Source organism: Centropristis striata, chromosome 3 (genome assembly GCF_030273125.1).
Source record: "Centropristis striata isolate RG_2023a ecotype Rhode Island chromosome 3, C.striata_1.0, whole genome shotgun sequence".
Lineage (NCBI taxonomy): Eukaryota > Metazoa > Chordata > Actinopteri > Perciformes > Serranidae > Centropristis > Centropristis striata.
The window spans coordinates 2,291,520-2,363,608 of record NC_081519.1 but is presented as its reverse complement, the minus strand read 5'-3'; the positions used below and the strand labels follow the sequence as shown (position 1 = coordinate 2,363,608).

Here is a 72,089-nt window from a genome sequence, read left to right as displayed (position 1 = left end):
TATTTATTATTATTGTGAGACATTAATGTGCATATCCTCTGAATGCTCCACGTCTCTAGTTTGTGGTTGTAAAGTTTTATAAGGCTGTGATTATCCTCGAGGTCCCGGCAGCTCATTTTATCATTTAACAGGACACTCATTGAAATACTTGCAAATTCCAAATTTCAACCCTAGGGAATATTGGAGGATATTATATACTGCTAGAATGTGTAAAAAAAAAAACATACAGACCCAGGGGAGGGGGTGTAATATTTAGAGGAAAAAGTTTACGAGATTAGAAAAAAAGTCGCAGATTTATGAGATTTAAAGTGGTGAATCTGCGAGAAAACTTAGCTTTTTTCCCCCTATTTTTTTCGTAAATCTGCAACTTTTTTTCTTGTAGATTTGCCACTTTAATCGAGTAAATTTGCAACTTTTTTATTAAAATATTACCCCCTCCCCTGGGTTTGTATTTTTATTCATACTTGGCCCTAATATACCGTCATAGTCAAGTCACTGAAGAATAACTCTGTTTATACGACTGTTTCTGGCAGATTTTTTCTCCAAATTTTTCATTTTTACATTGGAGGTCCAGGTCAATAAAGTTAATAATATTATATTATTATCATACTGATTGGTCAGATGTCATGGTCATGGAATCCACAATAGTCTTAGCTTTCCAGTCAAACCCAATTTATGCAATTCACAGACTGTTCAGGGAGCCCAGTATGCAAAAATAACATTTTTCCTGCAGGAGAAAACAACAACAATGAGCTGAAAGGCACTAAAACGCTCCATAGAGCTCACATAACATGGTCTCTACACTGTAAAAAAAAAAAAACAACTGTTGTTTTTACGGTAAAAAAACGGCAGCTGTGGTTGCCAGAACTTTCCTGTAATAAATACGGTGCAACTGTTTCTAATATTACAGTAAAATTATATTAGCACTTTTGATTTCACATTTAAAATTGCCATTTTATTCCATATTTTACTGTAAAAATAAAAAACTTTTTCCGTCAAAAGAAACACTGCTCTGCCATATAATTGACAATAAAATACTTTATAAATGCTGCATGAATTAAAGATTTTACCGTTAAACATTACAGTATATTTTTGTTAGAGATCTGGTGTTTAGTACATTTAACAGTTAGAAAAAAAGCATTTTTTACAAAAGATAAATGCAAAATTTAAAGTCATGGCTTGTATATATATTACAGTATATTTTTGTTACAAACACGTTGCCAGTGTATTTTAAAGTGGAGTAATGTATTTTTGAAACAAATTTTTTTTTTTTTAAATACTGTTTTGGCTGATATATACATTTACGTTGTTTCATTGTTACTGAAACTGAATCAACCCATTTATCATTTAACGGTTTTTACTGTCATGGTTGAGCAGTTTTTCACTGTTAAATCTACAGACATTTTTTACACTGTAGCCTCTTGAAGTTATGCAAATAAATAGATCTTGTGACTCTGACAAACTATTTCACGGTCAGTGGGTTCAAGGCGTGAACCTGTTTAAATTGTTAAAGTGCTGCCAGTTTTTTTAGGTCAAACCAGAATGAAGAAGTGTCATAATGTTCCTGCTGGCATGTCAACTTGTCGTTACCTGCCAACCACAGGAACAACACCAGTCTGGCTCCTCAACAAAGGGATTGTTCATGCTGGTTTGCCAAATAAGTTGATTAAAGAAGAGTCTTAATGTTCTCTCCGGGTGTGGTGGCTCACCCTAAACCACTAAAGAATGTCATCATTGTCCATTGTGTTGAACACTTTAACCCTTAATAGGGCACTCATTGCCAATTCCAGATTCCAACCCTAGAGAATATTGGAGGATATTACAAACAGCCAGAATGTGTAAAAAAAAACAAAAAAAGACACAAAATTACTAAAAGAAGACACAAAATGAACACAAAAAGACAAAAAAAGACCAAAAAAAGTCACAAAATTACTAAAAATAGACACAAAATGACTAAAAAAAAACACAAAATGACTAAAAAAAGACACAAAATGACCAAAAAAGAAACAAAATGACTAAAAAAGACACAAAATGACTAAAAAAAGACACAAAATGACACAAAAAAGACACAAAATGACTAAAAAAAGACACAAAATGACTAAAAAAGAAACAAAATGACTAAAAAAAGACACAAAATGACTAAAAAAGACACAAAATTATTTAAAGGTAATGGTCTCTAGTTTGTGGTTGTAAAGTTTTATAAGGCTGTGATTATCCTCGAGGTCCCAGCAGCTCATTTTAACCCTTCATAGGGCACTCATTGAAATAATTCCAAATTCTAAATTTCAACCCTAGAGAATATTGGAGGATATTACAAACAGCCAGAATGTGTAAAAAAAACATACAGACCCGGGGAGGGGGGTCATATTTTGAGAAAAAAGTTTACGAGATTAAAGTGGTGAATCTGTGAGAAAACTTTGCTTTTTTACCACTTTTTTCTTGTACATCTGCAACTTTTTTTCGCGCAGGTTTACCACTTTAAATCTCTTAAATATGCAACTTTTTTTTCTTGTCGATTTGCCACTTTAATCTAGTAAATTTGCAACTTTTTTCTCATACTTGGCCCTAATATGCCGTCATAGTCAAGTTCTCCTGGTACAAGTCACTGAAGAATAACTCTGTTTGTACGACTGTTTCTTGCAGATTTTTTTTCTAAATTTTTCATTTTTACATTGGAGGTGAAGATCAATAAAGTGAATATTATTATATTATTATCATACTGATTGGTCAGATGTCATGGTGCCTGATCTTTGCTGATTAGCTGGAAGAAATCCATGTGGTTCTATGAAAAAAAGAGACATGGAGACCCAGTTTAGATATCCACTGAAGTTACTAAATACGGTTCTTCACCCAATAAAGGGTTAAATCTCTCGTGAGGCTTTGAATACCATTTCTGAGACTTGACCAACATGTGCAGTGTGCAGCACAAACGTATATTACACTTAGATATTAGAAAACAATATTAGTGAGACTTTAGTAAGAAGTTTTGAGCTTTTGCTGCTGCTGAACCTGCACAAAGTTTTTTTTGCAGAACGTGTGTGTGTGTCAAGGTTATTATAGTTAACGAAAATATTATCACCAAATAGTAGCAGCTAAAAAATTGCCGCTTTTGAGCATGGAGACGGACGGAAATATTGCACCTCTCTAAGGAAAAAAGGTACAATTATAAAGGGTATAAATAGAATAAATGGTGGTTTATTCAGTAGGAGTAGTGTAACATGTGTTAGTTTTCTCTCTGACTCACCAAACGCTGTCTAGGGAAGGTTTCTCTCTGACCCCGTAGTCTGCGTGGAACACGTCGATGGTCAAACTCTTGTTCACGTCGTGGGCCGACTCGAAGTTGGTGACCACGCGGCACGGGATGCCCAGCAGACGCATCACTGCAACCAAACACAGGCAGAGTCACAGTTTGGAGCTGCACTTTTGCAGCACACTGCACAAAAAGGTGTTTAGTCTAAAAACAAGATAAAAACACTAAATCTGAGTCAGAGCTTAATATAAGAATCTCGGATGAAGACTGGCTAAACGTGGAAAATGCAACAAACATCCACCAATTCACGGATATGGAGGGAGTTCTCTTGGGAAAACCTGATTAGATTCTTTATAACGCCCAAAGTCAAGAGTAAATATTTGAGTGTGAATCTATCCTGCTGGAGAGAATGTGGAGCAGTAAACTCAGACCATGCACATGTGTTTTGGAAATGTGATAAGGTACAACTGTTTTGGAAGATGATACATAAAACTTTGCAAGAGGTGCTGAGATATGGGATCCCTATGTGTTGTAAGTTACTCTATTTATGTAATTTTAGATAAATAGAGTAAAAAGTGTCTTTTTAAAATAATTTTGTGTTGTTTTTTAATAATTTTGTCTTTTTTAAAAATACTTTTGTGTCGTTTTTGGTAACTCTGTCTTTTTTTTGTAGTTTTGTGTCTTTTTTAGTAATTTTGTGTCTTTTTAAAATAATTTTGTGTCGTTTTTTAATAATTTTGTGTCTTTTTTGGTAATTCTGTGTCTTTTTTTGGCCATTTTTTAAAAGTATTTTAGTTTCTTTTCTGTCATTTTGTGTATTTTTTTTTAATTTTTAGTAATTTTGTGTCTTTTTTTGGTCATTTTGATACTGCCTCCAGCGGCATAAAATATACTACATGTAACATAAAATATATTACACTTTACCCGACTTTGCTAGAATTTAAGAACACGTGCATAATTGTAATTCAGCTTCTTTTTGCTGCATCTTGTTATCGTCTCTGCTAAACTGCCGTGGCACTGAAATCCAGACTTGTTTCTGGTCTCACACGCCCTGTGGAGTTAACTTCAGTCTTGGGTGGAGGCTGTTATTATTAGGAAAACGTGCATGCAGGGGATAGGTACCTGGCAAAAATACTGTTAATAGCTGGTAAAAAAGAGTGGATCCTCCGAATCGGGAACAATGGATAGAGATAATAGAGGAAATCTATATAATGGAAAAACTGACACATCACTTAAGACTGCAGGAAACGCAGTTGGAGGACAAATGGCTGAAATGGACATATTTCAGGACCTGGAACAGCGACAAAGACTGGTGAAACATCATTAGATACAGAGAACTAACGAGTGACCAAGAAGAAATGTGATTCCCAACAGGACTTTAATTTGTTTTTGTTTTTTGTTTTTTTATGTGGATGTTATGTTTGTGTATTGTGAAGTTATGTTTTTGTGTGTTGTTGGATGAAAAATGAATAAAAACCAAAGTGAAAAAAAACAAAAAAAAAACAGTAAATCTGAGGGAAATGATCTTGCTGCATGGACAGATAATTTCACTTGACAAGATTTTTTATATATTTTTTTTTTCTGTCATTTTGTATCTTTTTTAAATAATGTTGTGTCATTTTTAGTAATTCTGTGTCTTTTTTTGGTCATTTTGTGTCTTTTAAAAATAATTTTGTGTCGTTTTTTAATAATTTTGCGTCTTTTTTGGTAATTCTGTGTCTTTTTTTGGCCATTTTGTGTCTTTTTTTTTAAAGTATTTTAGTTTTTTTCTGTCATTTTGTGTCTTTTTTAAATAATGTTGTGTCATTTTTTTCTGTCATTTTGTGTCTTTTTTTGGTCACTTTGATACTGCCTCCAGCGGCATAAAATATACTACATGTAACATAAAATATATTACATGTAACATCTTGTTATCGTCTCTGCTAAACTGCCGTGGCACCGAAATCCAGACTTGTTTCTGGTCTCACACGCCCTGTGGAGTAAACTTCAGTCTTGGGTGGAGGCTGTTATTATTAGGCTTATGCTCTTATATTCAGACATTATACAGACATTCGCCCAATGTCAAAATGGTGAATTAGACGATATTATTTACTCAGATACATAAGTTACAACATGGGTTCCAGTCATATTCACATTATTATTACACAACACATATAACTAAAGGGCAGAATAGTGTTACTGTTACTTATTTGACCTATTTTGGTTGCACAGACAATATATTTTAACATTTTAAATGTATTCATGTCATTTGTGATGATGTAAGTCACCATTTTAGATATTTCATTGCAGTGAGAGCATTTTTTTTTCAGAAGATGTGCAGCTTTCATATGTATATTGGCAATAAAGGTTTTTTTTTTTTTCAGCAGTCAAGCCAGCAGAAATGACAATTCTTGCAAAATTGTTTGTTTTTTTGGTAGTTCTGTGTCTTTTTTAAAATAATTTTGTGTCTTTTTTAATAATTTTGTGTCTTTTTAGTAATTTTGTGTCTTTTTTTTTAGTAATTTTGTGTCTTTTTTTGGTAATTCCGTGTCTTTTTTGGTAATGTTGTCTTTTTTTTTAGTAATTTTGTGTCTTTTTTAGTAAATTTTTTGTCTTTTTTTGGTAATTTTGTGTCTTTTTTTGGGTCATTTTGTGTCTTTTTTGGTCATTTTGTGTCTTTTTTAAGTAATTTCGCTTTTTTCTGTCATTTTGTGTATTTTTTTGGTCATTTGTGTGTCTTTTTTTAAAATAATTTTGTGTCTTTTTTAGTCATTTTGTGTCTTTTTTTAGTCATTTTGTTTCTTTTTTGGTCATTTTGCGTCTTTTTTTTGTCATTTTGTGGGTTTTTTAGTCATTTTGTGTCTATTTTTGGTCATTTTGTGTCTTTTTTAAATCATTTTGTCTTTTTTGGTAATTTTCTGTCTTTTTTAGTCATTTTGTGTCTTTTTTTAGTCATTTTGTTTCTTTTTTGGTCATTTTGTGTCTTTTTTTAGTCATTTTGTTTCTTTTTTAGGTCATTTTGTGTCTTTTTTTAGTCATTTTGTTTCTTTTTTGGTCATTTGGTGTCTTTTTTTAGTCATTTTGTGTCTTTTTTTGGTCATTTTGATACTGCCTCCAGTGGCCCCCAGGTAATTTGAGACCAGTTTGAGACCCCTGATTTAGGTAATATCTACCATTGTAGATGTTGTTCAGAGTCAGACGTTACCTGAACACATCACAGCGGCGAACACCCAGCACTGGCCGTACTTCACCGGGTGACAGTCGATGGTGAGCCACCGCTTCAGGATGGCGTGGCTGCCGGCCCAGTGGGAGGGCCGGTGCCCGCCGATATACGGACCTCCCCATCGACCCTCCAGAACGCCATGGTCACCTTCACTGTTGATCTGGAAGAAAACAGGCACATTACAAGCTTTTATTCCATCAGATTGTAACTTTTAGTAAATGATCCAAAAACTGCACTGCAGAAAAGGTGTTTAGTCTAAAAACCAGATAAAAACAGTAAATCTGAGGGAAATGATCTTGCTGCATGGACAGATAATTTACCTTGACAAGATTTATTAAATTAAGATTATTAAATCTAGAAATAAGCATGTTGAACACTTAAAAATAAGAAAATAACTCTTAAACCAGATAAATTAAAGCTGCCAGCAGTGATGAACTGGCCCGAGCAGAGTGACCTGATGATTATTTGGTTCTTACCAAGATAAAAAAAAGTTTTTGTGTCTTTTTTTGGTGTCTTTTTGTCTCTGTTTTGTGATTTTACGTCTTTTGTTTCTTTTTTTAATGTCTTTTTGTCTTTTTTGGGTCTTTTTTTCTTTCTTTTTTTGTCATTTTGTGTCTTTTTACATCTTTTTTTGGTCACAAAATAACCCAAAAAGACGAAAAATGTACAAAAGAGATCAATTAAAGCTGCAAGCAGCGATGAACTGGCCCGAATAAAGATAATAAAAAAAACGATTTCAGATTTAGAAGTGTTGGAAAATGTATCTTGTTTTAAGAGTTAATTTCTTATTTTATGCGTTCAACATGCTTATTTCTAGATTTAATAATCTTAATTTGAGAAATCTTGTCAAGGTAAATTATCTGTCCATGCAGCAAGATCATTTCCCTCAGATTTACTGTTTTATCTGGTTTTAGACACACTTTTTTTTTTTTTGCAGTGTGTGTCACAAGTTTTACAGTTTGGAAATCAAATAATCTCGAGTAATAGAGTCAAAATGTTAAATGAAAAAGTTGACATCAAAGTTGTAAATTCAAGAATCAAACCCACTGTCCAAAGTATTAGAATAAAGTATTTGTAATAGAGCAAATAGATCTTGTTACCATAGCAACAAATTATAAGGTCAGCAGGTTCAAGGCTGTTTTATGGAGAAGTGTTGCAGGTTTTATAATTTCTTTTATCGTCTGGCAATTATTCTGAAAGTTCAACTTCATTCTGATGGTGCAAAAATTATAAAAAACGGGAAATATGAATAATACCTTATCACATTTATCCGACCGCTTTATTCACTAGTTAAATAAATTACACTTCAATTGTTTACACACAAAAGATACAAAGAGCTCATAGAACATGATGCTTTACTCTAAAATAAATCACCCCACACTTTATAAAACTACAGCAATTAAGAATTAATTAATTAGCTGACTGACAGAAAGTTCATTGGATATTATTTTGATAGAAGAAGAAGAAGAAGAAGAAGAAGAAGAAGAAGACACAAAATGACAAAAAAAAGACACAAAATAACTACAAAAGACACAACAAAAGACTTATTCTGAAAGTTCAACTTCATTCTGATGGTGCAAAAATTATAAAAAACAAAACAACAACAACAACAGGTTCCTTCTCTATTTCAATAAAGCTTCTTGTGGACTTCTTGGTAATTCTGTGTCTTTTTAAAAATAATTTTGTGTCTTTTTTAGTCATTTTGTGTCTTTTTTTAGCCATTTTGTGTCTTTTTTTGGTCATTTTGCGTCTTTTTTTAGTCATTTTGTGGTTTTTTTTAGTCATTTTGTGTTTTTTTAGTCATTTTGTGTCTTTTTTTTGTCATTTTGTGTCTTTTTTTAGTCATTTTGTGTCTTTTTTTAGTCATTTTGTTTCTTTTTTGGTCATTTTGTGTGTTTTTTTAGTCATTTTGTTTCTTTTTTGGTCATTTTGTGTCTTTTTAGTCATTTTGTGTCTTTTTTTAGTCCTTTTGTGTCTATTTTTGGTCATTTTGTGTCTTATAAAACTACAGCAATTAAGAATTAATTAATTAGCTGACTGACAAAAAATTCATTGGATATTATTTTGATAGAAGAAGAAGACACAAAATGACCAAAAAATACACAAAATGACCAAAAAAAGACACAAAATAACAACAAAAGATTTATTCTGAAAGTTCAACTTCATTCTGATGGTGCAAAAATTATAAAAAGCAAAACAAAACAACAACAGGTTCCTTCTCTATTTCCACAAAGCTTCTTGTGGACGTATCTTTGAATAAACAGGCGGTCCTACCATGGCGGAGACCACGCGGCCCACGTAGATGGGGTCAGAGCGAGCGGCCAAGTCATGGCCTTCGTGGACTTCCAGTAACTTCATACAGATTATCACCATGTCCTCCTCAAACTGGACAGACGGAGACACAAGGAGGAGACATGATCTGAGATGTTATCATGTTTTCAATATGGAGGTATTTACAGGTGCAATCTGGAGAAATGTGGTTGATATCTGAGTGTCGAGTGTGTTTGTGCCTGTTTGTGCGTGTGTGTGTGCCTGTGTGTGTTTTTGTTTATGTGTGTGTTTGTTTGTGTGTGTGTGTGTGTGTTTTGTTTATGTGTGTGTGTGTGTGTGTGTGTGTGTGTATGTGTGTGTTTTTGTTTATGAGTGTGTTTGTGTGTGTGTTTATTTGTGTGTGTGTGTGTGTGTGTGTGTGTGTGTGTGCCTGTGTTTGTTTTTGTTTATGTGTGTGTTTGTTTGTGTGTGTGTGTGTGTGTGTGTGTGTGTGTGTGTGTTTGTTTGTTTGTGTGTACGTTTATGTGTGTGTTTGCTTGTGTATATGTGTGTTTGTTTGTGTGTGTGTGTGTGTGTGTGTGTGTGTTTGTGCCTGTGTGTGTTTGTGTTTTTGTTTATGTGTGTGTTTCTGTGTTCTTGTTTCTGTGTGTTTGTGCCTGTTTGTGTGTTTTTGTTTATGTGTGTGTTTGTGTATGTGTGTTTGTGCCTGTTTGTGTGTTTGTTTATGTGTGTGTGTTTTTGTTTATGTGTGTGTGTGTGTGTGTGTGTGTTTTTTTGTTTATGTGTGTGTTTGTGTGTGTGTGTGTGTGTGTGTGTGTGTGTGTGTGTATGTGTTTTGTTTATGTGTGTTTGTGCCTGTTTGTGTGTTTGTTTGTGTGTACGTGTGTTTGTGTGTGTTTGTTTATGTGTGTGTGTTTTTGTTAGTGTGTGTGTGTGTGTGTTTTTGTTTATGTGTGTGTTTGTGCCTGTGTGTGTTTTTGTTTATGTGTGTGTTTGTGCCTGTGTGTGTTTGTGTTTTTGTTCATGTGTGTGTGTGTGTGTGTGTGTGTTTTTGTTTATGTGTGTGTGTGTGTGTGTGTTTGTGTGCGTGTGTTTTTGTTTATGTGTGTTTGTTTGTGTGTGTGTATGTTTTTGTTTGTGTGTGTGTGTGTGTTTTTGTTCATGTGTGTGTGTGTGTGTGTGTTTGTGTATGTGTTTTGTTTATGTGTGTTTGTGCCTGTTTGTGTGTTTGTTTGTGTGTACGTGTGTTTGTGTGTGTTTGTTTATGTGTGTGTGTTTTTGTTTATGTGTGTGTTTGTGCCTGTGTGTGTTTTTGTTTATGTTCATGTGTGTGTGTGTGTGTGTTTTTGTTTATGTGTGTGTGTGTGTGTGTGTGTGTGTGTGCGTGTGTTTTTGTTTATGTGTGTTTGTTTGTGTGTATGTGTGTGTGTGTATGTTTTTGTTTGTGTGTGTGTGTGTGTGTGTGTGTGTTTTTGTTTATGTGTGTGTGTGTGTGTGTGTGTGTGTGTGTGTTTGTGCCTGTGTGTTTTTGTTTATGTGTGTGTGTGTGTGTGTTTGTTCATGTGTGTGTGTGTGTGTGTTTGTGCCTGTGTGTTTTTGTTTATGTGTGTGTGTGTGTGTGTACCTGTCCAAAGTCCCAGTGTAGAGAAGAGATGTAGTTGTGACTTCCTCTGTAGATGGTTCCATCTTCATTCATCACGTACTCTTTTCTCTCCGCATCGTCCTCCAGATACACAGAGTCCTCTGCAGACAGACACACAACAAAAGACACAAAATGAACAAAAAAGACACAAAATGAAAAGTGGAAAAAAGCAACTTTTTTCTCCCAGATTCACCACTTTAACCCTTAACAGGACACTCATTGAAATACTTGCAAATTCCAAATTTCAACCCTAGAGAATATTGGAGGATATTACATACTGCCAGAATGTGTAAAAAAAAAAAAAAGATATGAAAATAATATTTTGAGAAAAAAGTTTACAAGATTAAAGTGGCAAATCTACGAGAAAAAAATGCGCAGATTTATGAGATTTAAAGTGGTGAATTTTGGAGAAAAAAGTTGCTTTTTTCCCACTTTTTTCTCATAAATCTGCAACTTTTTTCATGCAGATTTGCCACTTTAACCCATAAGAACCCAGACCCAGTTATCCTTAAAGGATGTGTTCTGTAAGTGGACCACATAGAACACATTTCTGATGTTTTTAAAAAAAATACTACCCCTAAAGGTCAAAGATCTGTGATGTGACACATATGTTACAATGGGCGCTTATGGTATTTATGTTTATGATATTATTTCTTTTAAAATAGAAAAAAACTAGACACATTTTCTGCTTACAGAGACACAAATTTGCCTTTTTATTTTGCATCTCCATAACATATATCAAAATTGTGACTTTAATTTGTTCAAGAAATATGGTCAGAACAAGTTAAATGCAATACAGGACACCCTATTAACGGATTAGAATTGTTGAATGGGTTTAAACTTAGCCTCATAACAAAAAATAAGCTTTTTAAAATTAGCTACTTTTTCACATTTCTGTTTTCAGTCACAGCCACATTTTGGAGAAGTCACTTCTTGTTAAAGTCACATGACCACCACACCAGGGTGTTGAGTATGTGTCACTTAGGGATTTGATGAGTTAAAGTGAAGCATAAAGCTTAAAATGGGAGATTATAGTATATTTAAAGTGTTTGTTACACGGGTGTCACCGTGGGTTCTTATGGGTTAAATCGCTTAAATCTGCAAAAAATTTTCTTGTAGATTTGCCACTTTAATCTAGTAAATTTGCAAATTACTCAAAATATTACCTGAAGTTACCAAATATTGTTCTTTGCCTGATAAAGGGTTCAGTAATGAGAGAGAAAGATGATCCTCCTACCAGGACTAAATATAACTAAAAAAGACACAACAAAAGACACAAAATGACCAAAAAAGACACAAAAGACACAAATTGGCTAAAAAAAGACAAAATAACTTTAAAAAAAGACCAAATATCACCAAAAAATACACAAAATAACTAAAAAGATACAAAAAGACACAAAATAACTAAAAAAGACACAACAAAAGACACAAAATGACCAAAAAAAACACAAAATGACCAAAAGAAGACACAAAAACACACAAAATGGCTAAAAAAAGACACAAAATAACTAAAAAAAAGACAAAAAAAGACACAACATGAGAAGACACAAAAGGTCATAGTTCATAAAACTACAGCAATTAATAATTAATTAATTAGTTGACTGGATATTATTTTGGTAGTTTGAGTAATTTGTCGTGCAAAATAAACATTCACATCAGTCAAAATCAACCAACTCCAACAATGAAACCAGGGAACATTTTCTACTTTGAGTACTTTAAGTATTGATAGATAAAGATGTCCTCCTACCAGGACACCAGGGGTTGTAGAGCACCACCGGCGTCCCCAGCAGCGTCTCCTCGTCCCGGTGCTTCACCGTCAGCAACCACTCCCCGATGGGGACGTCGGCCGGCGGCGTGATGTTGAGGAGGAGGCTGCCCGTCAGCGGAGAAGAGTCTTTGTGCTCCTCGACCTTCCACACCGCCTTCGCTGACGCTGAACGGACCGGATCTGGGATACCGAAGACTGAAAGGGTCCCCGAGTCCTCACTGACAGATGTTCCTGTAGAGAGGAGCCACTCAGTGAGTCACGTGTTCATTTACTGCTGTAAAAACACCCTAAAGACATATACTACAGATATATACTACAGACAAATACTACAGATATATACTAGAGTCACGATACAATAATATTGTGATTTTATATGGAAGTTTAATGGGAGTTTTATATGAATGGCACTTTACCGTGTTGTGTGTGGAAGGTCCCTTTAATTACTTTTTTTTGGTAATTTTGTCTTTTTTTAAATAATTTTTGTGTCTTTTTTTATGTAATTTAGTGTTTTTTCAGTCATTTTGTGTCTTTTCTGGTCATTTTGTGTCTTTCTTAAATAATTTTGTGTCTTTTTTTGAAATTCTGTGTATTTTTTTGTCATTTTGTGTCTTTTTATGTAGGCCTAATTTATTGTTTTTTCAGTCATTTTGTGTCTTTATTAAAACGTTTTGTGTCTTGTTTGGTAATTCTGTGTATTTTTTGTCATTTTATGTCTTTTTTATGTAATTTAGTGTTTCTTTCAGTCATTGTGTCTTTTTTGGTAATTTTGTGTCTTTTTTAAATAATTTTGTGTCTTTTTTGGAAATTCTGTGTATTTTTGGTCATTTTGTGTCTTTTTATGTAATTTAGTGTTTTTTCAGTCATTTTGTGTCTTTTTTGGTAATTTTGTGTCTTTATTAAAACATTTTGTGTCTAGTTTGGTAATTCTGTGTATTTTTTTGTCATTTTGTCTTTTTTTGTAATTTAGTGTCTTTTATATGTAATTTAGTGTCACGATACAATATTATTGTGATTTTATATGGAAGTTTAATGGGAGTTTTATATGAATGGCACTTTTGTGTGGAAGGTCCCTTTAATTACTTTTTTTGGTAATTTTGTGTATTTTTTTTTTAACAATTTTGTTTTTTTGTGGTAATTTTGTCTTTTTTAAATAATTGTGTGTCTTTTTTATGTAATTTAGTGTTTTTTCAGTTATTTTGTGTCTTTTTTGGTAATTTTGTGTCTTTTTTAAATTTTGTGTCTTTTTTAGTAATTTTGTGTCTTTTTGGTAATTTAGTTTTTCTGTCATTTTGTGTCTCTTTTGGTAATTTTGTGTCTTTTTAAAATAATTTTTGTGTCTTTTTTGGAAATTCTGTGTCTTTTTTGGTAATTCTGTGTCTTTTTTGGAAATTCTGTGTCTTTTTTGGTAATTCTGTGTATTTTTTGTCATTTTGTGTCTTTTTTTGGTAATTTTGTCTTTTTTTAAATACTTTTTGTGTCTGTTTTGGTCATTTTGTTTCTTTTTTAAGTAATTTAGTTTTTTTCTGTCATTTTGTGTCTTTTTTTTGGTCAAGGGAAACACTTAAAGTCTCATTGTAGTAAAAATAAAGTATAAAAAATAATAATCATGGTGTAAATCCATAAAAATGCCCTCCAGCTTGAGAGTTTTATTACAATAATTTGGTCATTTGAGATGATTTATTGTTTTTATGACATTATAAGTACTTACAAAGGCTATTACATGTTGGGTTTTTAGTAGATTCTTTGAATCTATCTACCTGTCTGTCTGTCTGTCTGTCCATCCATACAAATTTTCACATTTTTTCAAATCCACTGAGCATGTAAATGTGGTTATATTTATCTTAGACTAGGGCTGTGGCTGTTTTCACACAAATTAAGTCATTATTTAATAAATGATTTAATTTGTTGCTGTCCAACAGAAGACCCAGTGTGAATGCAGACTGACCCAGTAATGCGGTGATGGTGAGCGGGTGCAGGGACGGGTTGAAGGGTTTGCTCAGGCCGAGGCTGATTTTGAAGGGCTGGCCTCGCCTAGCAACCAGCTCCTTGGTTGTGATTTCACTGGTGTGGTGGAGGAAGTTGTTGACCATAGGGAGATGGTCCACTCCAGTAAAAACTGGAAAAGAATAAGCAACATGAAGAAGTTAATAAAAATAAATGTCTGTACATCAGGCTGCTGAAAAAGAGGACAAGCCTTAAAAAAGTTCAGACAAATCTAACTTCATCACTATACAATTTTTTATAACAAAGCACGTTTCCAAAGTATGAAAAGTTGTGACAAACAGGAAGATGGTGGCCGTAATTTAAATTATGTGATTTTGCATCATTTTAAGTCCTGCAGCCATATATTTTATATTTTTTCTGCTCATGCACCTTAATGTTACAACATCTTCTCTTTTATTTATTTGTCTATTTATATTTATATATGTATGTATGTGTGTGTGTGTGTTGTGTCTTTGTTTGTGTGTGTGTGTGTGTGTGTTTGTGTGTGTTTTTGTGTGTTGTGTGTTTGTTTGTATGTGTGTGTGTTTGTTTGTTTGTGTGAATGTGTGTTTGTGTGTGTGTGTGTGTGTGTGTTTTTGTGTGAATGTGTGTTTGTGTGTATGTGTGCTTGTGTGTGTGTTTGTTTGTTTGTGTGTGTTTGTTTGTTTGTTTTTGTGTGTGTGTGTGTGTGTGTGTGTGTGTGTGTGTGTGTGTGTTTGCCTGTGTGTGTGTTATTGTGTGAATGTGTGTTTGTGTGTTTGTGTGTATATGTGCTTGTGTGTGTGTGTGTTTGTTTGTTTTTGTGTGTGTGTGTGTGTTTGTGTGTGTGTGTGTGTGTGTGTGTGAAAAATCTAACTTTGTCACTATACAATTTTTATAACAAAGCAAATTTCCAAAGTATGAAAAGTTGTGACAAACAGAAAGATGGTGGCCGTAATTTAAATTATGTGATTTTGCATCATTTTCAACTGCACAATGGAAACACTTAAAGTCTCATTGTAGTAAAAATAAAGTATAAAAAATAATAATCATGGTGTAAATGCCCTCCAGCTTGAGAGTTTTATTACAATAATTTGGTCGCTAGAGATGATTTATTGTTTTTATGACATTATAAGTACTTACAAAGGCTATTACATGTTGGGTTTTTAGTAGATTCTTTTTTTATTATAGTACAGACAGCTATTAAAACAGTGGCTGTGGCTTAAAACTCAATGTTAATTCAACTTTAAATGTAATATACACAAAAATAAACACCACATTAACAGCATTTGGAAATATTTTTCATCGTCAGCTTCGACTGTAGAATGAATGTCACCTACTGATAATCCAACTTTTAGTATTTGCACATCAGTAATGGATGAATGGAAACCTATTAAATACATTTGCTGAGACAAAATTTGGACTATAAAATAGCCTTAAATAACTATTTTCTGTTTGATTTTAGCCTAATTTAATCTGGATGCTCATGTTTTCTCACATGCAATGGATAAAACATATATGTATATATATATACATATATATATATATATATATATATATATATATATAAAGCATTTCTAGATATTTCTGGATCTTTTTCTGGATTTTCTAGATTATTTTTCGAGAATCTAGAAATGCTTTAGAAAAATCGATAGAAGGATCAAGAAAAAATCTAGAAAATAATTCAGAAATATCTAGAAAAGCTTTTGAAAAATTAAAAGGATCTAGAAAAATGTAGAAAATGCTAAAGAAATGCTCTTGTAAAAACTAGAAAAAAAGAAAAAGATAAAACATTTTTTAGAATGTCCATTGCAGGTCAAAAAAAAAAAAAAATAAAAAAAAAAAAAAAAATATATATATATATATATATATATATATATATATATATATATATATATATATATATATATTTTTTATTATAAGATAACACGTTTCCTTTTGTAAAAATGATAAAAGGGATTGGTTTAAGGTGGAGCAGTCTCAGACAGACAGAGTTCATATGAGGCGAGGGAGTAACGTGACTTGGTTTCACCTCATCAAAGTGTCGTATTCAAAGTTAGCGTGTACCGTAAAAGTAGGTCAGGGTGGAGCTGACAGTGGGTTTGATTATGTAAACACTTTTGGCAGAGAGTAAATGTCACCGGTGCTGAAATACACGAGGTAGAAAAATGTGTGGGGATGGGGCAAGATGTGACATGAAATTATGATATGGGAGAAGAAGAAAATGCTCGCCTACACCTGTGAAACGCCCTGAAATGTTACAGAGAAACACGATCCTGAAGCAGATTAGAGCAGTTTAGAGAGAACACATCATGCATACTTTGTGCTTTCTACCAGAACATGTTTTACATTATTCTCATGCTGCTGCACCTCTTTGAACCCTCTGTCCCACCTTTACTAATAAAAGAGCCCTTGTTGGATTAAAAAAAAGAGATATAATGTTGGAATGGAGCCACAAACCTTATTTTGAGCCTTAGAATGGACATAAAACAGTCTACTAAATCTAGATTAACATTAACAATAGGTCATAATGAGCATTTATTTATATAATTTTGTCAGAATGCAGATGAGAGGCTGGAAACCGAAGAAATATCTCAACAGATTTGGATCTGAAAGCTGTAGCTGAGCAAGGAAAACTAAATTTAGAGGTTAGGGTGCCGGCCCCGAGCTATGATCCACATATATTAGTGGACTAAAAATGTTTTAAAAACATTTTAACTGACATTATAATACACACATTTTTACAATTGAAGAATACAAATTGCTCTGGGCCTACACCAATGATAAATTAAATTTAAAATGTAAAGAAATAAATAAACCCCTGGTTTAGGTTAGGGCAAGAATATCAGCCATTTTGTCATTTTGTGTCTTTCTTTAACAATTTTGTGTCTTTTTTGATCATTTTGGTTCTTTTTTAAGTAATTTAGTTTTTTGGTTATTTTGTGTCTCTTTTGGTAATTTTGTGTGTTTTGTAAATAATTTTGTGTCTTTTTTGGAAATTCTGTGTATTTTTGTCATTTTGTGTATTTTTTTTGTCATTTTTTGTCTTTTTTATGTAATTTAGTGTTTTTTCAGTCATTTTGTGTCTTTTCTGGTAATTTAGTGTCTTTCTTAAATAATTTTGTGTCTTGTTTGGTAATTCTGTGTATTTTTTTGTAATTTTGTCTTTTTTTGTAATTTAGTGTTTAATTCATTCGCTCTTAAATTCACAACTTTTTTTGTGTGTTTTAATGAGATTTCTATCTATCTATCTATCTAGATCTCTAAATTAAATTTAAAATGTAAAGAAATAAATAGACCCCTGGTTTAGGTTAGGACAAGAATATCAGCCAATCAGAGGCAGTTTAGGGCGGGAAATGCTTTAACCATTGTAGGAAAAAAAAAAACTGTTGGCAATTGTGTTTTTTAGATCTCTCTATCAACCCATCTCTGCACCATCCATCATTGAAATTGTGGAGGAATCAATAACATCAGCAACCAGCAGAAAATGTTGGCATTGTACATTTATGGAAACCAAAGATATGTTGATCTGCAATGGTTTTGTTTTTGGGCTGATGTCAAGCAATTTGGTGTTAAAAGTCATGTACAGTAGTGTTAATCCAGGTTTTTAGTATATTTTTTTATTGCTACATGGCAAACAAGGTACCAGTAGGTGCAGTAGATTCCCAGAAAACCAACAAGACCCAGAATTCATGATATGCAGCTCTTAAGGCTGTGCAATTGGGCAATTAGTTGAAAGGGGTGTGTTAAAAAAAAAACCTACTGTAGGTCCACTGTTGGCTGGAAGTAGCGTTTTTGTGTTTTTTAAAGTCTAGCCCGGTTCCTTTTAACTAACCTTAATCAAGTGGTTTTGGTTCCTAACCTTAACCAAAGTTTTTAATGCCTGCACTGCAAAAAAGCCAACTTGTATTTTTTGGCCTAAAACAGTGATTTATGTTGGTAAAACTTGGAAATATAAATTATTGACATTTAGGGCAATAATGTAAGTTAGCACAACAAAGGAAGCCAGTTGTCTGCTCAAAAACAAGTTGGTGAGTTGTTGTTACTTATATCTTTAAGTTGGGGTTCACAACAAGGGACAATAGTTCTGATAACTCTTATTTCTTTGTTGGGAAATTCGGTCATTAGCGAAAGCTAGCGGCTAACTGATGCTAGCGGCTAACTGATGCTAGCGGCTAACTGATGCCAGCGGCTAACTGATGCTAGCGGCTAACTGACGCCAGCGGCTAACTGACGCTAGCGGCTAACTGATGCTAGTGGCTAACTGATGCTAGCGGCTAACTGATGCTAGCGGCTAACTGATGCCAGCGGCTAACTGATGCTAGCGGCTAACTGATGCCAGCAGCTAACTGATGCCAGCGGCTAACTGATGCTAGCGGCTAACTGATGCTAGCGGCTAACTGATGCCAGCGGCTAACTGATGCTAGCGGCTAACTGATGCCAGCGACTAACTGATGCTAGCGGCGCTGCTTGTTACAGCTACAAGAGTAGCCATTAGCGTATCAATGCTAACTCAACATTGTGGTTGCAACATTAGCTGACATTTCATAGCAGCGTTACAATCGTGCCAATTCAGCACATTGCAGAAGTTAGCAGAAGTAAGGATTAAAAGTTATTACAATGTAAAATCATAAGTTAGTACAACTTACAGTTGAGTTGACAAAAATCTGAATTCAGAGTTGAGCAAACTCAAAAACAAAACTTAAAATATTTAGTTTAATTGTCCAACTTAAAATTGTATCGAAGTTTGTTGCCTTGAAATTTTGAGTTCACCCAACTTTTGTTTTTTTGCAGTGTGCTACCAGCTGCATCCTTTTGCAGATTTAAAAAAAAGAAAAAGACAACACCCATTCACCCTAAAGCCCTTTACATACTCCACAAGAGGAGATACATTAGTTCTTGTTCTCAAGGCGGCAAGAACAAGAAAAAGTACTTTCTGGCCAGGACATTTCATACTCCACGACTCATTCATATTCTAACTTCTGACCAATCACACGATAGTTCTTGGACACCACACAAGAAAAAAGTTCGGTAACTCTTTATAATAAGGTCCTTAATAACCATTAATTAACAAGTAATAAGGCATTGTTCTCACTTTAGATCCGGTAGTTGCAAAAAGCATAGTTAACTTATAGTTAACTTATAATAGATGAGCAATAAAGTATATTTTAATATCAATAAGCAAACAAAATGAGATTAATAAAGGCATGGCAAAGACATAATGGGTGGGTCATGGGTGTTTGTAATGCCATTATTAACACTCATATGAGCTTATAAACACACAATAATGTTAATAAGCATCTTGTAAGGACTTACAAGGGCCTTATTACTTGTTAATTAATGGTTATTACAAGGACCTTAACCCATAAGAACCCAGAGCCAGTTATCCATAAAGGAAAGTTATGGGGGATATATCACAGACCAAGTGAACCATGCAGAACATATTTATGATGGGTTTTTTTTTGTCATTCTGTGTCTTTTTTTAGTAATTTTGTGGGGGGTTTTGTGTCTTTTTTAAGTAGTTTATTTTTTTTTTCTGTCATTTTGTGTCTTTTTTTAAGTAATTTAGTGTTTTTTCAGTCATTTTGTGTCTTTTTTTGGTCATTTTGTGTCTCTTTTTTTTAGTAATTTTGTGTCTTTTTTAAGTAATTTAGTTTTTTTCTGTCATTTTGTGTCCTTTTTTGTAATTTTGTGTCTTTTTTGGTCATTTTGTGTCTTTTTAAGTCATTTTGTTTGTCTTTTTTGTGTCTTTTTTAAGTAATTTAGATTTTTTGGTCATTTTGATACTGCCGCCAGCGGCCCCCAGGTAATTTGAGTTTGAGACCCCTGTTCTAGAATATTTAAAGTGTTTGTTACATGGGTGTCACCGTGGGTTCTCATGGGTTAATATAAAGCATTACCAAAAAAAGTTCTGTCCAGATGATGTGTCGAGAACAGAGAAATTTGTTCTCTCTCCCAGGGCTGCAAGAACAGAATGACATCATTTTGTTCTTGCAGTAGAACATAATGATGTAATTATGTTCTGCTGCAAGAACAGAATGACATCATTCTGTTCTTGCAGCCCTGGGAGAGAGAACTAATTTGTATTAGCGTTTAGCAAAAAGCAGCAATGTGGCGGTAAAGTGTTCTGCACCAACAAAAATAAGAAAAAGAATAATCGATTCTCCTTTGAGTTGCAAGAAACACTTACACTACCGGTCAAAAGTTTTAGAACACCACAATTTTTCAATTCTTTATTGAAATTCAAGCAGTTCAAGTCAAATGAACAGCTTGAAAGGGTCCAAAGGTAAGTGGTGAACTGCCAGAGGTAAATAAAAAAAGGTAAGCTTAACCAAAACTGTTTGAATTATACAAGTAGGCCTTTTTCAGGGAACAAGAAATGGGTTAACAACTTAACTCTATGGAGTCTTGGGCTATTTTGTCCATTTTTGAATTCTTTTCATGTCTTTGTAAGTAATTTTGTGTCTTTTTTTGGTCATTTTGTGTCTTTTTTTGGTCATTTTGTGTCTTTTTTTAGTCATTTTGTGTCTTTTTGTGTCTTTTTTTTTTGGTCATTTTGTGTCTTTTTTTAGTCCTTTAGTCCAACATAAAATGTGATTTTGAATCGTTTTTTTACTTTCAAAACACTAACATGCTCAATCAAGAATTTTAAATGTTGCAAATGTGCATTCATTTCAGAGTACACTGAGACATTAAACTGCATCATTTTCAATTCAATTCTGGAAAAGTTGGTGTGTTCTAAAACTTTTGACCAGTAGTGTAATTTAAAGCAGTTTGCTTTAAGAGACAGGTTTGTACAGAGGGGGGACAGAGAGTTCTCAGTAAGAGCCCGAGGCTCTGAACAACCTGCCTCAGGAAACCAGGTCGGTTGAGTCAGTGATCTCTTTTAAATCTCTTCTTAAGACAAACTTTTAGCAGACAGCCTTTCCTGATTCTACCTGAACTTTACCTTCCCTTGAACTCTCTTTTAATTGCACAGAACTATGTAATTCTCTGACATTATTTGTATCTGTTGTCTGTTGTAAAGCACTTTGTAACATGCGTTTTGAAAAGTGCTCTATAAATAAAAAAATGTATTATTTGTACAACATGAGCATGACAGAGAGATTCTGAGATTGATGGCTTTAGTGTTTCTAAAGAGGCCTGGAGCCAATTCCTGACGTGCTGAACATTTTCAACATTATTAGATTTTAAATTTGAGTTTCTTTTCCATTGTGAACATTGTGAATTTACAGTTCATACTTTTACTACTGATACTATCACGACACAAAGCTGAAAAATGCTACCATACAGCATTTCCCCATTCATATCTTGGTATTTGAGTAATGAATCTGAATAGACAGATTGTCAAAATGTGTCACCTGCTTTCTTTCTTTCCCTCTTTTTTTTAAACCAACTTGTTTGAAACTTAAAGTTAATGTAATAGTTTACTTTAAATTACCTAATGCCTCAGAATGTTATAAAATTGGCACTTTACATGATTGAAAATGTAATAAAACCCAATATTGTTATAAAAGTATATATATATATATATATATATATATATATATATATATATATACAGTACAGGCCAAAAGTTTGGATACACACCTTCTCATTCAATGCATTTTCTTTATTTTCATGATTATTTACATTGTAGATTCTCACTGAAGGCATCAAAACTATGAATGAACACATATGGAATTATGTACTTAACAAAAAAGTGTGAAATAACTGAAAACATGTCTTATATTCTAGTAAGCAAAGGGTGGTTACTTTGAGGAATCTAAAATACAAAATTCCACGTGTTCATTCATAGTTTTGATGAATCTACAATGTAAATAGTCATGAAAATAAAGGAAACGCATTGAATGAGAAGGTGTGTCCAAACTTTTTTCCTGTACTGTACATATTACCAATAATGTAAAAACCTTTCTGATGGCTCATTTGCTCAACTGCATCCAAACTGATTACATTTTTTGTTACATTTTTGTTTTTGTAATCACACACTCTATAATAATCTTTAATGAGAAGCACGCAAGTCATTGTTTTCAGCTGCTATGGAAACAATGGTTATTATTATCTCTCCACGGTTGCTATCGAACAGCTTCCCAGGTAACAAAGGGCGACTGAGGTGATGAGATCCAACAACAAGGAGGATTTATTATTCTTTCATTATTATTATTATCAGACATGTTACACAACTAAACACAACATGAAGAACTTTCATATTCATTCATATACCCAGGATGCATGCAAGCAAATTACAGTTGAACTCAAAAACTGAAACCTTATAGTTCAAAGACTAAACTTACTGGATTGTTTTGGTTCCGCCGGCATCTGTGCAGGATCAGGATTTCCCATCTCACAACTGTAGATGTCAGGACAATGTGTGAAATAAACCCTGGCAGGCTCTCAGCAGCAGCACACTGACAGGAAACCTCCTTTTATTTGTGTTTTTAAACACCTGGCAAGCCCCGCCCCCTCATATTTTAACATTCAAACCTGTCAACCTACATTGTTAACCATTTCCTGCAAGTTCAAACTCTGCAGCTGCCCGCAGCATAAAGAGGTTGTTTTTTTTTTTTTGCAGGTGTCTATTTACTTTGCTGCCATCTCATTATAGTACATCAGACACACATCACACAGCTCAGATTATATGATTAGCAGTAAGCTACCTACACTGTAAAAAATGTTTGTAGAAATAACAGTAAAACACTGTCAAATAAATCAGAAATAGGGCGTAAAATGAAAAATTCTATATCACCGTTTTAGACACTTTTAATTACCGTAAATCAATGAATAGCACAAAACTTTTACTTTTACTGTCATAAACTGGAAGAAACACACGGTTTTGCTGTAAAAATATAACATTTTCATGCAAAATTTATGGAGAAATACCATGATGTGTGAATGAATGACACAATAACCCTAAAAAATAACAGGATTATTCAGTCTAAATGACAATTTTTTGCTGATATTTACATTTAAATTTAGAATAGAAAACCCACTCACTGTAATTTTTACGGTGAGGTTCTGGCAACCACAGCTGCCGGTATTTTACCGTAAATTAAACAGAATATTTTTTACAGTGTATGCATCGGTGTAAGTTTATGATGTTAAATGATGTAATGATGGCAATTAATCCACCCATAAGATAATAATATCATATAGCTGCACCCATCTTCCGCTAGTTCTGAAGAAGATGAAGTAGGCAAATGTATAAAGTTGGCAAAGTTATAAATAAACTAAACCGGTTCGTCCTGATCTGCTGTGAAAACTCACACTGTGCAGTAATGCCAGGGAGTGGCTGGGAGAGTCTCAACATTAAGTACACTATCTTGGCAAATAAAACAATACTTTGTCTCTAAATGTATTTGAGTGGTTGGCATAGATTTACATGAGTCATCTGTTTTCAAAGAGAACAGACTATTTAATAACAGAAAAACTTTTCTGGACGTTTCTCATTTATTGGCACTGCAAAAAGGTGTGTCTAAAAACCAGATAAAAACAGTAAATCTAAAGGTCTAAAACCAGATCAAACAGTAAATCTAAAGGTCTAAAACCAGATCAAACAGTAAATCTAAAGGTCTAAAACCAGATAAAAACAGTAAATCTGAGGGAAATGATCTTGCTGCATGGACAGATAATTGCACTTGACAAGATTTCTTAAATTAAGATTATTAAATCTAGAAATAAGCATGTTGAACGCTTAAAATAAGAGATTAACTCTTAAAACAAGATAAATAATCTAACACTTCTAAATCTAAAGGTTTTTTTTTATCTTGGTAAGAAACAAATAATCATCAGGTCACTCTGCTCGGGCCAGTTCATCACTGCTGGCAGCTTTAATTTATCTGGTTTTAAGAGTTAATTTCTTATTTTAAGCGTTCAACATGCTTATTTCTAGATTTAATAATCCTAATTTAAGAAATCTTGTCAAGTGCAATTATCTGTCCATGCAGCAAGATCATTTCCCTCAGATTTACTGTTTTATCTGGTTTTTAGACACATCTTTTTTGTATTTATTTCTTTATAGTGCAACATTATTATTCATTTTGAATGAGTTTTGTGTATCCAATATGCATACTCTTCTAGCTCAGTCTCTGGTCACCACCAGCTCCTGAAGGAAGTATTTCTTTCTTTATCTGCTAAATTCTTCACTTTGCACATGAGCTCGACTCTAAATGTGTCTGTTTGCTGCTGAGCAGGAAGTGGGCAGTGAGGTTTTACATTTCATAGAGTCTATGGGTTTTTACCAGGCGGCAACCTCCGGGTCTGAGCAGGGACGCAAACCAGGAAGTGCCTTAAACTGCATTCTACAAAAAATTCCAGCAGGGGGCGCTAAGTTTGTCTGCAGAAAGATTTCTGTCCATTCATTTCAATGCGAAATTTGAAAACTTCTCACTTGATTTATTACCTCAGAATTTTTTTTCAGGACAACATTATGGTCTCAATCACTAGTAAAAAATGCTCTGCAAGACAATCTGATGTTAATAGTGTAAACAATGGCCCCATTTAGAAGAAAAAAGAAGATAAAGAATCGTATGATTTGGGGCGGGGCTACCTTTGATTGACAGGTCACTAACAAGGAGAGCCGTCATCAGGAGAGAAGCAGAACAATGCGTATCCACGGCAACGTGTCAATAAAGTTATATATAAGATTGTATAGATATAAAAAAAGGACGTTTAGCGGTTTGGTCTCATAACTTTGACCCTTTCACTGTATTTTCACTTAATGACAGTTTATTTGAACGTTTTGTTCATTAAATGTCTTGTTCAGTGTTTGGTTGGACTAACAGACACTCCAAGGAGTCGCTGCTCAGTTTTCTGAGGTAAGTAACATACATTTTGTTTTTGTTTTTTTGCTAGCTAAAACTAGCATCCCAGTTAATGCTCCAGCTAATGCTAACATGAATTAGCAGCAGCTTCTCTCAGTCAGGTTGAGGTGTAGAGAGGCTGTAGTCAGTGATCAGATCCCTCTCCTCCTCCACAGTCCAAATATGGTCTGCTTCCTGTATCGGAAACAAGATGGAGACGAGTGTAACGCTGAACTCGATGCTTCCAACGGGCCACAAACCAACGGGTGACGTCACGGTGACTACGTCCATTATTAAAACACAGTTGCCTACCTGCAAACATTGAGGCCTTGTATGGCAGATGTTTGAAAATCAAATCAAACCATCATTTCTAAATGTTCCTTTCCTTTATTCTTCCTTATATCTATTTTTACTGTAAAATAGTCAACTTTTCATGTCAGAAAAACAGAAACCCCTTTTCAGCTTTGTGAGGGGCATTTTGTGGCGTCTTCACTTCTTTTTTATTTTTTTATTTTTTATTAACACAAGACACTGCACACACTAGAGCAGCTGGAGCCAAAAACTGCTTCTCCTCCATTTGTATTTTTTTACTAAGAGCATGATGGGAAAAAACTGCTAAAAGAATCTAGTTGTAGTCTTGTAAATAGTTTCCCTGCTAGATTGACAGTCTGTCTAAAATCTCAGTGTGAGACTAAAAACTCCAAACACTTGTCTTTAGGTGTGAGCAGGTGTGAGCTAATAGTTTTCCGGGAGTTTTTCCAAATCTTTTCAAAGAGGTAGCATTAGTCAGCAGCTGGCTCTGGGTCGAAGGTCTCTGTTGACATCTTTGCGTCAGAGATGAGAGGAGAGTCTGACAGGCAGGATCTGTATTTGCTTTTTATTATGTTGAGATCCTCTCTCACATGCAGCATTGCTCAAAGGCCAACATGGTCTCACAGGAATCCGTGAAATAGCCACGGATTCGCTTAACTCAAAATCCGTGGAATAGCCACGGAATCACTCAAATTTCCGTGAAACTGACACAGATTTCGCTACAATGCAAGTTAATGCCAGTCATATCCCGTGGCTATTCCAACATACAAAGTGATTATGTACATTCACTGAGTGAATATTTAGAAAATAAAACATATATTTCTCGCTAGAAATGTGATCAAAATCCATTTTTATGCAGAAACTAAGTCAAAATATTGATTTTTTTCACTAAAAATGAGAGAACTGTCCGCCATGTTGACGTGACCTTGAAAGTCACGTGACTTGGAACAAACCAATAGGAACAAATATCCATGGAATAGCCACGAGATATGACTGTCATTAACTTGCATTGTAGCGAAATCCGTGTCAGTTTCACGGAAATTTGAGTGATTCCGTGGCTATTCCACGGATTCCTGTGAGACCAGGTTCCAAAGGCAGTGTAAGGGACAACAGAAGGACTTTCTGAATGTTGGAGTAACTATATGGATTGCTTGTCTTTACTATGTTGACCAACTCATACACAGAGGAGGCGGCCAAACGTTTTCCTGCTTGCTTTTAAAGCATCCATTCTCCTGCAGAGGAGTCTCTGTCAAAAAAACAATCTGATTTCATATTTCTGAAGGATGCTACTAAGTATTGTGTTGCCTAAACTGTGGAGGTCTTTCTTTCTTTCTTTAGGCCAGGGGTCAGCAACCTCTACCATTAAAAGAGCCATTTTGGGTCAGAAAAAAAAGGAAAAATCCATCTGGAGCCGCGTCTTTGAGCCTTATAATGAAAGAAATTTGGCTGCAGATCAAGCATATCGCTAGGCCAGAAGCACTGGCTGTGAAGGGAAACAAATCTGTCTGTTTTCTCTAAGACTCTTTTTCTTTTTTGGATTTGAAATCTATAGCAATAGCTAGATTTCGTAGCATTTTTGAGGATAGGGTGAAGACCTAGATGTGCATAGGCTACGATTTAAGTTGACTGAAATGTTCTCTTATTTCTGTCTATAGACTACATATGTTTTACAATTGGAGAATGTAAGAATAACTTTAGACCTACAACCATGACAAATGGTAATTAACCCTTTGATGCACAACATATTGACCCCCCTTCTAATGCACAACATGGGTCAAAAATGACCCGCATTCATTTCCCATGTTATTTAATGCTGCTGTGTGATTCTGTGCTCTATCTTTTGATATCAACTTATTTTATGATTGAATATTCCAAGTATTATTTAAATATCTTGTTTTTGATAACAACAGACCATTATTTCCATTTTGCCTCTCATACTTTATGAAGAAAAAACGTTTTTGTATTATTACATAGCTAACTACTTGGCTAAGTGGCTTGCTTAACTTACTACATAGCTAAGAAGTTAGCTATGTAGTTAGCTTAGCACGCTTCTTAGCTAAATACTTAGCCAAGAAGTTAGCTAAGTAGTTAGCCTAGCAAGCTACTTAGCCAAGAAGTTAGCTAAGTAATTTGATTAGCAAGCTACTTAGCCAAGAAGTTAGCTAAGTGGTTAGCTAAGGAGGTAGCTTAGCAAGCTACTTAGCTAAAAAATGGATATGGGTCATTTTTGACCCATGTTGTGCGTTAGAAGAGTAGTGACACAAAAAGGGATTTTATTAAAAAATAATAATAAAGGAAAACATGAAATTAGGATGTATGATGATAAAAAACAAACTAATTGAGGAAAACCTGGAATACTGAATGATGAAAATAATTTATTGCACAGATATAGAACATAAAAACGCTGTCGGGTCACTTTACACCCATGTTGTGCATCAAAGGGTTAAAATCTAAACAAAATGTATTTCCATATGATATTTTTGTAAGAAACAGGGAGCCACTGGAGAGATACCAAAGAGCCACTTGTGGCTCTGGAGCCGCAGGTTGCCTACTTCTGCTTTAGGCCAAGTTGAGGGGTCCAAATTTCCAAATTTATCACAATTGAGGGATTCATATCTGCTTTCACACTCCTAATTAGACCTCTCAATACATCAACCGTGTCCCCGTCAGCATTTCAACCAGTCTCCGTCCTGTGTTTACCTTCACTGTCAGGCTAAAGTTTCAGCTGTCCAACAGCTACCATGATCTCATCTTTGCATTCACCATGAGTCAAATTCTCTTGCTGGAACCTGAGGGAGGTGAACTGCAAAACATTTCCAGTGTCAAGCATGTTGGCTAAGAAACACCGGAAACGCTCTGTGCCAACATGTGTCTGATCACTTGTTGCCACTTGAATTTTAATGACAGGTTATAGCCTCCATAGTTTCAATAGAGTCTCTTGTCTCCATGCAGATCATCTAATGTTATGAAACTCTCCAAGCTTCACAAAGGTCATGCATTTTCCATCACATATCTTCTTTAGTTGTCCTGTTTTTATTGCAAATAAAAGCTGATAAACTTGACAATGGAGCAATTAAATGTCTCACAGTATGGAACCCTATGATTAGCTGACTTGGTGCAGCTCTCAATGGTGTCGGCTTTACATAGAAAATGCACAAGGGAATGCCCGACTGACTCCATCTGACGCAATTTGGGAACTCCAACGTGCACACCGATACCAACTTCATCTTCCACTCATCCTCTAAACCACAAGTGCGGAAGAGTTGCTCAAGCCCCTTCACTATGTCCTGTGCCTGTTCCATTCACACCAAATTTAATCAATCCAAGGAAATCAGAGTTTAACTCACAGTTGCAAGACAAAAGCCCCTTTCGTCATGCCGTCTTGCAAAATTGCAGGAAAGTTCTGTGCTGGCTTTTTGCCATAGGGCATTCATAGTGATCCCACGAAGGCGTGATATTCTGCCCTTTCATAGTGCAGTCATGCGTCACGGAATGAGGTGGGAGGAGACGATAGTGACGTGGGACAGAGCAGCAGCAGTGCTGCACAGTAGCACAGTGCTAACAGGCTAACAGTTAGCTCTGTAGCAGTACAGTGTGTATGTGCTGCAGCAGCATGTGTTCACTTAGCGGCCTCCGTTTGTTTACAACTAGCACTGGACACTGTGCACAGTTAGCAATGCCGGTTTGTTTACGATCAGTAGAGGACACCACGTGTACAGTTAGCATGCCTGTTTGTTAACATTAAGCGGTGAACACTGTGCACAGTTAGCGATGCCGGTTTGTTTACGACCAGCAGAGGACACCACATGTGCAGTTAGCATGCTGGTTTGTTCACAATAAGCAGCAGACACTGTGTACAGTTTGCAATGCCGGTTTGTTTACGATCAGCAGAGGACACCACATGTGCAGTTAGCATGCCGGTTTGTTCACAATAAGCAGCGGACGCTGTGCACAGTTAGCGATGCCGGTTTGTTTACGATCAGCAGAGGACACCACATGTGCAGTTAGCGATGCCGGTTTGTTCATAATAAGCAGCGGAGGCTGTGCACAGTTTGCGATGCCGGTTTGTTCACAATAAGCAGCGGACGCTGTGCACAGTTAGCGATGCCGGTTTGTTTACGATCAGCAGAGGACACCACATGTGCAATTAGCATGCCGGTTTGTTCACAATAAGCAGCGGAGGCTGTGCACAGTTAGCGATGTTGGTTTGTTTACGATCAGCAGAGGACACCACATGTGCAGTTAGCATGCCGGTTTGTTCACAATAAGCAGCGGACGCTGTGCACAGTTAGCGATGCTGGTTTGTTTACGATCAGCAGAGGACACCACATGTGCAGTTAGCATGCCGGTTTGTTCACAATAAGCAGCGGACGCTGTGCACAGTTAGCGATGCCGGTTTGTTTATGATCAGCAGAGGACACCACATGTGCAGTTAGCATGCCGGTTTGTTTACGACCAGCATAGGACACCACATGTGCAGTTAGCATGCCGCTTTGTTTACAATCAGCAGAGGACACCACGTGTGCAGTTAGCATGCCGGTTTGTTCACAATAAGCAGCGGACGCTGTGCACAGTTAGCGATGCCGGTTTGTTTATGATCAGCAGAGGACACCACATGTGCAGTTAGCATGCCGGTTTGTTTACGACCAGCATAGGACACCACATGTGCAGTTAGCATGCCGCTTTGTTTACAATCAGCAGAGGACACCACGTGTGCAGTTAGCATGCCGGTTTGTTCACAATAAGCAGCGGACGCTGTGCACAGTTAGCGATGCCGGTTTGTTTATGATCAGCAGAGGACACCACATGTGCAGTTAGCATGCCGGTTTGTTTACGACCAGCATAGGACACCACATGTGCAGTTAGCATGCCGGTTTGTTCACAATATGCAGCGGACGCTGTGCACAGTTAGCGATGCCGGTTTGTTTACGATTAGCATAGGACACCACATGTACAGTTAGCATGCCGGTTTGTTCACAATAAGCAGCGGACGCTGTGCACAGTTAGCGATGCCGGTTTGTTTATGATCAGCAGAGGACACCACATGTGCAGTTAGCATGCCGGTTTGTTCACAATAAGCAGCGGACGCTGTACCCAGTTAGCATGCCGGTTTGTTCACAATAAGCAGCGGACGCTGTACCCAGTTAGCGATGGCGGCTGCAGTGAACAGTGACTGGATGACTGTCGGACCAAGTGGGAGGTGTGTGTTAGACGTCCCGTTTATAGTGGTCCTGCTTTCAACAGTCCCACCAATGTTCCTTCTCTGTGACCTCTGGAGGCAGAAAAATTGGTGGGATCATTTGATCCCGGCATCCCGCTTCGGGCGCGTTCATAGTGGAGGCGAGACGTTACAGAGCCGTAAATATCTCGGCATGAAACAGCTCTATGAAGGAGGCCACAATGTACATGATTTCCTGCTCCAATATAAAAGGCGCTGCTATATTGGGATTTTCACGGCATATTTTGGGCCACATCTCTGTACCATTGTCATCTGTTTGGAGCCTAAAAATACTAAAACCAGAGAAAAAGTATAAGCTTGCTTAGTGGCAGTATACGCTAGATGTAAAGTAAGCTAAATGCTTGGCTGGACACCTGTTTCTAGAACAGGTTGGGTTACAGTTTCAGGTTTTACATATCAAGCAGCAACTGAAGATTAACAGTGATAAGACTACTGACACACTGAGTTTATGTCAGGACACAGGCCCATCCCTTTAATTCTTCTGTATATCTATTTGCATTTAAACAGACTCATAATCTTAAAAATCCTCATATCCTGGACACACACCCACACATTCTTGTACTTCTATCTTTGTGAGGACCCTCATTGGAACAGTGAATTCCCTATCAAGGTTATAATAGTTTTGGATTTTTCATTAATTTTATTTTTACTTTCGTTGTGATTTTTTTGTTTTTAATCTCAGTTATTTTTAATGAGTTTTTAGAGTGAGTTTGCTCGTTTTATTTTTAGTTTTTTTGGAAAATGCTTAGTTTTAGTTTAGTTTTTATTAGTTGTAGTTTTTTGTAATGGGGTATTTGTTGGGTGGGAGATTAAAAGAGGTCACAGTAAATGTTTCCTTTATTTCCTTTGTCTGATCCATCTTCATTATGTATGAAAAAAGTTGACAAAGAAGAAAACGAAGGACATTTTCACTATAATTTTAGTTAGTTTTGTAACCACAAAATACAGTTTCAGTTAATTATCATTATCATGTAACCTTTAACCCTTAAAACAAAGTCTGAAATCTCAAAAAAGTCTTTAAAGAAGTGAGGACCGGTCGAAATGTCCTCACTTGCAAAAATGTCCTCACTCTGTTGGTTAAAAACGTGTTCTGGTCCTCACTATGTATGAAGTACAAGAACACACACACACACACACACACACACACTAGCCATTCGCTTCATACATTGGCACTTAAAATCACTCTGCAGACACACACACACACACACACACACACTAGCTGTCCTGCTGGATGAGGTCTTTGGCTTTCTGCAGGTTGTGATCGACGGCGCCGTCTAAGAACTGAACCCAGGTCAGCTGGGATTCACCGCACACGTGGCTCGACCTGTACGGGTGAGAGGGAGTAGAGGTTGTGACAAAAATAAACAAAGACATTGAAGAAAAGTCTGATATTTGTATTGTAATGATTAAAGCTGGTGATCATCATTCATGGGAATGAACTAACAGAGAGGCTGCGTGGCTGTCATGATGAAACTGGAAGTTAGAAAGCTGACGTGGATCTAATAAGATGAACTGATCGGACTTGTCTGATTTAAAGATGCACTACCCACATGTTTCACAGACCTCCTCTCACACACACCTTTATGAGGAAATTTGTATTTTTAAAAGGCCACAACTGATTCCAGGCTGATTACACAGCAGTGTTTGTATTAGGGATGTCACAATACCAGAAATGTCGTACCCAATTCAACACCACTGTTGGGATCCAAGGTTATTATAGTTAACGAAAACTAACGAAATAAAGAAAACTAGAATTGAAAATACATTTTCGTTAACTGAAATAAAAATAAAAACTAGAGTTTTAAAAAAACAATAACTAACTGAAACTGTATTTTGTGGTTACAAAACTAACTAAAATTATAGTGGAAATGTCCTTAGTTTTCGTTTTTTTTGTCAACTTTTTCCATTCATAATTCAGTGTTTCTATTTAAACATGCAACACATGGTGAATATGTTTACTGAGACTGGGATGTTTACACTAGAACCAAAATACAAAACACCCAGAACTGTAAGAGTTAATAACCTTATTGAGGCTGAGGTGGATAAACAAAAGGAAATGAACGCACATACAAATTACCCATTACAAAACCCATTACAAAAAAAGTAAAACTAACACTAAAACTAATAAAAACTAAACTAAAACTAAGCATTTTCAAAAATAAAAACTCAACTAAAACTAGAAAACTCACTCTAAAAACTAACTAAAACTAAATGAATTTGAAAACAAAAATTCACAACAAAATTAAAACTAAAACTAATGAAAAATTGTTGGGATCACATGCAAGCCACAGATGAATTCTGTTCATTTGTGCATGCTGAACTGACTTTAATGGAAACTGTAGCAGCTTATCTACCAGCCTGTGTTCCCCCTGAGGACAGGCCTGGAGGCTCTTCCCTGTTCTCTGAACTCTAGTTTGTGGTCTATTCAGATACAGCCACACCTAATGCATCAGGATCTTGGAGCCAACAGAGCAAATACTCTGGGAAACAAACTGTACCCAACAAGGAACCAATTATTCCAGCTGTTCCCTGCCTTCTTCACCAAAGGATTGCTGGTAAATGGTAAATGGACCTGCACTTATATATCGCTTTTCTAGTCGCTTTGCGACCACTCAAAGCTCTTTACACTACAGACAGCGCTCATTCACCTGTTCACACACACATTCATACTGGTGGCAGAGGTTACTCTAAATCAGGGGTGTCAAACTCAAATACACAGTGGGCCAAAATGTAAAACTTGGACAAAGTCGCGGGCCAACATTGATATTTATTGAAAAAAAGGACCTAAACAAGTTCAAACGAAATGGAACAAGCAAAGCTTGATGTAACTTAATATTGCAAACATGCAAAATCGAATATCAAATAAAACAAACAAACACATCAATGGCATTAATTTCTTCAATAAAATTTAAATAAAAATCGTATGTCCCTTTATTTTATATGCGGCCTTCTTTAAATTTAAATTTAACAGTAATCTTTTTCCACAGGCTAAAAATAAATGTGAGAATAAAATAACAATAATAAACCAAATGACTAATTATAATATCCTTCAATGAATGTGCAACCATTCAAGCCTTGGACTAGCAAGAAAAAGTGCATAAAGACAACTTTAATTGTTGCTCAGTTTGCTCCACACTGATCTACTGTGTTCAAGCCAAAACACCAGCAGAGCATTATGGGATTTGTAGTATTATTTGCGCTGTATAATACCGGCGGGCCAGCTCTGGTTATCATTTGGTATTTCCTCGCGGGCCAAATATAATTATACTGCGGGCCAAATTTGGCCCACGGGCCAGAGTTTGACACCTCTACTCTAAACGGTGCCACCTGCCACCATTGGGAATTCATTCACACACTGATGAACGCAGCATCAGGAGACATTTGCGGTTCAGTATCTTGCTCAAGGATACTTCTACATCTAGGCTGCCATGGTCGGGGATCGAACCACCAACCCTCCGATCAATGGGCAACCACTCTACCACACAGCCGCCCAATAACTGCTGCTCTCCTTTCCCCTAATTATTAATCCAAATTGATAGACAGATTTAGGTGAATTGGCTATCTTTATTCTGTTTTCCAGAGTGGTGGCCCATTTCGAGGTATCATTTATTATATAATTCATGATTATTTATGATAATTATTAATAATTCTGATAGCCTTCTAAACACACTTTGATTTAAAGGTATAATATGCAGGACATTTCAAATTTTCTCTCTCCTCTTAGTGGAGTGGCTAAGTGATATAATCGTTCAGTTTATGATACAAGCGTGAAAATTGGCATGAACACTCTCCATGGGTCACTTAACAAGAAAATAGTCCTAGACATTTGAAATTTTAAGATGGCGGCCATTTTTCAAGATGGTCGACACCTTAGTGAAGCAGTTAAGTGATATAATGGTTTATTTGGTGATACAAGCATACAAATTGGCATCAGCAGGCTCTGTTGGTCACTTGACAATAACCCACCCACAGTTACTTGAAATTCCTAACTAACTAACTGCCATTAAACATGCCAAATAAATACTAAGGGGTGGGGAAACACAGTTGTGGGGGTGGACGGACGCCTTTGTTTTGTGGACTGATGAAACATTTTCCCAGAAGTGTCATGGGGTGTGTGAAGGAAATTTGTTTCCTGCATGGTGGGACAGTTCCCACATGGTGGGAAGTAGGCGGCGACCTACTTGGTATTCAAGACACAAGGCATTGTGGGAACTGACTTTGTGAACTTAACAATTCTAACACCATGACTGAGGGGAACGTGTTGACCAGTGGGGTCTGTCCTGATGTGATGTTTAGGGCAGGAAGATAGGGCTGCATTGAGTCTTACTAAAGAATCAATGCTGGGAATTGCAACAGACATAAGTCGAGCGGTGTACGGGACTTTGTTGTATTGTGAAAGAGTCATTTGGGATTTTGCGGTGTATGGAACATGAATGTACTAATAAATTGTGCTGAACAGAGTATTGAGTGCTTTGTTCTTGGCCAGCTCACCCACTAACTTAGTGCAATTGACCAGAATTGCCACGACAGGTGCCAGGTTGCTCTTTGGCAAACTTCAGGCATGCAGTGATGTTTCTTTGGAAATCAGCGACTTTCTCCTTGGTGTCCTGCCATGGATGCCACACCTAGGTGTGGTAGACTCCTTTTTAAACCATACATAGTGTTGCATGTTCTTCATGAAAAATGCTCTTTGGCAAACTTCAGGCATGCAGTTATGTTTCTTCCTCCGTAGTGTCCTGCCAAGGACACTACACCTTTTCAATTTTACTTGTGTGGCAGACTCATGACTAGAAATGTTAATCAGTTCCAATGACTCCTTCCAGTCTTTACTTGTTACACTGGAATTCTTTTTTACCTCACTGAGCTTTCTGCGTTGTGCCTTTGGAGTGAACTTGGGTGGCGCCCACTTCTAGGAAGAGTAGCCACAGTACTAAATCGTCTCTATTTGTGGACCATTTGTCCAACTGTGGACTGGTGAATACCTAAAGTCTTGAGGTTACTTTGTAACCCGTTACAGTCTGATGCAATAAACAATTCTTGATCGCAGGTCTTCGGAGAGATCTCTTTTTTGCGAGGCATGGTTCACACGGGCAGATGCTTCTTGTGAATAGCAAACTCAAATGTTTGAGTGTTTTTTATATGTCAAAGTATCTCTACACCTCACTCAAATCTCATTTTATTATTAGGACTTCAAGTTTGCTAACTCTTGACTCCAATCAGCTCTTAATGGAGTCATTAGCAAAATGTTCACTTTTTCTACTAGCATTAAGAGTGTCTCATATATATATATTCAATAAAACATGGAATATTATAATTGTTTGCATGGTATGAGGATAAGTACGTTGTGTCCATAATCAGGACTTAAATGCAAATCAGATCACATTTTATGACAAATTAATGCCGAATTAACTTTTCTTGTAACTGTATATTTGGAACAAAACTAGTTATTGGGCCATCACAAATTCAGACCCTGGTTGCCATGGGGCTGATGGTTTCTAAGCACTACTAAGAACAGAAGTGCTTGCTATCCAATCATTGAAATTACTAAATCTCCAAAATGACTAAGGTTTTTGAAGACAAATCACAGCATGGATTTTATGTTGTTACAAAAGTCTGGGTATATTGATGTAATATTCTGGAGGGGTTTGATCATTTTTATACATTCTTGATATTAGAGAAATGCCTAATTCAGCAACAAATGTATGTAACAAATGGCATCAACTTGTGGAACATAGTTGAGCATGGACCTCAGACTTCAACTTCAGAAAGAAAAAATGTAATGTTCTTAGCCTGGATAAACCTTAATAGGTTTATTAGATTCACAGTGCTAGGCTGCATCTCAAATTAATCTTCAGGTTTACAGTTTTCAGATGATGTACACCACTTTAATGTGGCATTTACTGTTCCTCCAATTGTCTATACAATGGGGCGGGAACTTAAAGCGGTTTTAACTGTAGCACTTGCAAGTACAGTTGCGTGTTAACATAGGCCATGTTACATTGCTACACTTTGATGTGTGGGCTACAACTAAGTTCATGCCTTAACCCTACACTTAGTCCGATCTTTCATCCAATGCCATTTTTACCCTGTACGATCTGTACACCACCCGGTTAACTAAAACTACTCAGAGAGTTGTCGTCTGTTCTTTGACCAACTTTACAATTGGCTGACACTGAACCCCACTCTGAGTTTAACAGCAGTCATATATCCCAGTGTGCCCTGGTAGTGCAGATACTCACTCTTGTCTAATCTGTCTGTGATCAACAAATCAACACAACTGTATTATGATGTGTTAAAACTTGTTCTTTAGAATAATCTAAAACCCAATACATTTCTATGAGAAAATTGATCTTTTGAGGATCAAGGTGGCGGCCATCTTGAAAATAGAAATTTCAAGTGGCTGGGAGTGTTTTTTTTTGTCAACCTAAGTAACTATGGGTGGCTTATTGTTAAGTGACCCATGGAGACTGTTCATGCCAATTTTTATGCTTGTATCACCAAATAAACCATTATATCACTTAACTGCTCCACTAAGGTGTCGGCCATCTTGAAAAATGGCCTCCATCTTGGAATTTCAAGTAACTGTGGGTGGGTTACTGTCAAGTGACCAACAGAGAGTGCTTATGCCAATTTGTATGCCAGTATCACCAAATAAACCATTATATCACTTAACTGCTCCACTTAGCTGTCGGCCATCTTGAAAAATGGCCGCCTTCTTGGAATTTCAAGTAACTGTGGGTGGGTTAATGTCAAGTGACCAACAGAGACTGCTCATGCCAATTTGTATGCTAGTATCACCAAATAAACCATTATATCACTTAACTGCTCCACTTAGGTGTCGGCCATCTTGAAAAATGGCCGCCATCTTAAAATTTCAAATGTCTCGGACAATTTTCTTGTTAAGTGACCCATGGAGTGTGTTCATGCCAATTTTCACGCTTGTATCATAAACTGAACGATTCTGCCAAAAATGAGCACTTAGCCGCTCCACTATCTGTGTGCAGCAGCGTCTACTCTTTTCCAGTCTCTTTTCTGAGAAGTTATTTGCAGTTATTTGTCTTGAACAGCCTGTAGTCTGCCTCACATAACTCTGTTTCTATTCAATAAATGATCTCCTTGTACATAAATACCTACATAAACCAAAAAACAACCAGGATGATGTTGTGTTCCCTTGATGAGCTGGGTCGTAGCAAGTTGTATGAAACTCAAAATGTGTCTCAATTAAAAAAACAAAACAGAATCATAGCATCTTACCTGATAATCCCCAGAACTTTCTTTAACAGAGCTGCCAATTTTGACACCTGTAAAGAGACAAAAACAATAATTTATATGTTTAACTTACTATTTAATTATAGGTTTCTTTAGATTTATATGTTCTTTATAGAAATGTTAATGACTACCACAGGCTTCTCTAAAAATACTCCCTGCAGAATTTGCATTTCTTACATTTGTGTTGAAGCAGACATGCTGGGGCGTATAACTCCATTTATCAGGAACAGTTGGCACAAACACCTGATTGTATCTCTGCCAAAACAATTCAACCATCCACAACTTGACATTTGGTGACAGCCACACAAGTCTGGTTCTGTTCCAGTGAGACTTAAGCTTTTAACAGACACTAAACCAGTTTGGTTTCTGTGTCACTTTGATGAGGAAACAAATAGCTGCTGCTGGTCTTAAGCTGATGAAATCCTAATAAAAACCTTTTAGTGTGTTCTGTGGATTGGAGTGGACAATGTGGACATTGTTTTTAACCCTTAGCCTAATCCTACGCTGCTAATGCTATTTAATGAGGTCATATTCACATCAGATAAACCAAAACTATCTGCATGTCTTGATATGCAGAAGAGTCAGATATCAACTGTGTCAAATAATCATTTAAAAGACAGCTTTGATGCACGCCTTCAGCTTCAGGTTTTGTTTAGTTCAGGGGGGAAATAATCACTGCTAAGAACTTCAAAAATGCAATAAAAAATAAAAGATGATGGGCATGACTTAAAGGAACACTCCACCGTTTTTTCATATTAAAACATGTTATTCGGGTAAGTAAGACGAGTTGATACAGACCTCTTGCGTCTCAATGCGTGCACTCAATCGCCCTGGCGCGCGGCGCCACTTGGCTAGCACTTAGCTTAGCCCAGTTCATTCATTAGGATCCAAACAGATGGACAGTTAGAAGCGACCAAACTCCTCCACGTTTTCCCTATTTAAATACAGCTACACGAGTAGTTAAACGACCAAGTATGGCGACACAAAATAAAACGTGGCGCTTTTCTAAGCGGATAAAAAGGATAACTATAATGTATGGCGGAATAGCACTTGGGACGCTTCGACTCGGCGCAGTAATATCATCACTCCTGACGGAAGTGAGAGGGAGCGGAAGTGATGATATTACTGTTTGGGTCCTAATGAATGAACTGGGCTAAGCTAAGTGCTAGCCAAGTAGCTCCGCGCGCCAGGGCGATTGAGTGCACGCATTGAGACGCAAGAGGTCTGTATCAACTCGTCTTACTTGACCGAATAACATGTTTTAATATGAAAAAACGGTGGAGTGTTCCTTTAAGGTTATTTTCATCATCAATAAATCTGCATAATTTCCAGGCTGAATGGGGATCGTCTGCTGGCTGCATGTGTCCTGACCTCCACTGTTGCAAGACACGTTTTGGCCTCTGCAGCGCACGATGAGCGTATCAAATATCACATTTGTATTGTACATTTGTTGCACCAGTGTAAACAATACTTTCCATCATCAACCGTGACGGTAATCAGATCGTCCCAGATACTTTAACAATCCTGAATGACTTCATGCATGAAAAATCTATCTGGGACATCAGGTCTTAGTCTGTCTGCAGGATGGCAAGCAAACAACTTTCAGAATATTTGTTTTCTGTGCTGTATTTCTTTCTCTTCACCTGTCTTCCTGTCCTGTCATGTTGTTTGTGTTTTTTTTATACGTTTTGGACGGGTTGATGGCTAATTGTGTTGTGCAATGACAATTAAGGCTTCTGATTGTGATTCTGATGCACCCAAAGTAGATTTTGTTGTGATTTAATTGCAATACATGGATCAAAAGTATGCTGAGATAACTTCAACGTGATGCAGATGCATAAAAGTCTCATTTTTTAGCTCTGTCTGCAGGATGGCAAGCAAACAACTTTCAAAATATTTGTTTTCTGAGCTGTATTTCTTTCTCTTCACCTCTGTCTTCCTGTCCTGTTCACCTCTGTCATGTTGTTTGTGTGTTTTTTATACATTTGGACGAATTGATGGCTAATTTCATTGTACTACTCTGTGCAATGACAATAAAGGCTTCTGATTGTGATTCTGATGCACCCAAAGTAGATTTTGTTGTGATTTAATTGCAATACATGGATCAAAAGAATGCTGAGATAACTTCAATGTGATGCAGATGCATAAAAGTCTCATTTTTTAGCTCTGTCTGCAGGATGGCAAGCAAACAACTTTCAAAATATTTGTTTTCTGAGCTGAGTTCGGATCCATTTGCTAAGCAGGACATTCTCAATCGGACACTTTTCTTGTTAGTTTATTGTTTAGTCCAGGGGTCGGCAACCTTTAACAAAAGAGCCATTGTTGTTGTCTTATTTTGAGCCTTACAAGAAAGATAAAACAGCCTAAAACTGAGTCTAAATTAGCCTTCTAATATGTCATAATGAGCATTTATTTATATGTTTTTGTCACGATGTAGTGAAGACCCAAATGCAAATGAGGCAGGACACCGAAGAAATATCTCAGGAGATTCAAATCGAAAGATATCTTAGCTAGGGAAACTCAAAACTAGACTTGAAGTTGGCTAAATTAAGAGGTTATGCTGGACTGTAGACTTTCGTAAACTATGACCAACAGCTGACTCAAGTGTTTTAAATAAAATGTCTACGAAAAAAAAAAAAATCACAACTTTGAAAAAGCCCATTGGGTCATGATCACGTTGCTTTTTCCTCCGACAAACGCTGCAAAAACCCCAAGCATGCTCAGTTGGATAAATGACTTAAAACTTAAAAAAAAGTGAGAAGCGTGAGAAGAAGAAACATTTTGTAAACGTAGTGGATTAGGGGTTTTTTTTGCATTGGCACATTATCTGTGCAGGATAATTTATAGGCAGGAGCTGAACTCATGCCAATCCATCAAGGCCTGAGAACAGCATGACATTTAAGGTTTTTTTTGCATATCCACTGGAAAATAGGAACCACAAGATCAAACCACTGAGAATGGGTAAAGCATTTCAAATCTACTGCCAAAATTTAAAGGATATGTGTAGTGACTTGCTTTATTAACGGCTGCTCAGTTCCATTGGAAGTGATTGTGTATGTATCTGTGTGTGTGTGTCTGTGTGTGTGTGTGTTTGTGTGTTACATTGTCCTCGACTCCACTATAATCCATGGGCGGGTAGAGGCAGAGAGCCAGATCATCAACACTGAGGAAAAGCAAAAGACAGGTGTCAGTTTACTTATCTTTAAGTTATTGCTAAAGTGTACGAACCCTGAAATTAAAGTATACCAATGACTAGCGGCTAGCCCTGGGAGTATAACTCACAATGATGAGTGGACATCTTATAGTAAGTAATGAAGCTGATAAACACTATCAATCATTCTAAGACAGGGGTCTCAAACTCAAATTACCTGGGGGCGCTGGAGGCAGTATCAAAATGACCAAAAAAAGACACAAAACTACTAAAAAAAGACACAAAATGACCAAAAGAAGACACAAAATTACTAAAAAAAGACACAAAATGACCAAAAAAGACACAAAATTATTTTAAAAAAGACACAAAATGACAGAAAAAAACTAAATTACTTTAAAAAGAAACAAAATGACAAAAAAATACACAGAATTACCAAAAAAAAGACAAAAAAAGATTTAAAAAAGACACAATTATTTAAAAAAAGACACAAAATGACAGAAAAAAACTAAATTACTTTAAAAAGAAACAAAATGACAAAAAAAACCAGAATTACCAAAAAGACACAAAATTCTTTAAAAAAAAAGACACAAAATGACAAAAAAATACACAGAATTACCAAAAAAGACACAAAATTATAAAAAAAAAAGACACAAAATTACCAAAAAAAGTAATTAAAGGGACCTTCCACACAACACGGTAAAGTGCCATTCATATAAAACTCACATTAAACTTTCATATCAAGGTGGGGGCCACAAAATATCATCACGAGGGCCACAATTGGCCCGCGGGCCGCAAGTTTGAGACCCCTGCTCTAAGACACTGAGCAGCAGCATTCATGTTCAACAGATCATTTAATGCCTGATGTGTGTGTGTGTGTGTGTTCCTACCCAGGACTGATTTCCTTGCAGATGTCGGCGAGGTCGTCCAGCTGAGCGAGGCGCTGAGCCGTGGTGACGTCACCGTTGGACCTGACGGCCGCCGTCAGCTTCCTGAGAGACGCCGCCGCCGCCTTCATCAGGCCCTGGCAGGGAGCGATCACGCTGCGGTCCTTCTCCGACCAGTAGGTGTCCTGGTTCCCTCGAGGCTCCTGCTCGTCGTTGAGGACGTCGCTGAACGGGTCCTGGCCGTCGGACAGCGCCTGGGACGGGACGATGCAATAAATGGATGTCAGACAGACATGGAAGAGCAACAACGAACAACAAGCCACCGCTTCTGACATCTTTAGGGTCATTTTTTTATGCAGAAATGGCAGAAAATGCTGTTTTCAGTCACTCAAATATTGATATTTTCCTGAATTCCTCTGTTATATATCATATTAAACTGAATATGTGAGTTCTAGAGTGACAAAACTAAACATTTAAAGACTTTGAAGGGATCACTTTAATTTAGACAGAAAAAAACTCTATTACTTTAAAAAGAAACAAAATGACAAAAAAATACACAGAATTACCAAAAAAGACACAAAATTATTTAAAAAAAGACACAAATTGCAGAAATGGCAGAAAATGCTGTTTTCAGTCACTCAAATATTGATATTTTCCTGAATTCCTCTGTTATATATCATATTAAACTGAATATGTGAGTTCTAGAGTGACAAAACTGAACCTTTAAAGACTTTGAAGGGATCACTTTATTCTTCGTTGCCAAAAATAAACTGTTTTGAATAACCAGATCCTGTTAAAAACATTAAATTCTGCTCTTCAGAGACACTGTGAACACTGTGACTATACAACGAAATTGAAAGTGCCACTGCATAAAGTGCATAGTTATGACAATCATAACACAAAACAACATGAGTAAAAACATTTTTTTTTAAATATCGAGCTAAATAAGGACAAAAACAAGAACAAGGACATGTGATGTAATAAATAAGTATAAAAATTAAATAAATGGCTACTGAAAATGCTATAATTTATTTAATTTATAGATGAGGTAGATTGTATGTTTTGCACATATCAAATGTATTGCACATGTCTGTTTTATTGCACATTTTAATTAATTTACTTATTAGTGTTGATAGTTCTGTGTGTGTGTGTGTGTGTGTGTGTGTGTGTGTGTGTATGTGTGTGTACCTGTTCAATTTCCTCTATGGCGTCTTTCACAACTCCAACCTGATCGGACAGAATCACCAGCACGGCTGCTTTATTATCTGATAAACACAAACGTTATTCCATCAATACATCTGTAATTAAAATCTTACAAACCACCAAAACATTAAAAAACTACAGTAAGATCAAAATATAGTACAAACACACTTTCTCCTTCTCCTTTGGGTTAGCAGACTAAGCAAACTTTTCTATGCACACACACACACACACCTAACTAAATGTGGATAACATGACTGGTGTCAAATAAATTACTTTAAAAAGAAACAAAATGACGAAAAAAATACACATAATTACCAAAAAAGACAAAAAAATATTTAAAAAAGACACAAAATGACTGAAAAAAAACTAAATTACTTTAAAAAGAAACAAAATGACCAAAAAAGACACAAAATTACTAAAAAAAAGACACAAAATTACCAAAAAGACAAAATGACACAAAATTTAAAAAACACACAAAATGACTGAAAAAAAAACAAAATTACTTTAAAAAGACAAAAAAATGACAAAAAATACACAGAATTACCAAAAAAGACACAAAATTATTCAAAAAAAAAAGACACAAAATGACCAAAAAAGTATTTATTAATTAAATAATTAGCAGACTAAACAAACTTTTCTATGCACAGACACACACACACACACACACACCTTATTAAATGTGGATAATCTGACTGATGTTTCCAATAAAATAAAGATCATGCAAACAAACAGAAACGTGCAGAAAGAGTTTCAGTGCAACATCACCACCTGCAGGCTTCTGTTCTGTTACTGTAACTTTAAAAATACAATATTGTTGCAGGGTTTGCAGCTATTATTGTGTTTGACTCCAGGAAGCAATCCACTCCTTAAATCTGAATCTTTACATGCTTTATATTTTTAAAAATCCTGTTTTTTTTCCCCCACTGACCTCGTGGTAACTGGGCGAAGTGGTCGCAGGCTGACCAAACACTTCCTGTTGATGTCAGCTGTTCCTGTGACAGACTGGAGGAGGTCAAAGTCAGATTAGAAGAAAAAAAGGGGTAAAATGTAAATAAAAGCAGAACGCAGCAAATTGAGTATACAATATATATACACTACTGGTCAAAAGTTTTAGAACACACCAACTTTTCCAGAATTTAATTGAAAATGATGCAGTTTAATGTCTCAGTGTACTCTGAAATTAATGCACATTTGCAACATTTAAAATTCTTGATTGAGCATGATAGTGTTTTGAAAGTAAAAAAAAAGATTCAAAATCACATTTTATGTTGAACTAAAGGACTAAAAAAAGACACAAAATGACCAAAAAAAGACACCAAAAGACACAAAATGACTTAAAAAAGACACAAAAAGACACAAAATGACTTACAAAGACATGAAAAGAATTCAAAAATGGACAAAATAGCCCAAGACTCCATAGAGTTAAGTTGTTAACCCATTTCTTAAAAAGATAAAAAAAAAAGACAGTTAATCCGTTTGAACATGTTTTAGTTATGTCTGAACTTTTTTGGACTGTATGTGTTGCATGAGCTTTTTTTTTTATTAAATAAATACAATATATATTTTTTATTCCATATTTCTTTTATTTTGTTTGTTATTATTTATGTTGTTTCCAATCAGTATTATTCATTTTTTAGATCGTGTGAAACAAGAATAACAGCATACGTCTCACTATACAAGAAGACAAGAAACATACATAATACATAGAAAAAAAGAAATATTTTAATAGTGTAACATATAAAAGACGGGACAGAAACTGAACTAATGTCATTCAGTTTTGGATTATTCGAAAGAAATCACTTAACTAAATAAAAAATCCAGTTTCAATTTCAATTTGTCACAATATTAATTAAAGTATTGAAATTTCAGGTGTTATGACAATAACAGTTTTTATCACATAAGTTCTCGCGCCGCCACCAATTATTCCTCAACTCTTATATTAACTGTTTGTGTGTCTTTACCTCTGCAGCGGAGAGCTCAGGATGACCTCCACCAGCTGGGTGACGCCTTCCAGAACCGCCACCGTGGCGTCTCTGACCTGCCGACGCAGACTGATACCTGAGACACACACACACACACACACACACACACACACACACACACAGAGACACAGAAACACAAAGAGAGACACACACAGAGACACACAGAGAGACATTAACCCATTTTGACCTAAAACGGCTGTAAAAATGCCTGTAAAACCTCTGATTGGTGATTTTAAAATAAGCCCCTAAAACCTGAAGTTTTCCTGTAAATTCAACAGAAGTGTCAACTCTTCCTACTAAATAATCGATTTTTCAGCCTCTGTAGCAGATAGAAATGAAATTCAAAAAGTATTTGAGAGCTTATAGCTGTTATATCTGAGCTCCCTCCGCTATAGTCGTCTTCACCATGATTTATAAGTTCTGGAAAAGTCCCATGATGCATTGCGACACTCCCACATGCATTCTGGTGCATTTCATTGGCCAAGAGACGGAAAATAGGTGGAAAAAACTACAAATACTACAAAACGACGTATCCGCTTTCCCGCCTTAAATGTTAGAAATGCTGTAATTCTTTCCCGCCTTAAATGGCTTAAAGAGCCTCTGATAACTTGTTAGTTTTGTTTTTCTCTTTTTGCTGCCGTTAGGTGACATTTCCCTTTCCTTTCTTTTTGTCTTTTTTTCAGAGTTTATATAAACGATTATATGGGTTTATTGGAGTGTTTCCTTTTGTTAAATTGCAAACTTGATTAGCTTTTGTAAATCTTTCATGGATTCTACTTTGAGTTTTCTTGTTTTCCTCTTAATCCCCTTTGAGTAGGAACAACAATAAGATAACTAAAAGAAAATATTCATGCATGTGCCCCATTTTTTCTTGCTAACTGACGTACCTTGACTCTTGGGCAGCCAGTAATAGACCGTGGACAGAGTGAGGACGCTCTTCATGATGGACTCTGATAACTTCTCTCCATCCTGCAGAGAGGGAGGAGCAAAGAGAGACAGAAAACACAGTTTGTGTGACTATTCAAGAGCCTGAGAACTATTAGAATGACTTCTTTATTAGCTTTCTAACAGCTCATATATATATCAGGGTTCGTAGACTTTAGCAGTGGTTAAATTCAAGCATTTTTCAAGCTTTTCCAGTATCTTACACCTGTTGTATTTACATGTTTTAGATGAGTACTTACATACTAAAAGGGGGAGATTTCACTGAACCATAGCAACAGAGATGGTGTTACACTTTTAGGAGGAACGCTCTTCATTTCAGATAGGCTACTCATTATTTTTACATTGAACATGTGATTATCTATAGTCTATAGATCAGGGGTCTCAAACTCGCGGCCTGCAGGCCAATTGTGGCCCTTGTGACGATATTTTGTGGCCCCCACCTTGATATGAAAGTTTAATGTGAGTTTTATATGAATGGCACTTTACTGTGTTGTGGGTTGGAAGGTCCCTTTAATTACTTTTTAAAATAATTTTGTGTCTTTTTTGTAATTTTGTGTCTTTTTTTGGTCTTTTTGTGTCTTTTTAAAGTAATTAAGTTTTTTTTCTGTCATTTTTTAGTAATTGTGTCTTTTGTGTCATTTTGATACTGCCTCCAGCGGCCCCCGGGTAATTTGAGTTTGAGACCCCTGCTATAGATGGATATAGTCAGATTACAAGAGAAATACAGTAAGAATTTCAAGCATTTACAAACACTTTATCCAAAATCCTTGAAGCACTTTTTAAAGCTTGAAAATACAACATTTAAATTCAAGCATTTTCAGGGATTTCAAGCACCCGTACCAACCCTGATATATATATATTCCTACTTAACGTTATCTTTGTGGATAATATGATTGAAAGAGTTAAGAGTGTGCTGTAAGTTTTATCTTATTTTCTAGTAAAATACTAATTCTAGTTTTGTTATTTTATTTCTTGTGTATGATGCATGACACTTTTGCAGAGCTTTAAACAAGGTGTCTTGTTGTGGATCATAACTGGTCCCATATAATTATTAGACAATGATCTGACCTGCTGTGATGGCAGCGGGGGTTTGGAGAAGGCCAGGCTGAGTTTGGTGGCTTCCTGGGACACGGTCTTCACCGCCTGGTCTGAGGACGGAGGACACAATTACCATAAAATTTGGTGTATAAGTCGCACTTTTTTTTCCATTTCAAAAGTTTGCGGAACAGGAAGAGTCTTGTTATTAAAAAAAAAGGAAAAAGTTTAATATACTTTTTTTTTAAAAATGTTTAACATTAATTTAAGCTCATGGCTTAGATGTTGTACTATTTCCTTAAGAAGTTAATGCGTTTGGAAAACCGCGATCTGAAAAGTAAACCTACTTAACAGGTTATGTTTTGAATGTTTCAAGTGAAAATAAATGGAAACAGTGTTGAAATAACGTGTATAATGTTTATATTAACAAATAGCAATAGAAAACATTGTTTTCCCAGTTTGAGACCCTGAAAAACGGCCTGCGACTTATATTCCAGTGTGATTTATACACCGAATTTTATGGTACATCACATTAAAAGATCAAACTAAACAAACAGAATGATGATGAATTGGTATTTAATATAAGGGAGGTTGGTTTTTAAACCAAAAAAGAGACAAAATGACCAAAAAAAGACACAACAACAGACACAAAATGACCGAAAAAGACACAAAATGACCATAAGAGACACAAAATGACAAAAAAAGACACAAAAGACACAAAATGACAAAAAAAGACACAACAAAAGACACAAAATGACTAAAAAGAGACTAAATGACCAAGAAAGACACACAAAAAAATAAAAAAGACACAACAACAGACACAAAATGACAAAAAAGACACAACAACAGAAACAAAATGACAAAAAAGACACAACAAAAAACACAAAATGACTAAAAAGAGACAAAATGACCCTGAAAAACGGCCTGCGACTTATATTCCAGTGCGACTTATACACCAAATTTTTACGGTACATCACTTAAAAGATCAAACTAAACAAACAGAATGATGATGAAGTGGTATTTAATATAAGGGAGGCTGTTTTTTAAAAGAATGTTGATGAAGAAACATTTGTCACATAATCTTCAGTTGCTGGAAACAGAATTTTATCTAAATAAATAAGTAGTAGACAGAAAATAAGCATGCTGTTGGTTACAAAACTACTTGTGACATATGACATGCAACAGTTGGTAGCAGAACAAGACATCCAGGGCAGCGAGACGGGAAATGTTATAATTTGTGGCGTCTGAGGAAGATTATGATGGACGATACTCAACTCAGAGTGTCCCAGAAGTTGGAGAGGTCAAACGCTCCATCTGACTCATTGGACTCTCCATCTGTGGAGGAAAAATGAGCATTTGGTAAGAAAAATCTGTCCTCTTCCAGGAAAAATTACCATACTCAAATGCCAAAGTGAAAGAAAACCTTGTACCAAACCCTTCTGAGCCTAAAATGTATGAAAAAACAACAACAACAACAACAGTGTCTCAGAAGTAGGGCTGGGCGATATGGCCCTAAAAGAATATCAAGATGTTTCAGGCTATTTTTGTGATAACGATTATTCTTCACGATATTACGGAATACTTAAAAAGATATAGAAAATGTGTTTTTTTAGTCTGTATACATAAATAAAAATCTAAAATGTAGTGTGAAGTGCAAATCTCAACAGTTGCCAAATACAAAAACGTTTACTCTTGACTCTTGAGTATGAGTAAAATAATAAAAATAACCATTTAGGGGTTTCGGGGGCATATTTTAATGACATTTTGTAAAGGAGAATAAAGGTTCTTGTATGTTTTATTTAAGGCATCTTATTTTGAAAGTCTTCTTGTAAGTTCTGCGGTGGATTCTGTTAACACACCGTGCTCTTATTTTGAAAGCTGCATGTTTTTCGAGACAGAGGGTAAGTAGCTTTTTGTGATTAAAACAACTTTAATTGTTAGCTAATGTTAGCCTTACGCCACTACATCAAGAAGTAGGAATGTTGCCAATATCATGATATGCATTTTTTTAACCATAAAAAAAATATACCGATATTATAGTGAACGATATGATATGGCACACCCCTACTCAGAAGGATTATTTGTATTAACTAAAAAAGGCGAGAGCTGAAATAATAAGGGCTAGGGTTAGTGTTAGCTCATAATTGTTTCAGTTCGGCTCCACATTTGTTATAAATAATTTTAAACTGAATATTTCTGGCTTTTGAAAACATCACATCTGAATCTCAGAACTTGTGATGAGTCACTGCTTCGGACATTTTTTGGTAACTTTTCATGCAGGAATGGCAGAAAATGCTGTTTTCAGTCTCTCAAACATGGATATTTCCTGAGTTTCTCTGTTATATATCATATTAAACTGAATATGTGAGTTCTGGAGTGACAAAACTAAACATTTAAAGACTTTGAAGGGATCACTTTATTCTTCATCGACAAAAATAAACTGTTTTGAATAACCAGATCCTGCTAAAAACAATTTACAATACAAACAATTCCCAATTCTAGCCATGATTGTGCTGATCCCATAGAGCTGCAGGACTTATAGATTTGTATATTTTTATATATTGAATATTGCATATAGACCCTATTTTGTCCTCTATATTCATGACACTTGTGGGCACTTGGGAAAGTCTTGTTTATATAAATTCCATTTTATTCTATTTATTTTTAAACATAATCTTCCAGAAAACTGCTTTTTTTCCCCCCAACTTCTCTTTCTTGTTTTTTTCCCCCTTTTGTTCACATACAAAAATAAATAAGATACATGTTAATTTATGCTTCAAATCAACACGAAAGAGCAGAATGATGGCAGAAAAATAAAAGCAATAATAAAAAACAAAAAAAACCTAGGTGGAGTCAAATCAAATATCAAAACAATAATAAAGGTTTACAAATAAAAGAAAGAGATTTAAATAGTAATAATACAACTTGGAGGGTGTCAAGTGTTCTAAAATTTACAGTTGTTAATTTTTCATGGGATTATATTTAGTATAATAATCCATAAATGGCTGCCATATTGTGTAAAAGGTGTTTATCTTACCTCTCTGGGTGAATTTTATTGTATCTAACTGCAAATGTTTCATTATATCATTCATTAAAGCTTGATAGACTGGATGATTTTTTTTTGTTTCCAGTTTATTAATTGCTTTTTTAATGATTTAAGTCATTATAACTGTGTTTTCGCACAAAAAACATTGTTGAGTTTTCCCACTTATAGCCATTATTGTGCTGATTAAATAGTGTTGCAGGACTTGTATATTGTCATTAAATACAAAGTCACTGAGAGTGAAATGTAAAAAAAAAAAAAAAAAAAAAAGAATAAATAAAAACGGCTTATTGGGACGAACACGTTACGTAACGTTATTATGTCAAACTGCTTCAGAGACTTAAGAAGTTTAACTTACAGAAGTGAAAACCAACGGTTAGCACATTTAGCTTGACACGTGCTAACGGTAGCATGCAGTTAAAGGTTGCGTCACATCTTAAATGTGTCATATTTACCTCTGACTCGGTCTCTGATACACTGGATGGAGTTCAGCAGATTCCGTAAAGGCACAGACACATTTCCAACAGAATTATCAGCACTCATGTCACCAAAGTTTCCTTTATTTAGCTAACGGCGGTAAGATACATGCGTGTTGTGGAACTACAGAACGGCGGGATGTTGATCCGGGGACGATTATAAAGAGAGCACCGGAACTGCAGTCAGAAAAAAACGAATTAAAAGCGCTTTTAGTGACACCTGGTGGCGACATTTGAGTATTAAAACAATAAAAAACTTTCAGGAAATCGGAAGTAATAATGTTTTTTTACTTTATTATATTATTATAATTATTTAGCTAACGGAAGTAGCATACATGCGTGTTGTGGAACTACAGAACGGCGGGATGTTGATCCGGGGACGATTATAAAGAGAGCACCGGAACTGCAGTCAGAAAAAAACGAATTAAAAGCGCTTTTAGTGACACCTGGTGGCGACATTTGAGGATTACAACAATAAAAAACTTTCAGGAAATCGGAAGTAATAATGTTTTTTTACTTAATTATATTATTATAATTATTTAGCTAACGGCAGTAAGATACATGTGTGTTGTGGAACTACAGAACGGCGGGATGTTGATCCGGGGACGATTATAAAGAGAGCACCGGAACTGCAGTCAGAAAAAAAATAATTAAAAGCGCTTTTAGTGGCGAAATATGAGTATTACAACAATAAAAAACTTTCAGGAAATTGGAAGTAATAATGTTTTTTACTTAATGAAAGTACAACAAAAGTACAAAATCGTATCCAGCAAAACGAACTTACCAAAAGTAAAAGTGCTTATCATGCATAATGGTTCTTTTCATAATAATATACTGTATATTATTGGATTTTAATTCTTGGTGCATTAATGTGTTCATCACTTTCATGTTACAGCTGGTCAAGGTGGAGCTCATTTTAATAACTATGAAACTGCTGGAAAACCTGAGATATTCCCCAGTGATTAATACAATTTTGTCTTAATTCATAACATTGCATCATAATTTATTCATAAATTATAATTTGCATCCTTATTTTGCATCTACGAAGTACTGGAAGTGATCATATAAATTCAATTTAGTGCAGTAAAAATGTAATATTTTGCTCTGAAATGTAGTGGAGTACATGTATGTAGCCTGTGCAGGTAATATAAAAATTCAAGGAAATGTAGATCTTGTACTAAAAAAAATAGTATTTTTTTCATTTTCATTAAAAATAAATAAATACATTTTGGAATAACAAATACATTTTACAGGCTGTTTTTTTAAAGTCTGCTTTATTTTTCAAGAACAAATGAATTGTCCATATTTCAAGTGAAATGTAACCAGATTTATGTATGTTTGTTTTAATCAACAGTCTCAGTCTTACAAAAATATATACTGTTGGTCATGTAACAGCTCCAACACATCATATAAAAATTATCTCCTTATTAAACACCAAGCAACATAAATAACATATCATTCAGGTGTAATAAAATAAAATATAATCTTAACACTTATAATCTTAATACTGAATATGGTGAGGTGTTTTTGAGGTTTTGTTTACTTTAATGAACATAGAAAATTATAGTCGTCCTTCAGAAGAGGCTATAATATATAAATCACTCATTTACAAGTGAAGGAACTAATTTGGCTGTTTGGTGAAGAAGAAGACTCCGGTCCCGATTCCCAGCAGACACAACACGAGGCTCGTATAGAAGAATCCTGCTGCAAGACTCATGTTGCTATGCTGCTGCTGCTGCAGCTCTGTGGGGGGAACAAAAAACAATCTTTAATAATAATAATAATAATAATAATAATAATAATAATAATAATAATAATAATACTTTTTATTGATAGAGCACTTTTCAAAACACATGTTACAAAGTGCTTTACAAAGACAAGTTAAAAACAGACATGAAACAACAGATAAAAATAATGTTAGAGAATGACATAGTTCTGTGCAATTAAAAGACAGTTAACCCTCTAGAGTCCATGAAAACACCTGCATATTACTTCTTACTTCTTACTACTTCTTACTTCTTCTTCTTCTTCTCCACTCTAAAGTTCTGGCTTGAAACTCCATACCAGATTTTTGTTTGATGATATTCGGCCAAGTTAAACTGGAGATATTGTCAAATATATTTAGTATAAACTATTGAACTAGATATTATCCTCATTGTACCTGTTATATGTTGTATTTGCAACCTGTATTCATATTTGCAATATTTAAAATTCTGTGTTTTGAAACATAATTTTCAATATCAAATTTTATGTTTCCTTTTAAAAGACATAATAGCCGAAGATTTCAGAGGGTTAAAGGGAAGGTAAAGTTCAGGTAAAATGAGGAAAGGCTCTCTGATAAAAGTTTGTTTAAGAAGAGATTTAAAAGAGATCACTGACTCAGCCGACCTGGTTTCCTGAGGCAGGTTGTTCAGAGCCTCGGGCCCTGACTGAGAACGTTCTGTCTTCCTTAGTTCTCAGCCTCTGGAACAGTCAGGAGACCTCTGAGGATCTCAAAGGACGGACTGTTGTGTAGGGTGTTAACTCTATGGAGTTTTGGTCTATTTAGTCCATTTCTGAATCTTTCCATCCTGCCTGTATACACCACTTAAAACATGTTTAAATGCCATGTTGGTATATATTTTTCACCTATATGACCTGATAATAATAATTGATTTTTTATTTTGACTTACTGGATCAACATTTAGAACCAAAAAGGAACAAAGAAAAACCAACATAAATGTGATCTTGTGATTGTGTGTGATCCTGTCATCAACTTTTTTATTTATTTTTATTTTAGTGGGACTCCATTTTATTTGTGTCTCTTGTGTTTAGCAAAATTTTTAGTCATTTTGTGTATTTTTTTTTTTGTAATTTTGTGTCTTTTTTTAGTCATTTTGTGTCTTTTTTTGGTCAGTTTGTGTCTTTTTTGTGTCTTTTTTTGTCATTTTGTGTCTTTTTTTGTCATTTTGTGTCTTTTTTTAGACATTTTGTGTCTTTTCTAGTCATTTTGTGTCTTTTTTAGTCATTTTGTGTCTTTTTTTGGTCATTTTGTGTCGTTTTTTTAGTCATTTTGTGTCTTTTTTGGTCATTTTGTGTCTTTTTGTAGTCATTTTGAGTCTTTTTTGGTCATTTATAGTCATTTTTTTATGTTTTTTGTCATTTTTTGTATGTTTTTTATGTGTTTTTTATGTGTGTTTTTGTCATTTTTTGTGTGGTTTTTGTAAAAAAAAAAAAAATTATGTTTTCTTTTGTGTCTTTTTTGTAAAAAAAAAAAAAAAAATTGTTTTTGTGCGTTTTTTTGTGTCTTTTTGTGTGTGTGTGTGTGTGTTTTTTTTTTTTTTGCCATTTTTTGTGTCTTTTTGGTGTCAGAATGAAAAGGAGTCAAAATAGCCCCAAAGGGTTAATATTAACAATCATGACTCTTGGTCTTACCCCAGCTCCTGGAGAGAGGTCTCTGTGAGGCCTGGTGCTGCACCCAGCAGGAGTAAACGTCTCCGTCCTGAGGAGTGAAACTCAGTGTTGAGATCCTGTGGAAGGTCCCGTCACTGTTGTGGCGGTAACGCTGGTTGGACACTCCTTCTGTGACCTCCACCCCGTTCTTTGTCCAGGTGAAGTTGATGGAGGGGGGGTAGAAGTGATCGGCCAGACAGAAGAGAGTGTTCAGCACGCCGTCCTCGCCCTCGTAGCGGCTGTGGACGGAGACGTGTGGAGCGTCTGGACAATTAACACAAAGAAAAACACAACAGGAGGATACTTTTTAAACCTTTTGAGTCTCCGAAAGCTCCAAATAATCCAGACTTGTTGCCTCCATCAGACTAGAAAACAAAGCAGCGTGGAGCCCTACTGTAAATTTACCTCTAAAGTTCTGGCTGTAAACTCCATGAGGCCAGTTTCAGTTTGATGATGATATACCAAGTAAAACTGGAGACAAGCTCAAATAGATTTAGTATCAAATGATAGAACTGGATGGAACCCTCTTATATGTTAGATTTGACACCTTTGGTCACATTTGAAACATTTAAAATTCTTTATTGAGCATGATAGTGTTTTGGAAGTTAAAAAAAGATTAAAAATCACATTTTATGTTGGACTAAAGGACTAAAAAAGACACAAAATGACCAAAAAAAGAAACAAATAAGGAGAAAAAATGACCAAAAAAACACAGAAGACACAAAATGACTAAAAAAGACACAAAAAATAAACAAAAAGACACAAAATGACTTACAAAGACACAAAATTACTAAAAAAAAGACACAAAATTACTAAAAAGACACAAAAAAGACACAAAATGACCAAGAAAGAAACAAAACGACTTACAAAGACACAACATGACTTAAAAAAACACACAGAATGACTAAAAAAGACACATAATGACTATAAAATACACAAAATGGCCAAAATTGTTACGCTAAACACGCAAGACACAAATAAAATAGAGTCCCACTAGAATAAAAACCAGAGTTGATGACAGGATCACACACAATCACAAGATCACATTTATGTTGGTTTTTCGTTGTTTCTTTTTGGTTCTAAATGTTGATTCAGTAAGTCAGAATAAAAAATAAATTATTATCAGGTCATATAGGTGAAAAAATATATACCAACATGGTATTTAAACATGTTTTAAGTGGTGTATACAGGCAGGATGGAAAGGATTCAGAAATGGACAAAATAGCCCAAAAACACTCCATAGAGTTAACAACGGCGTGATATAACACATTATCCATGTCATTTAAAACAGAAGTACTGTATAATATAAAGGAAGTGGGTACCTTGTGGTATGACAGCATGAGGAGACCTCCCTTTTAATATCCTCAAAGTGTTGCGACATTCAGAGATGCTGTTTTTGGCAAATTGATAAGCAACTTCCACTAATCCTCCTAGAACCGGTGGCACGTGAGGTATCACAACCACCACTTCTTTCCTGCTGTAATCAGCATATCCCGCCACCTGATCATCAAGAAGACCATCCACCAGCACCAAACCGGACTCATAGCAGCCGGTAGTGTAGTGGAAGTCATGGGGAGGGGCTGGAAGAGAAGAGATGGAACAGCATCACAGGATGTACTGACATTCACTGAAACCAACAGCCAGGAAGGAGAGAGAGATAAAAGTAGTAGCACACTGCAAAAAAGCCAACTTGTATTTTTTGGCCTAAAACAGTTTTTCTGTCATTTTGTTTCTTTTTTTGTCATACTGTGTCTTTTTTTGTAAATGTGTGTCTTTTTTGGTCATTTTGTGTCTTTTTTAAGTAATTTAGGTTTTTTTTCTGTCATTTTGTGTCTTTTTAAAGTAATTTTGTGTCTTTTTTGGTCATTTTGTGTCTTTTTTTTAGTAATTTTGTGTCTTTTTGGGTCATTTTTTGTATTTTTTAAGTCATTTTTTTCTGTCATTTTGTGTCTTTTTAAAGTAATTTTGTGTCTTTTTTGGTCATTTTGTGTCTTTTTTTTTTAGTAATTTTGTGTTTTTTTTGGTCAATTTGTGTCTTTTTAAAGTAATTTAGTTTTTTTCTGTCATTTTGTGTCATTTTTGGTCATTTTGTGTCTTTTTTGTAATTTTGTGTCTTTTTTAAGTAATTTAGTTTTTTTCTGTCATTTTGTGTCTTTTTTTTTTTTTTGTAATTTTGTGTCTTTTTTGGTCATTTTGTGTCATTTTTGTAATTTTGTGTCTTCTTGGGTCATTTTTTGTATTTTTTTAAGTCATTTTGTGTGGGTTTTTTTTTGTAAATTTCTGTGTTTTTGGTCATTTTGTGTCTTTTTAAAGTAATTTAGTTTTTTTTTCTATCATTTTGTGTCATTTTTGGTCATTTTGTGTCTTTTTTGTAATTTTGTGTCTTTTTCAAATTATTTTAGTTTTTTAAATTTTATTTTGTGTCTTTTTTTGGTCATTTTGATACTTGATAATTTGAGTTTGAGACCCCTGATGTAGTTGTATATAAGTAGTGGTTAGTTGCACTACTCCAACACACCGCCAGGGGGCAGGCTGCACCTACAGTGAGGTCCTTTCACTGGATATTGATGCAGACACACACACACACAGCTGGAGCTGATGACTAATGCTACCTATACACCAGAAGATTTAAGTTGGTAAAACTTTGAAATATAAATTATTGACATTTAGGGCAATAATGTAAGTTAGCACAACAAAGGAAGCCAGTTGTCTGCTCAAAAACAAGTTGGTGAGTTGTTGTTACTTATATCTTTAAGTTGGGGTTCACAACAAGGGACAATAGTTCTGATAACTCTTATTTCTTTGTTGGGAAATGCGGGAAAGCGGTGAAATTCATTAGCAAAAGCTAGCGGCTTTCTGATGCTAGCGGCTAGCGGCTAACTGATGCTAGTGGCGCTGCTTGTTACAGCTACAAGAGTAGCCATTAGTGTATCAATGCTAACTCAAAATTGTGGTCGCAACATTAGCTGACATTTCATAGCGGCGTTACAATCGTGCCAGAGAAATTCCGAGGTTTTCAAAAACAAAACTTAAAATATTTAGTTTAATTGTCCAACTTAAAATTTTATCGAAGTTTGTTGCCTTGAAATTTTGAGTTCACCCAACTTTTCTTTTTTTTTTTGCAGTGTGTTACTGAAACTGAATAGCGGCTGAAACAAGAATAGTAAGTGTGGGAGAGGTTAAAAAAATCCTATATGGGCTCATAAAAAACACCTCCCCAAGAAAAATATACAAAAATTAAAAAATAAATCAACAACAATGAGAGAAAGCAACAACAAACAACAACAAAAGAAAGCAATACAAGTGCCATTTTATAGCACACACACAAAAAAGTCAGAAATAAAAACATGGGTGTGTATAAAGGTAAAATAATTGTATTTGAGTGTTTGAATAAGAGATAATGATCCAATGACAAATATACTGGAAAAGAAATTTTGACTTTTTATCTCATAATTTTGACTTTTTATCTCATAATTTCAACTTAAATAATTGTATTTGAGTGTATGAGCATGAATAAGACATAATGATCCAATGACAACTAGACTGGAAAAGAAATTATTAAGAGTCTTGATTTAACAGGTGAGCTTTCAGTCTTAACTTCAAATTATTGAGGGATGAAGATAATTAAACTACATGAATATGAGAATTTCTGCTGTATGGAGCCTCTGTAAGCAAAAGAAAACTGAATATGTGTAGAAGATGAAATTTATCAGAGTGTCTTGTGTTGATAACGTGGTCAGTATTCAGAACATTTGGAGTGTTCTTCATAAGACCTGTGACACATATAAAAGCACATTATTTACATTTATAATAAATCTAAATAGTGGACTAAACTATAATGTAAATCTGGTGTGAGGCGTTTTTAAAATAGTTTCTTTTTTTGCCCAAAAAATGAGACTACATCCTTTTGCGAGACAAAAATAAAGGATAATAATCTCATACTTTCACTTTTATTTTCACAGAAAGCATCTGAACTCGCTGATAAAAGCTAAAAAGTTCATAACTTACTTGTTGCAGAAGTACAAACAGCTCCGGTGAATACAAATATCACCACGATCACAGACACTGACATCTTAAATCACACCAGCTGACTGTTTTCAGAGAATAAAATGCTGAAAACAAAAACTTCAGACAGTTGAGCTTTAAGCAGCCAATCAGATATAATTACACCACGGTTGCCGGGTAGAAAATGTTATAGAGCCCACCAGGAAACTGTCATTTGTAAAACTGTTTTAAGAGGAAAAACAAAAGATTTCAAATAGTAAGCAGAAGTATTTACAATTGGTAGAAGAAATAATTTAATTTTTAGAAACAGTTAAACATGATGTCGTGCTTTTGTCAGCTTCCGTAACCTCTGTTATTTATCACAAAAATGAAAAAAAGAAAACTACGGATTTAGATTTATGATATGACACTTCCAACAGTCATTAGTCAAACATATTATGTTTGCATGTAGTTCATGGGTCTCAAACTCGTGGCCCGTGGGCCAATTGCGGCCCTCGTGATGATATTTTGTGGCCCACCTTGATATGAAAGTTTAATGTGAGTTTTATATGAATGGCACTTTACCGTGTTGTGTGTGGAAGGTCCTTTTAATTACTTTTTTTGTAATTTTGTGTCTTTTTTTGGTAATTCTGTGTCTTTTTTGGTAATTTTGTTTCTTTTTTTAATAATTGTGTGTGTTTTTCTATCATTTTGTTTCTTTTTTTGGTCATTTTTTTCTGTCATTTTGTTTCTTTTTTTGTCATACTGTGTCTTTTTTTGGTCATTTTGTGTCTTTTTTTGTAAATGTGTGTCTTTTTTGGTCATTTTGTGTCTTTTTTAAGTAATTTAGGTTTTTTTCTGTCATTTTGTGTCTTTTTAAAGTAATTTTGTGTCTTTTTTGGTCATTTTGTGTCTTTTTTTTTAGTCATTTTGTGTCTTTTTTGGTCAATTTGTGTCTTTTTAAAGTAATTTAGTTTTTTTCTGTCATTTTGTGTCATTTTTGGTCATTTTGTGTCTTTTTTGTAATTTTGTGTCTTTTTTAAGTAATTTAGTTTTTTTCTGTCATTTTGTGTCTTTTGTTTTTTTTTAGTAATTTTGTGTCTTTTTGGGTCATTTTTTGTATTTTTTTAAGTCATTTTTTTCTGTCATTTTGTGTGTTTTTTTTTGTAAATTTGTGTGTTTTTGGTCATTTTGTGTCTTTTTAAAGTAATTTAGTTTTTTTTTCTGTCATTTTGTGTCATTTTTGGTCATTTTGTGTCTTTTTTGTAATTTTGTGTCTTTTTTAAAGTATTTTAGTTTTTTAAATTTTATTTTGTGTCTTTTTTTGGTCATTTTGATACTTGATAATTTGAGTTTGAGACCCCTGATGTAGTTGTATATAAGTAGTATACTTAGTAGTAGTTGCACTACTCCAACACACCGCCAGGGGGCAGGCTGCACCTACAGTGAGGTCCTTTAACTGGATATTGATGCAGACACACACACAGCTGGAGCTGATGACTAATGCTACCTATACACCAGAAGACTTTGAAAAGATTTGGAAAGACTCCTGCAAGACTATCAGCTCACACCTGCTCACATCTGAAGACAAGTGTTTAGAGTTTTTAGTCCCAGTCTAGTCTCAGACTGAGATTCTACAAAGACTGTGAATCTTGCAGGGTCACTATTTACAAGACTACAACTAGATTTTCTTTAGCATTTTTTACCTACCATGCAATATTTGTGTGTGCAGTGGTTTGTGTTGGAAAAAAAGAAAGAAAAGAAGACGCCACAAAATGCCCCTCACAAAGCTGAAAAGGGGTTTCTGTTTTTCTGACATGAAAAGTTGACTATTTTACAGTAAAAATAGACAAGAAGAATAGATAAGGAAGAATGAAGGAAAGGAAAATTTAGAAAAGAATTCATGATATACATTTATGTCCTATTTAATTATATTTAATTTATTTGTTTAATAAGAATAATTATACTTATCAGCTCTATCAACTTTCATTTAGTTAATCACACATTAATCATCAATTATTTATTACTTATTTATGTATACATTTATTTATACATTTTAACTGGGTCTGCTTACTGTTCTTTTTACTATGAAACAGCGCCCCCAAAATCCCCTTGTGGCCGTAAATATATTACATCTCTATATTTGTATTTAGGCTTGAGCTTACTAACATTATTGTGATGTAACTTTTTCCTGTCGAAGTGGTTTTACTGGCCGGTCTGCTCATCTATTGGTTGGTGATTGTGTTCCGTCACTGCGACTTGCGAAAATATCAAACACGTTTGATATGATCGCAAACCAAAGACTAGGAAAAGACTGATATGAAACAGCGCAGATTACTACCTTACACTTAACGATCGGGATGACGGGAGTGCGCTGTGACTCCAGTAAAACTCCTAGATTTACTAAAGACTTTCAGTTTTTAGTCTGGGACTGGGAAAATCGTTTGGTGTAAGCCCAGCATTAGTCATCAAAGTGTCAGTCTGATGCAGACATATGCTACAGAGACATGAAAGTCAACAGGAAGTGTGTGTATCTTTGATAGAAGATGGTAAAGAGAAGTTACAGTGATATTACGTGTATACTAGAAGTGGACGAAGCCACTGGGACATCACCCATTTTTTTTGTATTGACTTCAGTTTTGAAGCCATTTTGGATGTCTTTTTTTTTCTTTTAGTGGAGCTAGAAGTGACTACATTTAGAAGAGAGATTTGATCTGTTGTCTTATTGGGAATTGTCACTGAAAGTGAGACGTGATCGAGGCGCAAAGTCTCACAAAGTTAACTTCCATTATTCCAGAAAGAAGTAAACAGAAACAAGCTCACTGATATTTAAATCCATACAGTGCCATGGAGAGGCATTTCTACCCCTCCATCCTGACCAACCTTATAACCATATAAGAAATATATCATATAACCTCCTCTTACGATACAGTATTGATCAGAAGTACCAAATATCAATATTTTTATTTAAAAAATGTGTGGGGAAAAAGGCACTAAGCTGAGACTTGTTTGCGCTTTGTTGTACACGGTTTTATCTCAGTTGTCAAATGTTATAAAGGTAAAACCACGGTGTCATTTATAAATATATAATTCCTGGGTTTTGCCTTTTTATGGCTATTTTTTCTTCTTCAGTCACACAGGTATCGTTTATTATTGTATCAGTCTTGAAATGCATCGTGTATCGTGATACTTTCATAATTGTCGACCAAGTATCATGAAAATCTACAACACTGTTCAATCACAGCTGTCATTATGGTCCAGTTTGTTAACATCAAATAGCCAATCAAAACCAAACCTATGAGAAAAATGAAAACTTCAATAAACACCTAAAAACTAAGAAAACTAACTAAGGGCGTTTTCACACCTGGTCTCACAGGAATCTGTGAAATAGCCACGGATTCGCTTAACTCAAAATCCGTGGAATAGCCACGGAATCGCTCAAATTTCCGTGAAACTGACACGGATTTGGCTACAATGCAAGTTAATGACAGTCATATCCCGTGGCTATTCCAACATACAAAGTGATTATGTACATTCACTGAGTGAAGATTTAGAAAATAAAACATATATTTCTCGCTAGAAATGTGATCAAAATCCATTTTTATGCAGAAACTAAGTCAAAATATTGATTTTTTTTTTCACTAAAAATGGTGAACTGTCCGCCATGTTTTTTGTTCTGACCGCCGGGACCTTGAAAGTCACGTGACTTGGAACAAACCAATAGGAACAAATATCCATGGAATAGCCACGGGATATGACTGTCATTAACTTGCATTGTAGTTGCTAGCATCAGTTAGCCGCTAGCTTTCGCTAATGAATTTCACCGCTTTCCCGCATTTCACAACAAAGAAATAAGAGTTATCAGAACTATTGTCCCTTGTTGTGAACCCCAACTTAAAGATATAAGTTCCTTTGTTGTGCTAACTTACATTATTGCCCTAATTGTCAATAATTTATATTTCCAAGTTTTACCAACTTAAATCACTGTTTTAGGCCAAAAAATACAAGTTGGCTTTTTTGAAGTGCAGCTTAATGAGCTATACGTGAGAGTGCTTGGTGTTCACTAGATGAGCCTCCTCATCATGAAAAACTGTATCGCCGACAAACAGGAGAGGAGGAGAAAAAAGCTCGCAATCCTGACAGTTATGGCAAAGTCTTTTCCGGATAGAAGGTGAGTCAGTTATCCGCTAGGATTATTGTGTTTTGCTGTAACAACTTCCTGTCCCGTCGAGAGCAGAAGAAGAAAAAGACTTCCTGTCATTGATACGAAGGTCCAAACTATAAAAAAAGTTGTTTTTGTAATAGAAAACCTTTAAAGAAAAACACTTGACGACCAGGTTGATTCGAATTACAGCCTTGTGCGGGATTTAATTGGCAGATATTAAAAACAGATCCAACGATCAGAACAACTCTGAGCCCGGCAACGCCTTGGCTGGCTATTTCATTTCTTCTGCTCGTGCGTCATTGTTTCTTTGTAACTAAGATTTTAATGTCCTGTACTTTCCTGTTATGACAATCACTTTATATAAGAGTACACTTGGGAGATTGAGTTCCTATTCTAATGTTATCGTATCAACCAGAGCATCCTCTTAGGATACGCTATGCTGACTTTTGTCCAAGAAGTTTTCCTTTCCCATGACCTGATATTTTACCTTGTGTACCTATGTTACATATATTTTCAATGTAGATTTATCTATGGATTTATCCGAGGGGTGGGCGATATGGCCCTAAAAGTATATCACGATATTTCAGGCTATTTTTGCGATAACGATATTCTTGACGATATTACGAAATACTTAAAAAGATAGAAAATATGTTTTATTTTTAGTCTGTATAAATAAATAAAAATCTAAAATGTAGCCAAATACAAAAAAAATTACTCTCTACTCTTGAGTATGAGCAAATAATAAAAATAACCATTTAGGGGTTTCGGGCGCATATTTTAATGACATTTTGTAAAGGAGAATAAAGGTTCTTGTATGTTTTATTTAAGGCATCTTATTTTGATAGTCTTCTAGTAAGTTCTGTGGTGGATTCTGTTAACACACCGTGCTCTTATTTTGAAAGCTGCATGTGTTTAGCAACAGAGACTAAGTAGCTTTTTGTGATTAAAACAGCTTTAACCACGACATCAAGAAGTAGGAATGTTGCCAATATCATGATATGCATTTTTTTTAACCATAAATAAAAAAATACCGATATTATCGTGAACGATGCGATATGGCACACCCCTAATTTATCCTACATTTTCACACTGCAAAAGGTTCGGACCTTGGTTGGTTTGGTCCGGACCGAGACCACCTTGTTTGGTCGGACCAAACTTTGATCCTTTGGTGTGGAGCGTGGTCCACGGCACCTTTCACACCTGGAATTTAGGTTTGGATCAAACTGAAAAGTCCTAAAGTCCGGACCAAACCAGATACAGTAGGTGTGAAAGCGCCCTTAGAACTACCTGATACGTTACTTAACCTCTAATGTGAGTTTGTTAGTTTTGCTCCTAACCTATACTGCAGCCTGCCACCAGGGGGCGACCAAGATGTTTTAGCCTCACTAGTGGGGGGGCAGTCATGTTGTTTATCTTTATATACCGTCTATGTTCCCACCCCTCACCTTGATATGAAAGTTTAATGTGAGTTTTATATGAATGGCACTTTACCGTGTTGTGTGTGGAAGGTCCCTTTAATTACTTTTTTGGTAATCTTGTGTCTTTTTTTGGTAATTCTGTGTCTTTTTTTGGTAAGATTTTGTGTCTTTTTTTTGGTAATTCTGCGTCTTTTTTGGTAATTTTGTGTCTTTTTTTAAATAATTGTGTCTTTTTCTGTCATTTTGTGTCTTTTTTATAGTAATTTTGTGTCTTTTTTGGTCATTTTGTCTTTTTTCAGTAATTTTGTGTCTTTTTTTAAATAATTGTGTCTTTTTCTGTCATTTTGTGCCTTTTTTTGTCTTTTTTTTCTGTCATTTTGTGTCTTTTTTAAAGTAATTTTGTGTCTTTTTTGGTCATTTTGTGTCTTTTTTCAGTAATTTTGTGTCTTTTTGGTCATTTTTTGCCTTTTTTGTAATTTTGTGTCTTTTTTTAATAATTGTGTTACTTTTTGTCATTTTGTGCCTTTTTTGGTCATTTTTTTCTTTCATTTTGTGTGTTTTTTAAAGTAATTTTGTGTCTTTTTGGGTCATTTTGTGTCTTTTTTCAGTAATTTTGTGTCTTTTTGGTCATTTTGTGCCTTTTTTGTAATTTTGTGTCTTTTTTTAATAATTTTGTGTCTTTTTCTGTCATTTTGTGCCTTTTTTGGTAATTTTTTTCTGTCATTTTGTGTCTTTTTTAAAGTAATTTTGTGTCTTTTTTGGTCATTTTGTGTCTTTTTTCAGTCATTTTGTGTCTTTTTGGTCATTTTGTGCCTTTTTTGTAATTTTGTGTCTTTTTTTAATAATTGTGTGTCTTTTTCTGTCATTTTGTGCCTTTTTTGGTCATTTTTTTCTGTCATTTTGTGTCTTTTTTAAAGTAATTTTGTGTCTTTTTTGGTCATTTTGTGTCTTTTTTCAGTAATTTTGTGTCTTTTTTGGTAATTCTGTGTCTTTTTTGGTAATTTTGTGTCTTTTTTTAAATAATTGTGTCTTTTTCTGTCATTTTGTGCCTTTTTTGGTCTTTTTTTTCTGTCATTTTGTGTCTTTTTTAAAGTAATTTTGTGTCTTTTTTGGTCTTTTTGTGTCTTTTTTCAGTAATTTTGTGTCTTTTTGGTCATTTTGTGCCTTTTTTGTAATTTTGTGTCTTTTTTTAATAATTGTGTGTCTTTTTCTGTCATTTTGTGCCTTTTTTGGTCATTTTTTTCTGTCATTTTGTGTCTTTTTTCAGTAATTTTATGTCTTTTTGGTCATTTTGTGTCTTTTTTGTAATTTTGTGTCTTTTTTTGGTAATTTAGTGTCTTTTTTAAAGTAATTTAGTCTTTTTTTTTTAATTTTGTGTCTTTTTTTTTGGTCATTTTGATACTGCCCCCAGGTAAGTATCTACACCCCTGATGTAGTTGTATATAAGTAGTGGTTAGTTGCACTACTCCAACACACCGCCAGGGGGCAGGCTGCACCTACAGTGAGGTCCTTTAACTGGATATTGATGCAGACACACACACAGCTAACCCTAACCCTAACCCTAACCCTAGTGGGGGAGCAGTCATGTTGTTTATCTTTATATACCGTCTATGTTCCCACCCCTAAAAATGAACATCATGCAGCTCTGAAGAAGCCTTGAAATGAGCGACTGAGACCATAAACTCATTAGGAAAACGTTTCCGGTCATAAATCAAGTAATAAGTAGGCTAATTTTCTCATAGACTTCCATACGATCAGACTTCTTTTTGCAGCCGGTTGAGTCGCCCCCTGCTGGTGATTAGAAGTAATGCAGGATTATAAAGGCACATCTGCATTTACTGCCTTTACTTCTCAGACGCAGCATGGACTACTTTTCAGTCTATGCTCTATCAAAGAATTCCTCATAAATATAGAAGTACAAGAGCGGCACACACACACACACACACACACACACACACACACACAGTAAAATCAACCAGTCTAGACTGTAGCGAACAAAAACTAATGGATGCATTTCATGTCGTCAAGCTACAGTTTCTCTCAGGGCCTGAGTACGTAACTGTGTGTGTGTGTATGTGTGTGTGTATGTGTGTGTGTGTGTGTGTGTGTGTGTGTGTGTGAAACCCTTTAGTCTTTCTTTTTCCTCCTCTCTCTTCTCCTTCTCTCTCCTTCAATCTGTTTTATGTCTCAGACAGTTTTTCCTCTCGAACACTTGGAGGCAAATCATTTTATCACCTCTTTTCTTCCTCTCTTCCGTCTCATTTCCTTCTTTGTCTCTTTTTTTTTATTCCTCCGCTCACTCCCTCCATCTCTCCCTCTCTCTCAGGTGTGATCTGTGTGGGGAGTTTCTGTCTAGACAACCGATTATACCGAATAATGAGGGAGGGAGGCGAGGGGAGGGGAGGGGAGGGGGATAGACGGAGCATGAAAAAAAGGAGAGAGAGGGCGGAGGATGGGATGTGATGTGAAGGAGAGAGAGGTGTAGTGTCAGACAGACGGAGAGATAGAAAGAGAGAGGGGAAGAGGGGAGGAAGGAGAATGAATAAGCACGATGAGAGATGAGAGAGAGAGAGAGAGAGAAAGAATGAAAGAATGAAGTAAAAGAATAAGAGGAAGGAAAGAAAGTGGAACAAGCAAGAAAAAGGAAGAAAAAATGCGGAAAAATATTTAAAAAAAAGAATAAACAAAAGATGTGGTACAGAGAGGAACAAGGAAAGGGAGGGGGGAGTGAAATGGGAAAAGAAAAAAATGAAACGAATGAATGAGCAGAAACTAGCATGTCTGACACACACACACACACACACACACACACACAGACTAAACACCACTGAGCCAGAACAGAGACACAGTCTGATCTGCAGTGTTAGGAAACCCTATCAGTCACACAGGCTTTACTTACTGTGTGTGTGTGTGTGTGTGTGTGTGTGTGTGTGTGTGTCTTAGCTTGGTGATGAGTAATCAACGAGTCCAAAAACCTCCCAGACACACACACACACACACACACACACACACACACACACACACACACACACACACACACACACTGTAATAGGCTTATCCAGAGCTGCAGTTTCAGCCTTTAAACTGGGACTTTTTTCCTTTTGCTGTTTCAATGACAGAATATTCTCTATATGCTAAAACAACATTAACTTCTAAAGAAACCATCCTACGTGTGTGTGTGTGTGTGTGTGTGTGTGTGTGTGTGTGTGTGTGTGCGTGCTGTCTCATCCTGTCTGTTCTCCAATTTAAAAGCATGAGAAGAGAGTAAAAACAGTGTGGCAGTGAGACACTGCCACCTCGACAGACAAACCTTTTATTTTGAAAGACAAGCAGACAGACAGACAGACAGACAGACAGAGAGACAATGAGTAAGCAAAAAAAAAGCCAGAGGGTGAGACAGACAGCAGTTAGCGAGACATAAAAGTATGAGAGTAAGTAAGACAGATGGTACAGGCAGTGAAACAGCCAACTTTACTGAATCACTTATGGAGACAGAAAGCACACTGTCATTTCCTTTGAGGGACAAGCAGACAGTTGAGACAGTAAATGAGACAGGCAGCAGTCCAGTGAGACAGGACACAAGACTCTCATTTAATAAGAGAGACAGACAGACAGGCTGTCTAATAAAACACAGTCAGAGACGAACCCAGCAGCAAGACAGGCAGGAGGGTTTTCATTCATTTCAAGCACAGTTACAGTTTGATGATCACTTTGAAATGATAATAAATAAATAAATAAACAGTGTAGAGCAGGGGTCTCAAACTTAAATTACCTGGGGGACGCTGGAGGCAGTTTTAAAATGAGAGAAGAAAAACAAAATTACTTTAAAAAAGACACAAAATTACCAAAAAAGTCACAAAATGACTGAAAAAACACTAAATTACTTTAAAAAAAGACACAAAATGACCAAAAAAGACACAGAATTACCAAAAAAGACACAAAATTATTTTAAAAAAGACACAAAATGACAGAAAAAAAACTAAATTACTTAAAGAAGAAACAAAATGACCAAAAAAAGACACAAAATGACCAAAAAAGACACAAAATGACAGAAAAAACTAAATTACTTAAAGAAGAAAAAAAATGACAAAAAAGACACAGAATTATTTTAAAAAGACACAAAATTATTAAAAAAGACACAAAAGTACTAAAAAAAGACACAGAATTACCAAAAATCACACAGAATTACTAAAAAAAATACACAAAATGTCCAAAAAAAGACACAAAATTACCAAAAAAGACACAAAATGACAGAAAAATAAAAAAATTACTTAAAGAAGAAACAAAATGACAAAAAGACACAAAATTATTTAAAAAAGACAAAATTACAAAAAAAAAAGACACAAAATTATAAAATAAAAAAACACAAAATTATTTTAAAAAGACCCAAATTACCAAAAAAAGTAATTTAAGGGACCTTCCACACACAACACGGTAAAGTGCCATTCATATAAAACTCACATTAAACTTTCATATCAAGGTGGGGGCCACAAAATATCATCACGAGGGCCATATTTGGCCCGCGGGCCGCGAGTTTGAGACCCATGAACTACATGCAAACATAATATGTTTGACTAATGACTGTTGGAAGTGTAACAGTGTCGTATGCAAAATAAATAAAATAAATTCTGCATGTGAGAATCTTCAATGTGCCGTTCCAACAAGTGCTCCGGTGCGATTGTATCCCTTTCATTCTGACTTTATTAATAAAACTCTTTTCATACAAATAAAATGTATCGCCGTGAATAAAGTCTCCACCTCTCCATCCTCATCCACACACAAAGCAAATAATGCCCTTGGAATTTATAAAGAACGCAAGAAAAATGTTAACAAATTTGACACATAGATTAAATGAAATGAAATCAAGCTCTAAAAAGACTAAAAAGGGAAAATACAATAAAAAAAATAACATACACGGTCGTCTCAAAACTTCCAAACATATCACAATTGAAAAAGAAACCACAATTAACAGAGGATTGTGTCTGAAAACTAAGTTATTACCAAAAAAGACACAAAATGAGAAGACAGAATAACAAAAAAAACCCCACAGACACATAAGAATGACAAAAAAAGACACAAAATGACCAAAAAAAAGACACAAAATAACTTAAAAAAGACACAACAACAGACACAAAATTACCAAAAAGACACAAAAAGACACAAAAAAGACACAAATTACCAAAAAAGACACAAAATAACTAAAAAAGACACAACAGACAAACAAATTACCCAAAAAAAGACACAAAATGACAAAAGAAGACAGAAAATAACTAAAAAAGACACAACAACAGACAAACAAATTACCAAAAAAAAGACACAAAATAACTAAAAAAGACACGTAAAGACATGAAAAGGATTCAAAAATGGACAAAATTTACCAATAAGACACCATAGAGTTAAACTATTATACAATGTAACATTCTGGGTTCCTTTTGTGTACAATGAGATATTGTTTGAACAAAAAAAGGTTAGAATTGTTCCATTGTTCATTGTTAAGAATTGATGATTTTATTATTAATTTGTAGAACCGCCACTGTATACGATGCTTAATTAGAAGTCACATTAAACAGGTTAGGTTTGCTTTTAAAAGAGAAACTTTGTAATCCAGCTTTGAACTGCAGTACTTTATGAAATAAATCCATCATGAAAAGTCAGACAGAGAATGTCTTCAGTGATAATTATTATTCATATGTCAGTGTTAGTTTTTATGCTCCACAAATCTAGAACAAACTCCCAGAAAACTGCAGATCTGCTGCAACTCTCAACTCCTTTAAATCAAAACTAAAGACTTTTCTGTTTGCCACTGCCTTCACTGCACTGTGACTTTTATCAGCTCACTTTTAATTTAATTTAATTTTATGTTTGAATATACTTTATATATATTTATATGAGTAGAGAATTTGATATTTCAATAAATATATTTTATCAGCTAGCTTTCAATTTTAAAATTTTATATTTGAATGTACTTCTATATTTTTTCCTAAATATTTTATCTGCTTGTTTTTAGTCTCATTCATTTCAATGAGGACACTCTGTTGATGCAGCGCAGGTCCTGAAAGATACAGCAAAAAAAATAATTTAAAGAAAGGCTCAGTTTAGTAATGATGAACTGCAGGTTGAATCACATGCATGTAACTGTTGAGTCCTTTCTAATTTCATCATTAGTGCAACTTCCAAACATATCAGGATGACAATTAAACCACAATAAAGAGAGGATTGTGTCTGGAAACAAAATGACTCCAACTCTATGGTGTTTATGACGCTTAAGGAGAAGCCACATTAAACAGGTTAGGTTTGCTTTTAAAAAGGAAACTTTGTGATCAAGCTTTGAAGTGCAGAAATTTATGAAATAAATCCATCATAAACATCATTTTTTTTGTCATTTTGAATCTTTTATGGAAATTTTGTGTCTTTTTTTGTTCATTTTGTGTCTTTTATGGCAATTTTGTGTCTTTTTTTGGTAATTTTGTGTCTTTTTTTGGTAATTTTGCGTCTTTTATGGCAATTTTGTGTCTTTTTTGGTCATTTTGTGTCTTTTTTTGGTCATTTTGTGTCTTTTTTGGTCATTTTGTGTCTTTTTTGGTAATTTTGTGTCTTTTTGGTAATTTTGTGTCTTTTTTTGGTAATTTTGTTTCTTTTATGGCAATTTTGTATATATTTTGGTAATTTTGTGTCCTTTTTGGTCAGGGGTTTTTTTTTTCCGCATTTTGTGTATTTTTTTGGTCATTTTGTGACTTTTTTTAGTCATTTTGTCTTTTTTATGGTCATTTTGTGTCTTTTTTGGTCATTTTGTGTCTTTTTTTGGTCATTTTTTGGTCATTTTGTGGTCATTTTGTGTCTTTTTTGGTCATTTTGTGTCTTTTTGTGTCTTTTGTGGTCATTTTGTGTCTTTTTGTGGTCATTTTTTGTCATTTTGTGGTCAATTTGAGTCCTTTCTTGCTTAATTTTATGTACTTCTTTGGTCATTTTGTTCAGAGAGGTGTTTTAGTTGTTGTCTGCTTCATTATTTGTCCAAAATTCGTCGTATCAACTGAGTTTTTATGATCTGAACTGTGCGTGGAGATTCTGTTCAGTGAGGGGGGGTCACAGACAACATGCATGTTAAATTCGGGGTTGCGCCTTGAAAAGGTTGAGAACTACTGACATAAAGTATCGGAAAATCCCGACCCATCCCTAGAATAAGGCAGCAGTCAAATCAACTTTAGAACAGAGTGAAAAATCACAGCCCACTCATTCATTTCAATGAGGACACTCTGTTGATGCAGCGCAGGTCCTGAAAGATACAGCAAAAAAAATAAATTTTTAAAAGGCTCAATTTAGTAATGAAACATCATCATGATGCTCCACAGTGGTGAATCAAAACATGCAGACGCAGAGTTCTTTCTCATTTGATCATTTGTGTATTATTTCTACAGTTTACCTGACAACATAATGATGATAAAGTTGTAAAGTCCTGTCTAATCACTCCCTCTATGTATATATAGTACTATATAAGCTTTAAAATCCACCAGGAAATGTTTTTAATTCTGTAAATGCGACTATGACACAGTTGTGCGGCTCCACAGCTGTTCAGTTCAGCGATGACGCAACGTGATGATTAAAAAGTGTCTGAAATCTCAATGTACTCATTAGTGCAGGAAGAGCAATAAGCAAGATTGGATTATGTTCTCATTATGGAGTAGCCTATGGAGTGTCTGGAGTAGTGAACAAGGGAGTGATTTCCTCTGCATATTTTAATACTGCCGGGGCTGCGCTTATTAGTTACATTTAATTTCCTTGCATATAAATGCAACCAGACAGGCAGTCGTTTATGTTTCAGTCCATCAGTGAGACAGACAGGAAAATCGGGGTCGGGACCCCAATTGGGGTCGCGAGATGATTTCTGGGGGTCGCCAAATTATTTTAGGAAGTCAGCTCTGTCTCCACTGTGTTAAAGTGTTCATGTGTTTTAGTCTTTTTGGTCATTTAATGTCTTTTTTTGGTCATTTTGTGTCTTTTTTGGTAAATTTTGTGTCTTTTTTTGTCATTTTGTGTCTTTTTTGGGTCATTTTGTGTCTTTTTTTTGGTAATTTTGTGTCTTTTTTTGTCATTTTGTGGTCATTTTTTTGGGTCATTTTGTGTCTTTTTTTGTCATTTTGTCTTTTTTTTTTATCATTTTGTGTCTTTTTTGATCATTTTGTTTCCTTTTTTTCATAATTTTGTGTCTTTTTGGGGTAATTTTGTGTCTTTTTTTTGGTAATTTTGTGTCTTTTTTTGTCATTTTGTGGTCAATTTTTTTGAGTCATTTTGTGTCTTTTTTTGATCATTTTGTGGTCAATTTGTGTCTTTTTTGGTCATTTTGTGTCTTTTTTTATAATTTTGTGTCTTTTTTGATCATTTTGTTTCCTTTTTTGGGTAATTTTGTGTCTTTTTTGGTCATTTGTGTCTTTTTTTTTGGTAATTTGTGTCCTTTCTTTGGTAATTTTGTGTCTTTTTTTTTGGGTAATTTTGTGTCTTTTTTGGTCATTTTGTGTCTTTTTTTTAATATCATTTTGTGTCTTTTTTTGATCATTTTGTTTCCTTTTTGGGGTAATTTTGTATCTTTTTTGGTAATTTGTGTCTTTTTTTGGTCATTTTGTGTCTTTTTTTGGTCATTTTGTGTCTTTTTTGGTCATTTT

General features: G+C 35.1%; 3 protein-coding genes across 3 annotated transcripts in view; all 3 read right to left on the bottom strand.

Moving 5' to 3' along the window:
- tgm8 (transglutaminase 8) overlaps positions 1-22,544 on the bottom strand; it is a 33,912-nt gene extending 11,368 nt beyond the window's left edge. The window contains exons 1-7 of the mRNA XM_059330265.1: positions 22,390-22,544; positions 14,079-14,249; positions 12,113-12,364; positions 10,348-10,466; positions 8,727-8,837; positions 6,435-6,612; positions 3,245-3,380 (exon numbers count right to left, since the gene is read on the bottom strand). Coding sequence (XP_059186248.1) covers positions 3,245-3,380; positions 6,435-6,612; positions 8,727-8,837; positions 10,348-10,466; positions 12,113-12,364; positions 14,079-14,249; positions 22,390-22,438 — 1,016 coding nt within the window. The 5' untranslated portion in view covers positions 22,439-22,544. The remainder of the gene's footprint in view (positions 1-3,244; positions 3,381-6,434; positions 6,613-8,726; positions 8,838-10,347; positions 10,467-12,112; positions 12,365-14,078; positions 14,250-22,389) is intronic.
- Positions 22,545-31,126: 8,582 nt separating this feature from the next.
- Positions 31,127-50,688, bottom strand: ccndbp1 (cyclin D-type binding-protein 1). Its single transcript, XM_059330255.1, has 11 exons — positions 50,413-50,688; positions 48,190-48,249; positions 46,948-47,027; positions 45,822-45,903; positions 44,914-45,010; positions 43,881-43,954; positions 42,938-43,014; positions 41,753-42,003; positions 40,817-40,877; positions 37,700-37,746; positions 31,127-31,769 (listed from the first exon to the last, which is right to left on the bottom strand). Exons 1-11 carry the CDS (start codon positions 50,498-50,500, stop codon positions 31,661-31,663), a joined length of 1,026 nt encoding a protein of 341 aa, XP_059186238.1. The 5' UTR covers positions 50,501-50,688; the 3' UTR covers positions 31,127-31,660.
- Positions 50,689-51,738: 1,050 nt separating this feature from the next.
- LOC131969109 (H-2 class II histocompatibility antigen, A-R alpha chain-like) lies at positions 51,739-57,962 on the bottom strand. Its single transcript, XM_059330263.1, has 4 exons — positions 57,874-57,962; positions 55,188-55,445; positions 53,848-54,129; positions 51,739-52,176 (listed from the first exon to the last, which is right to left on the bottom strand). The coding sequence occupies exons 1-4, from the start codon at positions 57,935-57,937 to the stop codon at positions 52,055-52,057; spliced, it is 726 nt and encodes a 241-aa protein (XP_059186246.1). The 5' UTR covers positions 57,938-57,962; the 3' UTR covers positions 51,739-52,054.
- Positions 57,963-72,089: the final 14,127 nt, after the last annotated feature.

What these genes read in the sequence shown, in the direction of transcription:
- ccndbp1 (XM_059330255.1), bottom strand. Translation starts at nt 50,500, where the DNA reads ATGAGTGCTGATAATTCTGTTGGAAATGTGTCTGTGCCTTTACGGAAT. An exon ending in CAACTTCTGGGACACTCTGA is followed by an intron (nt 47,028 to 48,189) that starts GTTGAGTATCGT and finishes CTCCGTCCTCAG; the next exon opens with ACCAGGCGGTGAAGACCGTG. An exon ending in CTTCGCCCAGTTACCACGAG is followed by an intron (nt 43,015 to 43,880) that starts GTCAGTGGGGGA and finishes TGTGTTTATCAG; the next exon opens with ATAATAAAGCAGCCGTGCTG.
- LOC131969109 (XM_059330263.1), bottom strand. Translation starts at nt 57,937, where the DNA reads ATGTCAGTGTCTGTGATCGTGGTGATATTTGTATTCACCGGAGCTGTT. An exon ending in TGTTTGTACTTCTGCAACAA is followed by an intron (nt 55,446 to 57,873) that starts GTAAGTTATGAA and finishes CTTCTCTTCCAG; the next exon opens with CCCCTCCCCATGACTTCCAC. An exon ending in TCATGCTGTCATACCACAAG is followed by an intron (nt 54,130 to 55,187) that starts GTACCCACTTCC and finishes TTAATTGTCCAG; the next exon opens with ACGCTCCACACGTCTCCGTC.